Source organism: Puntigrus tetrazona, unplaced genomic scaffold (genome assembly GCF_018831695.1).
Source record: "Puntigrus tetrazona isolate hp1 unplaced genomic scaffold, ASM1883169v1 S000000001, whole genome shotgun sequence".
In the NCBI taxonomy this organism is placed as follows: Eukaryota; Metazoa; Chordata; class Actinopteri; order Cypriniformes; family Cyprinidae; genus Puntigrus; species Puntigrus tetrazona.
Window position 1 is genome coordinate 3,716,390 of NW_025047681.1, and position 72,089 is coordinate 3,788,478.

The 72,089-nt window shown below is 39.4% G+C and overlaps 2 protein-coding genes, 1 long non-coding RNA gene and 1 pseudogene across 10 annotated transcripts; all 4 read left to right on the plus strand.

Annotated features, from left to right (window-relative positions):
- Positions 1-5,435: 5,435 nt before the first annotated feature.
- On the plus strand, positions 5,436-18,083 carry LOC122331648 (annotated as a pseudogene).
- On the plus strand, positions 8,422-11,566 carry LOC122331631. 2 transcript variants are annotated; one of them, XR_006248260.1, is made up of 2 exons: positions 8,422-8,459; positions 11,498-11,566. It is a non-coding gene; the product is annotated as an uncharacterized LOC122331631 (long non-coding RNA). The 2 variants fall into 2 exon arrangements; XR_006248261.1 differs by having other exon boundaries at positions 11,501-11,566.
- Positions 18,084-35,483: 17,400 nt separating the features above from the next.
- On the plus strand, positions 35,484-44,744 carry LOC122331544. Of its 4 annotated transcripts, XM_043229056.1 has the most exons (19): positions 35,484-35,593; positions 35,952-36,296; positions 36,366-36,722; positions 37,457-37,558; positions 37,816-37,917; positions 38,071-38,163; positions 38,400-38,450; positions 38,648-38,782; positions 39,684-39,831; positions 40,240-40,317; positions 40,901-40,999; positions 41,089-41,172; positions 41,344-41,445; positions 41,536-41,634; positions 42,039-42,073; positions 42,590-42,764; positions 42,955-43,026; positions 43,525-43,628; positions 43,702-44,744. In XM_043229056.1, the coding sequence occupies exons 1-11, from the start codon at positions 35,542-35,544 to the stop codon at positions 40,917-40,919; spliced, it is 1,482 nt and encodes a 493-aa protein (XP_043084991.1). In that variant the 5' UTR covers positions 35,484-35,541; the 3' UTR covers positions 40,920-40,999; positions 41,089-41,172; positions 41,344-41,445; positions 41,536-41,634; positions 42,039-42,073; positions 42,590-42,764; positions 42,955-43,026; positions 43,525-43,628; positions 43,702-44,744. The 4 variants fall into 4 exon arrangements, with proteins under 4 accessions (XP_043084991.1, XP_043084990.1, XP_043084992.1 ...); XM_043229055.1 differs by lacking the exon at positions 42,955-43,026 and having other exon boundaries at positions 43,494-43,628; XM_043229057.1 differs by lacking the exon at positions 42,955-43,026.
- Positions 44,745-46,074: 1,330 nt separating this feature from the next.
- LOC122331576 (RLA class II histocompatibility antigen, DP alpha-1 chain-like) lies at positions 46,075-57,712 on the plus strand. 4 transcript variants are annotated; one of them, XM_043229121.1, is made up of 6 exons: positions 46,096-46,193; positions 48,472-48,567; positions 48,836-48,916; positions 49,018-49,266; positions 56,153-56,437; positions 56,563-57,712. In XM_043229121.1, the coding sequence occupies exons 1-6, from the start codon at positions 46,133-46,135 to the stop codon at positions 56,688-56,690; spliced, it is 900 nt and encodes a 299-aa protein (XP_043085056.1). In that variant the 5' UTR covers positions 46,096-46,132; the 3' UTR covers positions 56,691-57,712. The 4 variants fall into 4 exon arrangements, with proteins under 4 accessions (XP_043085060.1, XP_043085056.1, XP_043085058.1 ...); XM_043229122.1 differs by having other exon boundaries at positions 46,110-46,193; positions 48,468-48,567; XM_043229123.1 differs by lacking the exon at positions 48,472-48,567.
- Positions 57,713-72,089: the final 14,377 nt, after the last annotated feature.

Genomic DNA, 72,089 nt, shown 5'->3' on the forward strand with positions numbered 1-72,089 from the left:
ACTCAGATGTACTGATTATGCTGCATAAGTGCCTACTACTGGCAGAATCCCTTGCAAAGGGATGAACTAGATGTCCGGCCAGGGATACAAACTTAATTCCTGTAGGGCCGAGTCCCTGCAGAGTTTGATGCAACCCTAATTAAACACACCGGATTCAACTAATCAAGTCATTCAGGTTTAACTGAAAAATAATACATAGCATGTGTGCCTTATAAATGTATTTAGTGCAGCATTCTATATGTATGTAAGTATGCTTGGGCTGTTATATATTTACGCAAAGTTATTTAGTATACAGTTACTTTGAAAAGTTCTTCTAAAAGGTTTAAAGTAAAGGCTAAAAGTTGATTCTTTCTAATTCTTTTATTTTGGTATTGCAATTTTGTATTAATTTTCAAAATAGATGGTTTTTCTGCTCATTATTTTGATGTTATATAAACATTTGTAAATAAACTTGGTATGGTATGAAATTGGGTAAGGAAATACCATATCGTAAATTAAAGTGAGCATTATCACAATTACCAACATTATCACGGTTTTGTTCAGATAACCCTGTTTCTTAATATTTAAAATAAAACTGATACACTGAACACATTTCAATGAGTTTCCACTTTCAAAACACAAAGCCTGCTCCGGACCAGAATACTCAAACGAATTCCGACTCCAGTGACGACCCACTGAGAATGTTGGCCTGCTGGCTAATGCTAAACGAATATTTAGTAAATTATATATTTAGTAAAAAGTCTGTGAATTAGCAAGCACGATACAGATAGTGTGATATGCTCTGGTAGAAATCCATGACTTCCATCAAAAGTGAGTTTGAAAATCAGACCTCAGCATTCTAGCTGACAATTTAGACTTTCAGTCCATCATAGAGAGCAGCTTTCCACTCCTGTATGCTGTATAACCTCACACACAAAATGTTAACAATATTTATTTCTGAAAAGTATAAGATGTGTGTTGTAGTCTGCACTCAGTGTAAGGCTTCTAAGAATGTATTTTAAAGGATTTGGAGGGAATTTGTGATCTCTTAAATCACCCAATGCTGCTGTGTACAGAGGTCCTAAATAAGTTTAATAGCGGTCATGTGGTGGCCAAAACTTTAGGAATCGGTCTGTTATGGTTGAAGGTTGTACCTGCAATGTACAAAGGTTCTTCTTGCGCCTTTAAGATATGTTTCATTACACTAACTAGATTTTCCAAAAAGACAAAGCCGATGGTAGTTGTTGTAGTGATATCTTCCAGTTGTGCTTTTGTTTCTTCTATCCCACTTCTGCCATCATGTTATGTTTTACATGGGTTTTCAGGCGTATATTAAATGACACGACACCAGGGCTATAATAATGGGATTCAGATTATTTACTGAAATCAGCTGCTGATGACATCACATGGGTATAGGTAGTACACCATTCAAAATACATGAATATAAAGACAACTGTCCTTCCAAACTATGCCCATAAAAGTCATTTGTCCAAATCCTCAAATATGATCCATCAGAGCATTTTCATGTTAATGTTTTGTACTCTTTTTATTTGTGGTGTGATTCCAGTTTCTGGTAGATCAGTTGATAGGGAATCTTTTATTTGATGATAAGTAATCATAAGGATTATAGAAATACCATTCAGAGAAATGTACATTTTGGCAAACTGTGGTTAAGTGTACTATAATTATGATTTCGTAAGGGGTGAATTTAGGGAGGTGTTACTTCATTCAGATGAACTACACCTAGTAAACATACAAATTACTATGAGAACGGTGTAAAACGTCCACATGCTGCAATAAATAAAGCATAAGCATTGCAATGATAGCTATATGTCATTTCCTGTATGACAAATAATACAAATGATGACACTAAAAATGAATTTTTATAAGGTGCTTGTACAAAACGACCCCATGTTAGAGGACAGGCTCCATAAAGCACTATATTAATGCATATTTTTGTAGAGCAAAGTAAGCAGACAGTAAAGTGAATAGTTATTGGATTTATTAGTGAGAGTTGAGGCTCAGGAGGTTGCTGTAAAGCAGAAAAGTGTAAGCATTTTAGAAGAATAGATGCTGATGAAGATTTTCACTTAAACAGTCAGCAGATGGAAGCTCCTGGGTTGATTGGAAACAAAGTGAGATTGACTGTTCAGCAGCGATACCGTGAGTTTACAGAATCTGCTAGTGTGGACTGAGGAGTTAAACAGGTGCAGACAGATGTTGGGAAAATCTTCCTTGTTTCTCCCATGTTCAGGGTTCGTTTACCGATGAGACTTACTAATTAAATTTAAAATCTTAAGTTTAATAAAGTCAGAATAATTGAGACTGAGCCAGATGTTGTGAAAAACAGCATTAAAGGCAGGGCAGGCAGTCCTGTATGCTCACTCCACATTTCACAACATTTATATTCTTGTGCTTTGGTCTTCCACTCAGGTGTCCTTCACAGAACCAGGTGCAGTTGTTTCTTTCTGACTAGCAGATGAGCTCAGCAGTCTCCACATCTCTATTTGTTTCTGTAGATAAGACATTTTGCACAGCACATACACATAATATCGTATGGAAAAATACAGAGCCTTTATGAGGCCTGGGTACAGTGCTTGGCTGAGTAAAACTCAGAAATATAAACTTTAAATATAAATCCTACACAGAAAAACAAAGCACACCATCAGGAGATTGATTCATTCTGTTCAATGACATTCATGATTGCTCATATTACTACCATGTCTACATCGGGTGACGCATAAGTTTATCAGGAACAGATCAGAATGATACTTTAGTTACATTTGATGATCAGTTTAATATATTGTCAATATATTAACATCAAAGCAACTTATTAATGGAAAATTAAATATTTAGGAACAGTATATGTGCTCCGATTTAGATTTTATAAATTTATAGATGATAATGGAAAATGAATTAATGCTAATGTAACCACAAGCCAGCCTGATTCAATTGCAAAAAGGGAACATTAGAGAGTGACTGGCAACAGTGGTGTGTAAGATTTCATCTGACACAGAGAAACTGATGAACTGCACTGGCCTTGAATCTAGCGTGAGATGTCTAGTGAATGTGGTGCTAAGAATGTGTAAGTGTGTGAGTGTGCGTGTGTCAGAGACGGGCTGTAGAAGGACAGAGCTGGGGCGACATGTCCACATACACTCCTACCCATTAGAGGATGAAATGGATGTTGCTCTATACTAGTGTTATTACAGTGCCAGACTGTGAATCTATGATTAGAATACAGACTCCAGGATTTGTCTGTGGATCCGAACTTACAGTCATCTCTCTTCCTTTCTGTTGGGATTCCTTTAAACGCCACTGAGGCCTCTGGCATCATCTCCACTCCATTCAGCCTCCCAGTAACAGCGCCTCCAGTCAGACTCCTTTAAATACACAGGACCTGGAGGAACATCAATATCAAATCTCTCTGGATGATCAGGGATATGACGCCATGTGATCTTTCACATGGGTGACCTTCCTGTTCTCATTAGACAGAATGAGTTGTGTATTTGCTGGTGTTTGGACCCAGTGTGAGATCGCAGGCATCTGGAACACAAGAAGAGGGAACCTTTATAGCAATGGAAAAATCACTGACAAGTATGTGTGTGTGTGCATTTGTAGACCTACACTTTAGTCCTGGTGTCATCCTGACTTCTCTCCATGATCCAATTCTATAAACACAATAATATAAAGATCTGCATCATTCACACAGATGTTCAGTATGTCAGTATTTTGGGTGTTTTGGTATACTTGAGTATTTGCAGTGTATGGTTTGATCCTGCAGTTTCTGGTTTAGAAGCTGACTCCTGAATTCTGGGTGATTGTAGCTCAGATCCAGCTCTTTCCAGGTGAGGGGTTTGATCCAGAGCTGGAAGACAAATAGCCACAGCCTCTTCTGATACCATACAGCCAGATAACCTGCAGAGGAATCAAACGCCTCATCATATACAAACACACTCAAAAGTTGTGAATCTAACTATATATTTCTTATCCACATCAAAACACACTGACTTCAAACATCAGCAATAATGTGTAACCTACCCAAGTATCAACCCTGAAATTAATTATCAGTGTGTGCGCAGGTCTATAGGTTGAGGGTAATCAACACTCTCACGGTAAGGTTATAAGGAGGTGTTTTTCCTCTCCGATAATACATTTAAATAGAAAGTCAGTGAACAGTTATGTTACCTAGCAACATCCCAACATGAATACTGAAATGATTTGTTATTGAAGCAGCCATGATCTACAAATCACTATAATTTGAACAAAACATAATGTGTTTTTCATGTGAGTTGTTTGAGTAAATAACTGTTGGTCTTACCTAATGCAGCAAAACAAAAGATTTGAAATGTTAATGGATTATATTGCCTATAAATCATAAACAACACTCCCTATAATGAATAAAAAGTAATTCAGTAAATTCAAGTTCAACCACTGATATCACATAAATTATTTTACTAATGTCCTTTGCTCTTCTTTCTGAATTTGGAGACATTTTGATTTGTATTGCTATCCCAAGTCAGACAGCTCTCAGATTACATCAAAATATCTTTAAAAATATCTTAATTTTCATATTTAGGTTAACTAACCTTTTAAGACATTATTGATTATTGATTACAGCCATACAAAGGAAATTTACTTCCAATTATTTTACCAAAATCAATAAAATGAGTGCTTGAAAATCAGACCTCAGTATCTTCAGCTGACATTTAAGACTCTTCAGTTCATCAGAGAGCAGCTTCACTCCTGAATCCTGTAAGTCATTGTTACTCAGATCCAGCTCTCTTAAGGCAGAGTTTGAGAATTGAAGAGCTGATGACAAACTCTCACAACACTGAGCAGTGAAATTACAGCCAGCAAGACTAAAAAGAGAACACACACAATAACAGTCAGATCATCTACAGACACAAATCAAAAATTATGACCAGCTGACTGTAAATGATCTGCTTTGTATGTTCTTAATACCGCAGTATCTGCAGCTGACAGTTTGGACTCTTCAGTCTATCAGAGAGCAACTTTACTCCTGAATCTTGCAGAGTCATTGTTACCTCAGATCCTAGCTCTTTTTAGGATACAGTTTGAGGACTGAAGAAATGTTAAATGTTAATATTAAATGTTATTTTTGAAATATAACAAATAGGCAGGTGTTCAAATGCTACAAGGTTTACAATCATAAAAGAAAACATTATCACATATATCATGTGACTTTGGCAAACACAGAGGTTAAAGGTCACCAGAGAACTTTTTAGTTTTGCTATTTTGAAATCAGGAAATGGATGGAGAGAGATCTCACAATCAGGTGGAGTCTTTAGTTCTTAATACAACAATACAAGCGTAAAAGATACAACTTTAAAAAAAAAAAAAAAAAAAAAACGTTGTACAACGATAAATGCTGTGTATATTAAGCATTGTTTTATTTGAGGTAACTTGACTGATTCACTGTTGATTCAAGCACCATGACGTTAGCTGCTGGCCTGATCCGATCCATGTTCATATTTGAGGATTCCTCATTCTTTAAAGCTTCCAAATCTCTTCTCAGAAGCCCCATAGGGGTGGGAGAATACCAGTGTTTGCAGGTAACCTTGTAGCTGGCTGTATGTGGTGTAGAGGATACTACCACAGCAATATACGATATTCATGACAATCAAAGTTGACCTGAAATGACTCCAGACTTGACTTGACGACAGAGAGACTTCCTGAATATTTTAAAAGCAACTTGAGTCTTTTATCCCTAAATACTTATAGCCTAATACTTATATCCTCTAGTATTTTTATCTAAAGCCAAGTGGCGCTTTATTCAAGCCCTTAATTCAGTTTCTTTCTCTCTGGACATGTACAAGTTCACGAGCTGGGGATGACTAGGTTATTTTATCAACAACAGAAACGGTGGTGAGCAGCAAATTATAGATTACTTTCACTAAAATACAGCAGAAAAAATCTATGCTGGAAATATTATTTTCTTACTTTTCAATAACCTATGATTACTCTGACTACTTGATTCAAACTAGATGTGACAAGAAAATATTAGAAGAAAAATTATGTATGCCTGTTTATAATTTGGAAATTTGTTCTTAGAAGGCTAGGATGGAATTTAAACTTTGAAACTTTCTTCTCTAAGCTTTGCTTAGAAGAAAATATAGAGGCTACATCTCTTGGGTTTTATAATCTGTGCATTAAATATTTCTTTTGTGTTATGGTAGAGTCCAAATTTATTATAGAATTTGATTACAGAAAAACAGTAATACATTAAATAGATAAGTAAAAGTTTGGATGTACATTAATCTTGCGTCATATCACCTTGTTTATTTACAGGTTATAGATTATATATTTTGTATGTAGTCTACAAAGCAGCTTTGTAAATATTTCAGTTCATAAGTATTCTATATTAGATTTTTAATAGCAAGCCATTAAATGACTTGAGACTGAACTCTGACTTCTGACCAAACACTCCGAGACTTGTGCGCAGACTCCTGTTGTCACCAAGCCAGCAGAGGGAGCTCTTACCTCTGGGTGACCTGTGATCACTTCCTCTGCTGCTACTTCCTGTCAGTGGACTATAAAGACTGTTGTGAGGCCCCTCACCTGGGCGGGTTGCATTGTTCACCTGTATTATTGTTTAGATTGTTGTTCCCGGAGTTTCAGAGTGTTTTCTGAGTTATAGATTCCTTGGTTTTGTCTTCTGAGTTCTCGTGATTGTGTGCTGCCTGACCCGACCTCTGCCTGTATTTGGATTTTGTTGTTGCCTGCGTCTCTGATACTCCCTGTTTGCCGTGATTTGGCGCCTGCCTGCTTTGACCATGCCTTTGTTTAATAAAAGCCTGCAGCTGGATCCTGCGCGCCTCAGACCCCCTCATTACGTGACACCTTTAAACTTGACTCTGAGTTAAAGACTCATCATTATACTACATAAGATAAATTATGCTACAATAAGTAAGATTTATATTCTGCATTTGCTCACTTAAAACCACCATCGAGTGTTTATAAAAGCTTCCGATTCCCGTCTAATATGTGTTTTGGTCACGGGGTTTTAATTTTAAGCGTTTGTGCCAGAAATGTTTAGTTTTGAGTACTGTGCTGATCTGCTGAAGTAAAAAGTACAGAAATGGGAGCAAAGCGCAGAGCTGTAAGCAAGAATGTCCAAACATTAGCAAAGCTGGAAGCGATAATCCAACCACATAGGTGTGCCTAATACCTGTGTACTCATATAGTAATTAGATGTGGTATGTAACCACAGTGTACAAGTACACATGTGTAACAGGACATTGGTAACAAACCCTTTTCAATTTGTAACAACAGTACAAAAGTAATCAGAATAGTGCTGATGGGTAGATTTAAGTATGTGTAAAGTGGGAAGGAGTTAGGTAATGCCATGGTAGCATCAGGAACTGTCTACTTAATAGAAAGTGCAACATTCTGTACACCAAGCACAATTTATATGTAAAAACCTAACTGTGTGTGACATCAGTAATTTCTGTACCACTTTATTTACAAAAAGTGCAGTTAATCCCGTTATACATTTGTACTTTATTAAAAGTGGGCGCAGGACTGATTACTTTTGATAAAATGCAACAAGATTGGTCGTGTTAGCTTTAATCAAACGATATTGTGTGGTGCAATATTTGACCTGTTTAATATTTACTTTTCTTTCCAGTGTGATTCAATAACAGATTTATATCCAGATGATGCCATGGACACTTCCTTAGAGACAGACTGTGGCGCACTCGAACAGTGTGACTCGATTCATCCGATAAAGCCTAGGTAATAAAAAAACCAAATGCAGTATTTACATTGCTGATTAAGACTTGTTCTTATGTCGCAGGGTTCTGATATCTTTAACAGACAGACTTTTGGTGTTGTTGTTGTTTTAGAAATCATAATTCCCAATCTAACCATTTTATCAACTGGAAACTCTTCAGCCATCCAGTTTGGACACGAGAACATTCTACGGAGAAAAACAACGGATATTAAAAATGTAGAAATTCTCACAATTGTTCCTTTACAGAGGAAGATATCAGAACGTCACATCTCAGTAATCAACATGACTGGCTTACACGAGAACGGAACTTAACCCGGTCGCTGTTAATCATGTCATCGGGCGACTAGTAAGTGAAAATGAAATTCATGCCTTCATCTTTGTTGTGCGACTGGGCCAGTTAACAGGCGCTGATAAAATGGGTCTTGATTGGCTGCAGAGAGTGTTTGGGGACAAAGTTATTCAGTTAAATCGTGATTCTTTTCACCTATGAGAGAGAAGAAGAGTGTGACACTCTAAAAGATGATATGAAGAGAAACCTGTTCAGGGCAGCTTCTAGAGAAATGTGGAGGAAGATATCACACGTGCAACAAATCTATGAACAACCAATCGGAGATGAGAGAACTGATGAAAAGATTGATCACCTGTTTGATGAGAATAAACAGCAGCACTACACTGGAGAGATCTTCCAACACTGCAATAAAACAGGAAGAAGAACTGAAAAATGGTATGTATCAAAAGTGCTAGTTTTTTCATATTTCACGATATTGTTTGATGTTGCCCTTCACTGTATTGTAGTGATTATATTCATTATTTTAATTAGAGAGAGTAGTGTGAAAAATGATGGCTCAGTTGCATGCACCTCTCATGCATTTATTAACAGTGCTAATAGACAAAGCACAGTAAATCATATACAGGTGCACACAAAATAAGCAGCATAAACCAAAACAGTAGCAATGAAACAACAAAACAGGAGAATAAAAGTTACAAATATATCCACAGCGTATCCACAATATACAAGGGTGTTGAGGGTTTAACCCTTTCCACAAAGCTGTCTGTCTGTGGCTGGTATAGGCTTTTTCTGAAGCACTGATGCTCAACCGCTGGATCAGCTGCCCCATAAGCCATAACTTGATGAGAAGCCACAACTTGAGTGCCTTCTGTCAAGATCTCCTCTGGTATTCCTACCCTGGAGAACAGTCGAGCAAGGGACACTGTGTGGAGACTGATTACCAAGATGTACCATTGCCCTGCGCTGCTTTTATCGCCCCGATATATTGATAGCTTGAAATGCTCAAAAATTACATGGACAGTTTACAAGGGTGCTCTGCTGCCCTACAAAGACAAAGTGCAGTAACTACGCAGAAACTGAAACTGCCTTTTTTTTTTTTTTTTTTTTTTCATCAGCCAGTCAAACATGTTGCAGGTAGATTAGTGGCAATGCATTAATTTTAAGCCTTATTAGGATAAAAAAAACAAAAAAAACAAACATGACCACTGATGAGACCTTTGACCACTAAAATGCAAATACTGTACTCTGCCTTTGAATAACCTTACACAACTATAACACTATTGCGAAAGAAAACAGCAGTATCTACAAACTAAATGTGCTCATTCAGCTTTCTTGTTGCATTTCTTACTACATGTTGTTTTTAATAACTTTGTTTGCATGTTGTGAATGTTATAATTGCTTAGTAGTAAGCCTCAAGATAGTCTTATTGCAGTGCTCCTTTTCACCTAATAGTGTTTTCCTTATTTTACTTAACAATTTACTACACACAATTTCAACTTTGCCTAGAGATGCAATACAGTAAAATAGGAAAATCGCAACAGAATAAAGGATGTTCAAAATATCTGTACAGTACCACATCCTCTACATAATTTCTGCAGTTAAGTATAAGCATAAAAGGTTCTCAGAAAAAAATCAAAGTTGTAAAAAACAACCTGCGAACCAAAAAACTCAGTCACTTCACTGGCCTTCGGATTACTCCTCCTGTCTCTTTATTGATTACTTAGCAACGGATCTAACTTGATTACTTAGCGAAACACCAAACACCAAAACATACAAGTGAGAAGTACTGAGATTGATATTGATATTAGTTCTAAAAAGTACTTTTTAGTGCAGAACAATTTATTTTCAAAACAATTTTAGGTTTCCCAGCAGCCCCATTTTCTCCAGAACTAAAAGAAGAGAAAAGACTTTGAATTAAAACATTTTAAGACAGGGCTGCAATCTTAAGGTTAGAAAATGTGACAGCAGAACATGCGTAAAACACCCCAAAAATCATATACCTGGATTATCAAGTCTGCCTAAAACATTTGTGGACATATCTAGCGTGACAGCACTACAATAAAAATAAACAAATACTGAGTAAATTAAAAACACAATACTTACTTTACAATAAGTGCTCATCAGCCACTTCACAGAGTCTTCACTGGCGCACAGAGATTTCTGGGATAGGGAAGGCTGAGAAGTGCCCATTTGATGTATCCTTTATTTGCCGGTGGATTGTGAATTGGGACGGTCTTTGTCTCATCATCGTGACACAGTCGGCCTTCCAATGGGTCCTTCACAAGATGTAGCCTAGGAATTGGGATGCAGCTATGGACTCACACAACCGATTAAACAATTGCGCTTGCTTCATCATAGACTGGTATGAATACACAGGGAAACAAGTTAACAAAGAGGAAGGAGCCGATTAAGTACTATGATGACAAATAGGAGTAACTAGGGCAATAAACATGGGGAACTTGGAAAACTCTAAAGAGTTGATTATAGACACTCCTAAAAATCCAAGATGGTAGTGGTGCTGAGATGGACAAGGGAAGGAACTGAGGCAGGTTGGTGTAATGTAGACTGATGAGGACAGTCTGGCCAGAATACTAAAGCGGAGCAGACAGGGTGGTGGTGGAGTGGATGACCATGCCAAAGCAGATGACCACCACAGCAGATCAGATTATTTTTAATTTTCAAGCATCTTTATTTAACAAAAGACTAGTCACATCAAATTACCTTACATCAAAATGTTTTTACACAAAAAGTGCAAAATGTTTATGTTTAAAGTTTTTATGTTAATGTTTAAGTTTATCTTCAATGACAGAACACTAAGCACAAGACACAAGAGTCCATAGCGTTGTAAAAAATGTAATCAATTAAAAGGCCAGATTGGATGGGACCAAAGAACCCCAAAGCAGAGCAGAAGATCACCACAGCAGGCAGAAACTGATGAAACCGTCAACGAGAGAGCGTGTACATGTTAGCTGTTGATGAGCTGAAAGTTCAAGGACTGAATCCAACACAGAAAGTAGGCCCTGGGGTAGACTCATCATCATCAATATTAATGGTGAGTCGGCCGATAATGGACATTGAGTCTCGAATACCTGGGCACTGCCTTTCATGATGGCTGAAGACTCTGGCATGACGGCCATGATGTGATGAGGGCTCTAAACTAGGGCTAGCAAACTCAAATGTGCTGAGATCAGAGGATTGGTGAACATCAGAACTGGGCGTGAACATCCCAACTCAGATGTTGGGAAGCACAGTCGATTACAGGTTGAGTAATGGTATTCACATAGTTTAACAATGTTTTATAGAGAAGAAATGAGGTGACAGGTAGGTGTGGTCTAACATTCTCCGTTGTATCACTGTTAATACATCAACTGTTAAAATAATAATCATTGAAGTACAAAAATGTTTTCTAAACATTTAAAAAATTATACAAATTAATACATTTTGAAGCCATTTCCTTTCTGCTTTTTTTAAAGCAGAACCTGCAATACATGAAGAAACAATGGAAGACACTACAGCATCAGAGACTGGAGTAAAGCATGGGGTGAGTGCCTGAAGTACATATTTTACTGGTCAAAATGCTTTACAGGTCTGAACATAAAATGAAAACATGAAAGATTTGTTTCAAATCTCTGTATCATTCTTTCTTATCATATTCAATCAAAGAATAAAATTCTGAAAACCTCAATAGTGCTAATAAGAACATCTTTTGTTTTGAGGTTTGGGAGTCACCTAACTTCCTAAAACCTTCATATACTGCCTCATACCATACTGTTTGTCTCCTTCTCTAAAAATTCACAATGGATCCAACATTAGAGATACAGATAAACACTCACAAGAAACTCTCAAACAGTTCCCAAGCTTTATCCTTCATCAGCAACATCTATGAACCTAGATCATTATTACGCATAGTAGACTTGGAAAATGGAGAAAAAGCTCTTTCTCCTTGTGAGCTTCTCCTCCAGCCCCTCAACTCTCGATAACCCTCTCAGCACTCTCGTAGAGTGTCTCCAAGAGCCAACGACAACATCAGAATCTAAACCACAGCTCACCTTCCAGCATTCTCAAAAATTCAAAGGTATTCCAATTCCATCTTGCAGATAACAAGTGAGATTATTCCAAGTATTCCACAGCCTCAGACAGCAGCCTCCCACTAGCAGCAGGCAAGCCTATTTCCAGACTCTCTCAGTTGTCAAATAATCCCAACTCTTCTCTATGCTCTAGTTTGCTAATAAAGACCCTCACTCACAATCATCTCATCCCCTCTCCTCTCCTTCCCCTTTAGCTGTTTACCAATATGGCCTTAATTCCATGCTACAATCTAGGAGCTGGCCTCTACCATAAATGCCAGGCTGGCCTCACCATAAAATGGGCCCTGAATGTGCTGTGTCCACTACAGTGGTATGGGCTATGATGAGCAAAGCTCCTAAGTGAATGATGATGGGCTATGATGAGCGAAGCTCCTGCTAAGTGAATGAGTTTGATGGCATAGTTCATAGTAGTGTATTGCACAAAGTATTCTGGGATGATGCTGTTTATGCTTGAAATGTGAGTGCCATGAGTAGAAGATAAGTTGATTCCTATAGATAAATTATTCCTATAGGGCTGATTTGTATGATGGAAAAAGGATCCTAGTAGCTTGCCAACTGCAGGTGCTGGCCATATAATTAGAATATCATCAAAAGTTTATTTCACTAATTCCATTCAAAAAGTGAAACGTGTATATTATATTCATTCATTACACACAGACTTATATATTTCAAAAGTTTATTTCTTTTCATTTTGATGATTATAACTGACAACTAATGAAAATCCCAAAGTCAGATATAAAATATGTAATGTTTTTTAGCATGTAAAATGTCTAAGGTTATGACTGTTCCTAATAGAAGTTTACGGTGCTATAGTTTACTAGTGCTGTACAAACCTGGAAATTTGAATAGCTTTAGTTTACTGTTTAGTTCTTTAAACCATTGATTAATGTAAATTTTATTTATATTTTTAGGGAAAAAGAAGGCCTTTGGAACAGACGTCAGACAAGATCAATGCCTAAATCAGAAAGAAACTGAAAAATTAACAATCTATTTCAAAGACTTTACCTTAAAGGCAGGCACAACAATAAACTAAGAACTGCAGATGTTTTTTCAGTTAACTGCACATTCATTACAATCCCATGAATATTGTGCTGAGGAGGAGCTGGTTCAGACTTTCATACAAAACTACTGATGATGGATTACAGAGCAAGATACATTAATGTTGACGAGGCTAATGAAGCATGCAAATCACAACAAAGAAACAATGACTCATCTAAAGATGAGAGTGATATTTTCAAGAAATGTCTTTTTCTAACACAACAAGTCAGTCAGACCACGTTCACCCAATGGATGTTCAGATGGCTGTGTTTCATTGTGCTGATGGTTTCCCTGAAGCAGCTGATGGTGACTAAACTGTCCCAATGTCAGTATGCTCTGCCTCTGCTTGTTCCTGAACTATTCACACAACAGATTGAGTTTCCTCTCTGGACATTTAGACAAATCAGCAAGAGCTGGAAGATGAGAAACACATATAATGAAATCATCAGTCAAATTAAACCAATCTACAAGGCACAAACTCCAATGGTGTCTTTCTTTAGATTTGGCTCTGTGTCTTCATCCAAGTCTCAGCTGATGAACAGTCTGATCAATGAAAAACACAACACATTCTTCCACAGAAACTGCTCAGGCAGCAGCAGAACCAGAGTCCTGATGGATGGAGTGGTGGAGATCGCCTGGTACTGTCCTTCTGGAAAAACACTGATAAATTCACTAACTGTGTTGCGTTCTGTAATCTACACGGTGATGCAGGAGACCACGAGAAACAGCTGCAGATACTCACTGAAACGAGCTCAGTCAATGTTGTTCTTTTACCACAATTGGACAGGAATGACAAAATGCTACAATAATCCAAAACCTGTACAGGGACAGGAAGCCACTTATTTGTCTTTTTACAGAGGATGAATCTTCTGTCATTGAGACAAAAAACGGGAAATTTAAAATTGGTTTGAAAGATAGAAATCAGTCAAATGTATCTAAAGAACTCAGGAGAGCTATAGTTCGTTGTCTCTCGTATGCAGAACAAGACTCAAATTTCAGTCTTGAAAATGTGTCCAAACATTCAGATATACTCAGAGTTGATGAAGAAGATGATGATGGCTGCAAGACAGGAAGAGAAGCGGCACAGCAGATGATATCTTTACTGGAGAATAAACATCTGACAGAAATCAAAGAATCATTTCTGCCTCATCAGGGAAAACTGTGGCATCAGTGGAGTCAGAAGAACAAAGAACTACATCGACCTCAAGCAAAAGAGTTGGAAATGGACATAAGCCGAAAACAAGCAAACTTGAGGAAAATACGTGAGCAGCAGCATGCAGTTAACACACATATTTTTATGCAGTCATTTATTAATGAAATCCACTTGCATGCTGAGAATAAGATTTATTTTCTTAAATGGCTTGGAATCTTCCTGGATGAATATATCTCTAAGGATATTTCTGCTCTTCATCAAAAATATGATGAACAGTGGTCAACAGTTGTAAAACTAAAAGAAAACAATGAAAAATCTGAGAAATTGACAGCTGAACAAACTAAACTTGAGAAAATTTCTGAGGAACTACAAACAGCTACCTTTGGTTTGGAGCACATCATGAGGGAGATTGGTCAGATCTATGAATCATGTTCATCTTTGAAGAAGAACAAGAAAGACCTACAGTTTAACTTCTCTTCTCTCCCGAGTCTTGCAGCAGAGATGATGATATCTGGATTTCCACTGGAGCTGATGGATGGAGACGCTGCACATGTTCCTGTGATCTGGATCTCAGCTGTTTTAGATCTACTCATCCAGAAACTGGGAGACCAGAGAGTCTTTGTGCTGTCAGTTTTAGGGATCCAGAGCTCTGGGAAATCGACCATGCTGAATGCCATGTTTGGATTCCAGTTTGCTGTCAGTGCTGGCAGATGCACCAGAGGAGCTTTCATGCAGCTGGTCAGAGTTTCAGACGAGATGAGAACACAGATGAACTTTGACTATATTCTGGTTGTTGATACCGAGGGTCTTCATGCTCTGGAGCTAGCTGGAAGATCAACAAGACATCATGACAATGAATTGGCCACTTTTGTTGTTGGTGTTGGGAATCTGACACTGATCAACATTTTTGGTGAAAACCAACTGAGATGCAGGACATTCTTCAGATTGTTGTTCAGGCCTTTCTGAGGATGAAAAGGTCAAACTGAATCCCAGCTGCATGTTTGTACATCAGAATGTTTCAGATGTCACAGCTATAGAGAAGAACATGGAGGGAAGGAGACGACTGCAGAAGACGCTGGATGAGATGACAAAACTCGCTGCTGAAGAGGAAGTCTGTGATGCAGAGTATTTCAGTGATGTCATTAAATTTGATGTACGAAATGATGTGAAGTATTTTTCTCATCTCTGGGAGGGCAGCCCTCCCATGGCACCACCACACCCTTCATATTGTGAGAATGTTCAAGAACTAAAGAAAACTATTATGTCTCATGCTTCAAAATCAGATGAAATGATGCTGGCACATTTAAAGTTCGTATTAGAGATCTCTGGGAGGCTTTACTGAAAGAAAGATTTGTCTTCAGCTTCAGAAATTCTCTTGAAGTTGCAGCCTACAGGAAACTTGAGACCGAATACAGCAAGTGGTCCTGGAGGCTTCGCAGTGCCATGCTGGAAACTGAGAACAAACTACACAACAAAATAGAAAATGAAGCAATTTATGAGGTCCAGGAAAATGATCTTCAAAAAGAGCTTAAGGAGACAAGTGAAGATGTGAAAATATTAATGTCTGAAATCTTTGATAAAGACAAAGATAAAGATATACTGATTCAGTGGAAGACATCATTTGAAATCAAAATTAAAGAGCTTCAGGAAAACATTGTGAGAGAAACAAAGAGGAAATTAAATGAAATTCTTCAACAACTTGAGACCTTAGAAAAGATTGATGACCAGAGGACACATCATGAAAACACTCTCTATGAAAAGAGCAAAGAGCTTGCCTTAAAACTCAAAGACAAAGCAAAAGATGAAGAAACACTAAAGGAAGAGTTTGATTTGTTTTGGGAACAGTGTGTGAATATGATCATCAGAGACACTCACACCTCAAGCAAAGACACTGACATATTAAGAGATGTAAGAGAGATCCTCAATGACATCTATCAGGGACATCTGCCTGTGGACCACTGGAAAGAAGGAAATGAGTACAATATTTTTACTGTGTTGAGTTATTCTGAATATGTTATTTTCAAAAGGTCCACAAAAGAGAGATCAGAGGCTGTAAAAACAGTAAAAGAATCATACAGACATGCTTTGTTGCCAGAGGAAGAAACTGAAATAAAAGCGTTAGTAACAGATGTCGCTCAGCAGACAAACAGAATGATCACGTCCTTTAATATTTTCAAAATGGGCTACAACATAAGCTGCATTCAACAACTCACAGATTACATCAAGACAAGAGTTACAGAGCATCAGGAAGGACCAGTGAAATATGTTTTCAAGAATGAATTCTTCATTGATTTGGCTTATTCCATCTGTGAGAGAGCAAACAAGACAATCACTGACCAACACAGACTGTTCCGGGACACCAATGACCCAGTACTTTATTTGGAGAGGAAGAGAGAAGAATATTATGGCATTTTTCGGAAATACTGCCATGGTGCAACATCAGCTGCTATTTTTGGTGAGATCATCTGTCAGAAACTTAAAGAGCCCACTGAGCAAAGTGTCTACAAGAAGACTGCCAGAGATTTGGCAGGTGAAATGAGATCAAACTGTGAATCACTGAATGGAAACAGATCAAATCTTGAAAAACACATCTTGAAGACACTGGCAGAAGAGGAGGATTTTGACCAATACATGAAATACATTAATAGTCCCAAAGATCACTTTAAGACTTTCATTAGAGATGAAGTCAGTCAGTACACCACTGATAAGTTCAGTGTCAGTGTTTCACCCAAGATGAATGAGAACATTAAACTCCTGCAGCAGAAGATCATGAAAGCAGCTCATGAAGCTACTGAATATGTTCAAATAAATACAGGAGATGTTGGTTTGTGGTTGAAGTTTTTTACACAGCAGCTCTCAGATGTGGTTGTATTCTCTGTAAAAGACCTCAGTGGAGTGAATCATGAAGATGTTGATGATTTCAACCTTCTAGAAGATGTGATAAAAAAAGAACTCCCTACTATAATGTCTGACATAAGCAGAGAGTTCAAAACTAATGCATTTGATGAAAAACTGGACCTCAAGTTGAGGCCAAGTGAGCTTCTGATTGATCACCTCTGTCAGTGCTGTTGGGTTCAGTGTCCGTTCTGTAAAGCCATCTGCACCAACACCATAGAAAACCATGATGAAGATCACAGTGTTTCTTTTCATCGTATTATTGGACTAAGTGGAATACATTACTTCAACACAGAAAACCTGTCTACTCATATCTGCACATCAGCAGTAGCAAATAGCAATCTATATTTTTATCCCAATGACTCCCTGATAAAGTCCCTGGAGAGAATACAGAAGAGCAGGAGAAGATTATGCAAAGTGGAGCATTACCTCTGACCTCTCTGAACTGCCTTACTGGAAGTGGTTTGTGTGCAAGTTCCAGAAAGATCTGGAAAAATACTACAATAAAACATTTGTGGGACAGGGTGAGATTCAGATGAATGGAGAAAATACACAAAACAGGAAGCTTTTGAGAGTTTGGATAAATACATCTGAACAAATAAATAGTAAGGACACACCAAACCACGTCTTAGATGTAAACAGAGTTCTTTCGATTTTTATTTTTAGCTTGTGAGAAAATGTGATTATTTTGCACTATTTTAATTTTCTGGGTTTAAAATCTAAATTGTAATAACATCACAGTATGTGATATTATCAAGCATTATTGCAAATTGATGATGTTTTCTTGACTCATAATTATTTATGATATTGCATTTATGATTTTTGATTTTCTCCACTTTACAGGTTACACCATACAATTTCATATAAATAAATACTTTATAAATACACTATAATTACTTAATTATTCATGAAAGAACATGGCGATTTCTTCTGACACTATGTCTATGTCTTGATTGAATTTCAGCATGTCATGATTTGTCTTCCATAGACATATTTAGGTTTCTGACTCTTAACACAGTCAATCTGAACTGTTAGTATAACCTGTCAAGCTCCTTACGTATAACTGATCAAACAACTTTAACACTTCAAGTCTTTTACTCAACATCAAGAAAAATTTTGCCCTACCTAGCTGTCACTTTAAATAATTTATGAAACAGAACTTTGTTTGTAAAGTTAACCCATGCTTCTGGTACTTGGAAAAGTTTAAAACTCAATCCTTGAACACACTCTTCATCAATTAATGGAAGTCATACTCTCTATACACTAGCTCGAACTGAATTGAGTTGGCCCAGAACTAAATTCAACTAAATTTTTACTGATTTTGACCTTAGTTGTACAACTGAACCAGTAACATTACTACACTCTTGTTAGTTGTCTCCCAAACTGTATAGTGTAGCAGTGGTGACTTTATTGCCTAGGCAGCTCATTCTCATGAATTGGAAGTCCATGTATTCAGATTTTTGACTTAAGCATGCTCTTAAAATTTGATCTGTTTCTGTATAATATTTCTACCTGACATTGTTTTATTATTATGTGAATATGTATCTTCTTTCTTTGTATTTTGTCACTGTTGCTATTTCAATGTCTTATGATGGCTACTTGAAATTTTTAATAGTAGTACTATAAAACAATTCTAGCTATCATGTGATAATTCAGTCAATGCATTATGTACTAGTTATTTTTAGTTAAATTTTAATTTTATGACATACCAACTGAAAGGTCTGTCTTCTTTCAAGAGAGATATGTAAAGAAAATATTTTAACAAAAGATAAACAATGCAGAGTTTTTAATTATATGTATTTGAGGTATCTCCACTGCTTCTGAAAATGTACTATGAGGCAATGGAGAAAGAAGAGCTACCTCTACATCTATGCAGGCTTTACATTTTACATTTTTGGGGTCATTACACAATGTGTAAATAAAGTTTTCATCTGGAAGAAATGGACAGAGAATGGTATTTTGAAGTTCACACTTTGAAATAATTTAACAAGTTAACCCAAACCTTTTGCTTTAACAAAATTAAATTTTGGAGTTATTTACTGCTTAGACATGCTTTATGTGGGACTTTCTGGGCGAGCAGTCATTCTAGAAAAGGACAATATTTTGTCTGTAATTCTAACAGCATATGGTAGAGGACATGAAGTTTCAGTATATCATAGATGGTTAATTTGTTGTTAGGTTGTAGTTTCCATTTTGACTTTGCACGTTTTGAATTGCACATTTAGTGATGAATATTGCATTAAATACAAATTACCCAAAATTGTAAAGTAATGTCAAAAATTTTCGATTTATTAGACCCCAAAACTCTACTGAATGCTGGCAATCTGAAATTAATCCTAAGGAGTGAGAGATCCAAACCTTAGGGATCAGTCTTTAAGTGGGCGAAGGGCAGAAACGTCTCTGGGTTACGTCACTATGTAACCCTAGTTCTCGGAGAAAACAAGATGCTTCATCATGACCATTTTCTGAATCACATGTGTAATCAGTCCAATGGATGGGTAACGCAGAGACCAGGAAGCATAAAAGCATGTGTGGTGGAACCGGCTTCAGCTTCTAGGAATGAGGCAAGAGCTCGCAGGGATTCCAGTAGTGCGACACTGAGATGCAACGTATTGTTCCCTTAAGGGAACTAGGGTTATCTGAAACCTGGAGGTGTTCTCTTTCAGGAACTCAAGCTGCATCGGGGAAACACTATGGGAACAATAGGCCCACACTACCAGACTTACAAATACCTGCCTATTGTGGAAGAGTACAGCTAGAACGAGAGAAAAAGGCCCTGGCCACCAAGGAGAGTGGAGTTTAATTCAAATTTGATACTGTTCAGTGCTTTGATACAATCTATATTGTTAAAAGCACTATATAAATAAAAAAGCAATTTGAGCATCCTGAACTAGGAAGTATGATCACATTAGCCCGGTTCTGTCAACACTGCACTGGCTCCTATCAAACATCGGATAGATTTTTAAAATCTTATTAATTACCTATAAAGCCCTGAATGGTTTAGCTCCTCAATACTTGGCGAGCTCTTATCACATTATAGTCCTGCCCGTCCGCTGCGTTCCCAAAACTCTGGCCATTTGATAATACCTAGAATATCAAAATCAACTGTGGGCGGCAGATCCTTTTCCTATCTAACACATAAAATCTGGAACAATCTCCTAACTCTGTTCGGGAAGCAGACACACTCTGCCAGTTTAAATCTAGATTAAAGATGCATCTTTTTAGCTTGGCCTACATAACACACCAACACACTTTTTATTATTCAAATCCGTTAAAGATTTTTAGGCTGCATTAATTACATCAGCTGGAACCGGGAACACTACTCCTAAAATACGATGTACTTGTGACATCGTAAAAAGAATAGCATCTACGCTAATATTAGTCCTGTCTCTTTCTCAATCTGTTTTCACAGTTCGTATCCAGATTAGATGGTGGATCAGCACCCAGAGATTATGTTCATCAGAGACCAGAACACCTAGATGCGCCCCTGGGCCAATCACCCAGATCTGATGCACACACACACACAGACACACACACTGAAAGTTAAGTGCTGGGCGTCGGTCAGAGGAGAAATGGCCCCAACTGAGTCTTGTTTCTCCCAAGGTTTTTTTTTCTCCATTCTGTATGGATGGGGTTTTGTTTCCTTGCCGCTGTCACCTCTGGCTTGCTTTGTTGGGGACACTTAACTTCTAGTGATTATTGTTGAATTGATTACAGAGACCGTCTCTGCATTTAATAACATTGTTCACTCTCGTCATTATACATCCCTGTCATTATATTCTTCCGCCTTATACTGTACAGTGCTTTGATGCAACCTGTGTTGTTAAAAAGCGCTATATAAATAAAATGATTGATTGATTGATTGATTGATTGATTGATTCACACACCATGGAGAAAACGTGTAACTAGGGGGTGTCTGCCCATTGCAAGGCCACCGAGAGGGGCGTAGTAGGCTGCAATATTTGGCAGGTAGTCCTTTAGGCTGGGGTGGGTCAATGTACCAACTGGGCAATTAACTGGTTCGAGCTGCTGAAAAACCTTCATTGCAAGGCATACAGTTTCCTTGTAAAGGCAGGTCTGGACAGGAGGATGGTTTTAACAACCACGATGTATTGACTGCCATTTGTATAAACAGTTTTACTACAAATACCAGGGATAAACTATAATAAGTGTACCAACCACGGTTGATCTTCTTAAGTCTTGGCAAGGTGTACAAAGGTAGATCTCCAAGAATTCAGTGCTGAACCCAGAGAAATCCCTTCAACTCCCAAGTTTTCATCAAATTTTAGGAGCGAGGAGTTGGGGTGGAGGAGGGATGCTGGAAAAATGTTGTGGGAAAGAGGTATGTGGGCTGGATATATTTAGTATTTTGCTAATCGAGATCTCTGAATATGTTCCCCCAGTGATAAATTAGTTAATTGTTAACAAAGTTAGTTATCACAATTCATTATTTGTTAATACATATTTTTCCTCATTTATATAAAAAAATATTTTTTCACTTATTACTAAAGTAGCAGTAACCTAAATTGAGATATATTTAATCTTTTGATAATGTGTTACAAGTTTTGTAATAATCAAGTTGCTGATTGTGGCAAATTTGCAGTTAACCCCTTCAGCTCTGCATCATTTTTGGGATTTTTTTTCAGATTTTTGCATGCCTGAATTTAAAACTGCCATAATCAGATATTTTGAAGTAAATTAATTAATTCTACAGGAGAATAGACCACATTTTAACAAAAGAGTGGAATACTTAATATATATTAGATTTTTCCCCCATTACGTTTTTGATAAACACAAATAAAATGAGGTTCACTTGATTCCTCTAAAAGGCTGTAAACAGTAAAAAAATAATTGTCTTTATTTTTGAAAAAAAAAAAAATATTAATATTTAATTGTAGGAAGGCAAAGTGTCTTCTAGGGTCTCTATTTTCCTACTTTTAAGAGATCAGGCATACACAAATTCAAAAGATTCTCATTTCATCATACATGATGATGAAAATGGCTGGAAATGGCAGAAATTACATACATTTCTGAGCAGAATCATTTCATCCTTGATGAACTACTGCCATCTGGGAAATGTTACAGGTCCATCAAAGAAAAAATGCCTTTGACTCTTCCTTAGTCCTTGGTGTCATAAAAACAAAGATGAAATAAATATCTGGGCTGCTAACAGACCTTGGACATATAACAAATTAAAAAAGTTTAATCAAAAGCTTGTGGGATTTCTGAGGCAGCTGATAGTTTCCAGTCGGCAGAGTGGACTGCAGCCCGAGTGGTCATGGAGGCAAAACTCGGGTCTTGAATGGGCACCTCAGGAAGGGGAAGTAGTGCCCTACCAACACTGCATACAGTGGTGATGGCAATCTGCTGACTTTAACAGGGGACATTGTCGGGCAGTGGAAGGAATACTTAAGAGGATCTCCTCAATCCCTCCATTGCGTCTTCCACTTAAGAAGAGGACCGGAGGGTGTGCTCCAACTACAGGGGAACACACTCCTCATCCTCCTAGTAAAGTCTATGCTAGGTTGCTGGAGAGGAGAATTCATCTGATAGTTGAACCTCAGATTCAGGAGGAACAATGTGGCTTTTGTCCTGGTCAAGGAACAACAGCTCTATAGCCTCTTCAGGGTACTGGTGTTTTCATGGAAGTTTGCTCAACCATTCCATGTGTGCTTTGTGGATTTGGAGAAGGCATTTGACCATGTCCTGTGAGGGGTGCTCTGGGAGTATGGGGTCTGGGGCCCTTTGCTAAGTCCAGGGTGACCTACCCCAAGTGGTATTTGACACCATCACTTCAGCTAGAATACCTTCTACAAGACAAGCTTACACCTTAAAGTGGAACCTGTTCATTGAATCATGCTCTTTTAACTAATAAAATTGCCACAGATGCCCGATCAGAGTCATGTGGTCCTTCTTGCTGCAAAGGTTGGCGAGAAGGTTGACTCACTGGCACACACTGCTTGCAGTGCTATCTAGTAGTAATGAGTTCAGGTTGTGGCATTTTCCATTGGACCACAGTCTGTTGTCACGACATAACTCATTGTCACTGAAAGGCAGGGAACATCTGATCATATTACATATGTTCTACAACATTCAAAAATCTGCTTCTAATTTAAAAAAAAAAAAAATGTTTTTTTTAATCTCAAATCCCTTTTTTCCTTGCTCGAATTAAAATATAACTGATCATCTGAATGTAGTTTGTAGCATACCTTTGATTTAGAAAAGCTCAGAGACAAATAAGATGTAGTTAGACCACAAATAGACTAGAAATAAAATAATACAAATTAAAACTTCTGCAAATAAACAGCGATGGTAACTCAGCCTTCTCGTATAAAAGTACAATGACTAACAATTCTCAACCATGGTAAAATGACTGCAATGCATGGCCTCATGTGATTTATTGCTTTTAATGATAAGTTCTGCTCATTTTATGTGACTGCAAAAGTCTTATGGAGTAACTGAAACTTCTTTGCAGCTCAACAGTCGAACAGCAATAAACATCTAAAACTATTTAGACCCATAATATTTCATCAGTTTAGACTGTAACATTTCTGTGTGAATGATTGTTATCACTGTACAGAAAGGATGTGGTTTTATTCTGTACTTGTGGCTTTGACTTTACTTTTTTTTTTTTTTTTTTAAGTTGTGAAGTCTAAAAGTGACTAAAGTGAAGAATTAGAAGAACAGAGAAACACAGCCTAAAAACAAGATAAGACAAACAAGAGTAAGTCTTTTAAAAGATTAGTCATATTGTTAAAACACAATTGCGTTAATAGAATATTGCATAGAATATTACTGAAGTGTGTTTTTAGACTATTTTACTTTGTTTTTTCTTTCTTTCACTGTAACTTTTGATGAGCAAACCATGTAGTAATTTGTAAAAATTTTCACTACAGTTCATTGAAACTTCAGTCAGAAAAACAACTGTGCTGCTATGAAAACTATGAAACATTTTTTTAAAAGTATTTCATATTTAATAGTTTTTGTAGGATAATCTAGAATTGAAGAACTTTGTATATTTTATTCACTTTAAGAATAAAGAATAAAAAATCAAACAATCAGTCTAGTTTTTATGTAGTTTATGTAGAAAATGACACTTGTGTTAAGACTATCAAAATTCAAATGTTTTAAACGGTTTATATAAATATTTTTTTTTACAAATTTTTATTTGATATCTGTTAGTCAGATTTGTCTTAAATGACTAATGTTAGCCTAAAATCTAATTCAGATGTTGATTTGAATATATATTGTGACGAGTCGGCTGCCCCTCCTCTTTATTGTCACCATCACCCGTCCTTTATTCGCGCCCTTCACCAGGCTCCCGGCGGAGTGGGTGTGTTCGAGAGGAGGCGTGGTATTGTTCAGGTCTGGCGGCGTGTGACGAGGCACAGCTGAAGTGGATTTAGCCTCGTTATCGTCGCCGTTAAAAGTGTGTCACGGCGCCTCTCCTCGGGAGACCGGTCTCTTCCCCTGTGCATGCACGCTGGTGTCCTCGTGGGTCCAGGAAGGGTGCGCGATGGACCTCACCCCGCCGTCCGAGGCCTGACGCCCACTGTGTCTGTCACTGTGTCTGTCATATGGCTCCTCCCGTCATATATATATATATATATATATATATATATATTGTGACAGGTGAAGAAACACACAGCAAGGAGGGCTCAAGTGAAAAACCCGGAGGGTGGATTTTATTCCACAAAGCCAAAAAGACAAAAGAAATACGGGTGAAAGTGCCGGTCCGTGGGATATGCGTGCTCTGGTGCTCGTTCTCTTTCTTCGTGGTGCAGAGTGAAATGCGTGCCGTGGGGTGCCGAATGACCGGTCTACACGCTGCTTTCTGTGGGGGACAAGAGAAGAGTCGTTACAGTTAGCGTTAGAGTTCATGAAGGCAAAAGCTCACTGACAGCGTGCCGCGTGCCGCTCCAGCTCGGTGATGCTAGGAACCACCGGGTCACCCTTGCGTTGGTTTACTTGGCCCGGGCCATCCATTGCAGGGGGGCGTGGTCGGTGAGGAGGGTGAACTTCCGGCCAAGGAGGTAATACCGCAGCTCCAGGACCGCCCACTTGACGGCCAGGGCCTCCTTTTCTACCGCCGCGTAGTTTCTCTCGGCTGGGGACAGCTTTCGATTGATGTATAAGACCGGATGCTCCTCGCCCTCCTGGATTTGGGAGAGAACTGCCCCCAACCCCGTATCGGAGGCATCCGCCTGTAACAGAAAGGGGCAGCTGAAATCCGGCGCTCGAAGGACCGGTTCCGATGTTAGCGCCTTCTTGATCTTCCGGAACGCCTCCTCAGTCTCGGGTGTCCACTTTATCTTCTCTGGCTGCCCCTTCCTGGTTAGGTCCGTCAGGGAGGCGGCTAAAGAGGAGAAGTTGGGGATAAAACAACGATAGTAGCCCGCCAACCCCAGAAAGGCTCGTACCTGGGTTTTGGTGAGGGGCCTAGGGGCATTCTTGACCGCTTCCACCTTGTCTTCCTGGGGCCGGACAAGGCCCCTTCCGACTTGGTAACCCAGGTACCTTGCTTCAGACAGTGCCAGGTGACATTTCCTGGGGTTGGCTGTGAGCCCAGCCCTCCGGAGTTCGGACAGCACCCTCCGCAAGTGCTCTAGGTGGTCCTCCCAGGTCTCCGAGTGGATGACAACGTCGTCCAGATAGGCCGCGGCGTAGCTCCGATGGGGCCGGAGGATAACGTCCATCATACGCTGGAAGGTTGCGGGGGCCCTGTGAAGTCCAAAGGGAAGGGTCTGGTATTGCCAGTGTCCGCTAGGGGTATAAAATGCAGTTTTAGGTCTTAAGGACTTAGAGAGGGGTACCTGCCAGTAGCCTTTCGTCAGGTCAAGTGTAGAGATGTACCGGGCCCTTCCCAGTCGGTCCAACAACTCGTCCACACGGGGCATGGGGTACCCGTCAAACTCAGAGACCTCGTTCAACCGGCGGAAATCGCAGGGAGCCATCGGGTTTCAGCACTATCACTATAGGACTGGACCACGGGCTACGGGATGGCTCGATTACCCCCAACTTGAGCATTTGTTGTATTTCCTCCTCGATAGCCTGTCGACGAGTCTCCGGGACACGGTAGGGTCGCTGCCGGACGATAACTCCAGGGGGCGTCCGGATCTCGTGCTCGATGACATAGGTCCGCCCGGGGCTAGGGGAGAACACGTCGGAGAACTGACCGACCAGGTGCTGGAGCTCCCCCTTCTGGGCAGCCGAAAGATGGGGGTTGGTGTCAACAACCCTCGTTCCCTCTCCACCTCTTGAGGAGGTTGACGTGGTAGATCTGGTCGGCTCGTCGACGGTCGGGCTGGTGTATTCGGTACGTAACACGGCCGAGTTTTTCCATTACCGTGTAGGGCCCCTGCCACGTCGCCAGGAACTTACAGGCTGCCGTAGAAACGAGGACCAAGACCTTGTCACCGGGCTGGAATTCCCGTGGTTGGGCTGCCCGGTTGTAGTGTCGCTGTTGGGCCTGTTGAGCTTTACACAGGTGGTTCCGGACTAATTTGCATGACGCGGTCTATCCGGTCCCTCATCTCCTTGACGTGCTCCTGGCGGTGCGATGGGCTGCTAGCTGCTGCTCCCAGGCCTCCTTGGCGACGTCCAGGAGGCCCCGAGGCTGTCGGCCAAAGAGGAGTTCGAAGGGCGTGAACCCCGTTGAGGCTTGGGGAACCTCCCGGATGCCGAAGCGTATATACGGCAGCATCAGGTCCCAGTCCCGTCTGTCTTTGGCCACCACACGTCGGAGCATCTGTTTGAGTGTCTGATTAAACCCCTCAACCAGGCCGTCCGTCTGTGGGTGGTAGACCGTGGTCCTCAACTGTTTTACTTGCAGCAGCCGGCAGAGGTCAGCCATTAGCCGGGACATGAAGGGGGTACCTTGATCGGTCAGGATCTCGGCTGGTATGCCGACCCGGCTGAAGAGGAGGAACAGCTCCTTGGCGATTGCCTTCGCCGTGGCCTTCCGGAGGGGTACCGCCTCGGGGTAACGGGTGGCGTAGTCAACGATAACCAGCACGTGTTCGTGTCCCCGGGCGGACTTCGGCAGCGGCCCCACTAGGTCCATCCCGATGCGCTCGAAGGGCACGTCGATGATGGGTCGCGGAATGAGAGGACTGGGGGGAGGAGTGCGAGGCGTCGTTAGCTGGCACGTCGGGCAGGCCTGGCAGAACCGTTTCACCTCAGCATCGAGACCTGGCCAGTGAAACCGGTCCCGAATTCTTTGCGCCGTGTTGGCGGCCCCAAGGTGTCCGGCCATTGGATGGGAATGGGCCAGCTCTAATATCGCCTCAGTCTTTGTTTTTGGGACAACGAACAGCAGCTTCTCCTCCCCCCTCCGCTGGGCGACACAGTACAACAGGCCATTTTTCACCACAAAATGCGGGAGAGGATGGGGCCTTGTCTGCACGTCCTGTCCCTCTACAACGCGCACTTGCGGCCAACAGTGTTTGAGGCGGGCGTCTTCCTTTTGGGCCCTGGCTAATGAGCCCCCCCCGGACACCTGTTGGAAAACGTCAAAAAACAGGTTAGAACTCTGGGAGGGGGTCTCACCTTCTCTCCCGCTGTCTGAGGCCAGTAATGCCGGGCGTGTCCGTGGCATGCGGGCTGGCCATGGTCGTTGGTGGTTCCCTCTGGGGTCGGCAGGCTGAGTGGCGGCGGCGAGCAGGTGATCAAATCCCGGCCAGTCCCTCCCCAACAGGATTGGTACTGGTAGGTCCTTCACCACCCCGACTTCCACTGTCCAGGTCCCTGGCTTGGCCGAGATATCAAAGCGTTGAGCCGGAACTTGCAGTGTGTCCCCGTGCACACAGGTGATGGGAAGGAGTTCCCTAATGGACACTAATGCAAAATTTCATTGTTTGAGCATTTTAATGGCCCCAGAATGCCCTGGACATTATTAATTATCGATAAATGTAGTTAGACCACAAATAGTCTAGAAATAAAATAATACAAATTAAAACTTTTGCAAATAAACAGCGATGGTAACTCAGCCTTCTCGTATAAAGTACAATGACTAACAATTCTCATGCATGGCCTCATGTGATTTATTGCTTTTAATGATAAGTTCTGCTCATTTTATGTGACTGCAAAAGTCTTATGGAGTAACTGAAACTTCTTTGCAGCTCAAGAGTTGAACAGCAATAAACATCTAAAAACTATTTAGACCCATAATATTTCATCAGTTTAGACTGTAACATTTCTGTGTGAATGATTGTTATCACTGTACAGAAAGGATGTGGTTTTATTCTGTACTTGTGGCTTTTCGCTGACTTTACTTTTTTTTTTTTTTTTTTTTTAAGTTGTGAAGTCTAAAAGTGACTAAAGTGAAGAATTAGAAGAACAGAGGAAACACAGCCTAAAAACAAGATAAGACAAACAAGAGTAAGTCTTTAAAAAGATTAGTCATATTGTTAAAACACAATTGCGTTAATAGAATATTGCATAGAATATTACTGAAGTGTGTTTTTAGACTATTTTACTTTGTTTTTTCTTTCTTTCACTGTAACTTTTTGATGAGCAAACCATGTAGTAATTTGTAAAAATTTTCACTACAGTTCATTGAAACTTCAGTCAGAAAAACAACTGTGCTGCTATGAAAACTATGAAACATTTTTTTAAAAGTATTTCATATTTAATAGTTTTTGTAGGATAATCTAGAATTGTAGAACTTTGTATATTTTATTCACTTTAAGAATAAAGAATAAAAAATCAAACAATCAGTAGAAAATGACACTTGTGTTAAGACTATCAAAATTCAAATGTTTTAAACGATTTATATAAATACTTTTTTTTTTTTTACAAATTTTTATTTGATATCTGTTAGTCAGATTTGTCTTAAATAACTAATGTTAGCCTACAATCTAATTCAGATGTTGATTCGAATATATATATATTCGAAAATGATTTAATAATTAAACATTTAATTGAATTTCACAATACTGAAATGAAGTGACGAATGACTGTGTTTGTAGAACACAGGTTCAAAAATTAAACATATTCTACATTATTACAAATGCTCTGTAAAGGGTTTCATTCTGCTTCACCCATTAATGAATCATTGCAGAATGAAAAATAGTTTCAGGCCATTTATCATCTTTTTCATCCGAAGGGAAAGTTTATTTTATTTGGAAACATTCCAGAGTAACTGGAGTTAGTGAGTTATTGATAAGAAATTACTGAAAAATGAAGATACGACTGTTTTATAAGGTCACATTTAACAGGGCCAAAAGTGACCAGAACATATGTATCCCAATTTTAATCAGTATTAGAAAGGTTAAAATGTGTTCTTCAATCCAACATAACAGACTTCCAGTTGGGCGAACACTGACTATTAGCATGAAAACTGAAGAGATATATATTTGTATGAATTTCAGCCACTTTAAATGGAACGCTGTGTGCTACAGAGCTTGTTGAAAAGGGCCTTATTAAAAGGTACCACGGGCCCCCCTGGTGGACCCCCATGTGACCTTCTGCCCGGCCCTAATGGACACTAATGCAAAATTTCATTGTTTGAGCATTTTAATGGCCCCAGAATGCCCTGGACTTTATTATTTATCGATAAATTACATCATTACAACAATAATGATCCGTTCTGCTCGTTTGAACTGTAATTCTTATTTTCTTTATTGCAGATCATACAAAGATCTTGCGAACTGGACTACAGCAAAAAACATCATCAAATTTCCCTCGGAAGATGATGGCTAGTAGTTTGTTAAAGGAATGTCTTGCATATCTGAAAAAGAGTAATGTTTTCATCCAATTTCCGTTGAATGCTTTACTGTATGGGTTGGAGGAGTTGGCTGAAATCAGGTTTTCATGTCCGTGCAATGTTAAGATGAATTATCGTTTTATACTGGCAATGTTCATTGGACCTCCTTTTTTTATTTTAGCTTTAATGTTCTTATTTTTAGGCCTTTTAAACTTGGGTATTTTCATTGTCCTAAGAAAGCAAATGCTGAAACTGAGGAAAAAACTCAGCAGAGCTGGCCTAAATCTTTTGTAAATTGTCTGATTCCACCTGTAATGTGGATCATCATCTTGTTTCTTGATGGAGATTACTTGGTTTGTGGTTATACAGACTGGAATGGACATTATGTTTTTGATGCAGAGCTCAACAGGTCTTGGTGTAAACCTACTAAGGGGATGCAAAATGAGACAGAGCTACTTAGATTTGATTACCCACCATCGTCACTATTCTCTGGTAAATATCACATCTACCATATCAGCTTGTTCTGTTACTGTAATATCATAATAGAAATGTCATATTACAACAAATGTTCAGTGTTTTTAACCATATGCTTATTTTAGTTTTCATACATTTTAAATACTAGCCAAACAATACAATTGTAGTTTGTGAAATACACACAGATGTCTATGGAAGTAGCAATAATAATCTAACATGTTTTATCGATATTGTGAGTTTTTTTCTGAATGTATTGTTTCTATCTCTCTCTCAGTATATAGGTCACATGTTGATTGGTGTCCTCGGTGCTTTGCTGGTTTTCACAGTAGGTGGTTTTGACTGCTGTATAACTAGAAAATGTGACAGGTGCATATTAATAATGTGTGGCCAAACAGATCCAGAGCAGGAGAGTCAGAAGCAGAGTAGTAACGAAACAGAGAATCTAAGCGCCGTGGGTAGGTCTACGAACCAGATCTCAATGGGGGTCCCAGGCTCTGACAGAGCCCACAGGGACAAAATCCCTGGCGACGTCCCTGATCCTGAGACGGGAAACAGACAAGATGTAGGACTGACTGAACCAACAGGTGAAACACAGACCGAACCAAGAGAGACTGAGACGTTTCTATAGAAAATTATTTTTATTTCAATTAAAGGAACAGTTATGGTATTGACTTTTTGATATAATTGCCGTAATAACATGTAACATGTAGTGACGTTTCTCCTTTATCAGTTCTCTTACATCCTACTTCAATTAATTTTTTAATGTGATATTCAGTGTATTACAGTTTATGTCGTGAGGCTTGATGTCACACTTTTTAATATTTCTTTTATGTTTGAGCTAATATCTGTAAAGACGCATTGACTATTAAAATGTTACTGAACTTTTACACCATTGTTGATATTTATTAATTGGATCATTCATCTTTTCTGTAGTAAACACTTTTACTGAGATTACATAGAGCAGCATACTTGAGAGGTTGTCATGACAACCAGATACTGTGAATTACATGAATACAAAAATAACTTCTGGATATATAGTGTTCTTACTGATATACATGCAGAAGACAACGGAGCGTCCAGCAGATGTCCTCATCTCAAAAAATATCTGTTTCCACACGAAACCACTAAATCAACAAAAAATGACATAGTACACACACCAGACCATTATAGGGAGCTGCAATTCTGTGACAGAGATACACAAAAAAACAGAGAAGAAGACTTGGACTATGACCATGAGCATTATGTATACAAACGAACATGAATCAATACATTTATTAATATCTGTGCGTTACTTAATAAAAAGACAATCGTCCAGTGTTTGTTCATGTAGGTAGCTTTTTCGGGACCCGTTGTTTTTAAATATCAATTTTTTTAACTTTCCAAAAACACTGGATCTTTCTCAGTCATTAATCATTAATCTAGCCAATCTTCACTCGACACCTAGGGACTCATTTATAAAGAGTGCTTAACGTGCTTGAAGGACTTAGACTTTTGAATTTTAAGTCTTCAAAAAACATATTTTGAGAAGGTAATTGAAAAGTACTTGAATTTTTAAAAGGCAGTATATAGAAAATTAATGAAACTCTAAAAATGAAACCTTTGCTCTGGGTTTGCATGTGGCCAAATATTACATCTTTAAATTTTGTTGAATGATTTAAATCTGCATACCTCTGGTTGGGAGGTCAGCTGGTTTGGATTTATCTTTACAGTGAGACCTTTGCAGGGTTGGTTAAAGACTGGATTTCAGATACTAGTTTGACACAAACTGTTTCCATTTATGAGCTAAACTGCAAATCCACTGCAGCAAAAAAACCCTGAACTTTATGAAGCTCCATATTCAGAGACTATAACAGACTGGTCTTTCTCCAACCACTGCTCCCATCAGCTCAAGACAAGGCAGTGATATCTTCTTTAGGGGTCTAAACATTGATTACCTTTCTGTAATCTGTTTCTTTTAGTTTGAAGGGGGTTAATAGTTGTTGTCGACTTTACTCACATCTCCTGCCTAATCCTGAGGGAACAAACCTGTGTGATAATACTCAACTTGAGTGGTTTGAGCATTCTTTCCTGGGGTTAATTCATAAGGTGGCGTAGTCAGATTTTCTTTGTGTCAATTTCTCCCCACCGCCCCAAAAACAAGGCCTCATATCCACATCTTCCATATTAATAAAGAATTATCCATCTTAATTCTCCATACCATACATGCGTTCCTGTCTCTTCTGTGAGCTCACTCACTGTTGTCTTCTATATCTCCTTCAATGCATCACAGTTGGTTGTCCACTTGCAAAGGTATGACAGCTGCAGACATAATCTCCTTTGCACTAGTAGTTATGGAAGGCATTTGAACATCACTTGCACTTGAGATGAAGGGGCTGGGAGACATGTCAAACACCAGCCTTGTCATTCATAGTAGAGACCTGCGGGACAGATTTTCAGTAGCTCCCGCCCGCCTCCCCAAGGTTTTCCCGCTCCCGCCCAACTCCCGCAACAATATAGATAATTTTGTCCCGCCCCGCCCGCAATATTCAAGTTTTGTCCCGCTCCCGCCCGCATGTAAACATTAAAACTGTGCACACATGACGCTTCAGACCTGAACTTCCAGACTTGTGGCTGCATATTTTGCTACATTTGTCGCAGCTCGCAAAGGGAAGGTGCTTTCATCTTCATACTATGAAAAACATTTCCAAATATCGGATTTCCCTTTGTTTGGCTTTGTAGTTCTGTATGTTCCTTTCTTTAATAATGAACTAATATCTGTAGCACTAAGCGTTGTCATACTCTTCAGACATTTTGCCTCGGTGTGGGTCTATGGTCTTTGTTCTTCTTAAGAACCATAATTTCGTTATTTTGAGTTGTTCTTGTTGCTTTTTGCAGCAGATAAATAATATTTTATTTCTTTTAACAATTTAATTTCAAGATAGGCATTTTTGAAGTCCCGCAAATAATTTTATTCTCCGCAACCCGCACACACGAGGACCTTACCGCCCGCATGCGTTCACATATCAAAGTCCCGCGCCGCACTGGGTTGCGTCGGGACATGTCGAGACCCACGGTACTCCAGCGGGATTGCAGGTCTCTAATTCATAGCACAGACAGCATATTTCTTGCATCTTCAAGAGAAATCACACTGCATTCCTGACACTCTCAGTAAGAGAAATCTACCAGAAAGCCTTCTAGATATCTGCTGTCAATATAATCTCATTTAGTCTAATTTTAACAGTATGCTGAGCAGATCTGGATTCAGATTAGGACCAGAATGTAAACTACTCTGAGTTTTGTTGTTACCTTGTCTTGGTCTAGAACATTTGAAGCATTTGAAGAGCATTTGTGGCCCTCCACCACATCTTCAACAATGCCCTGCTCAAGGCAATTACACACAACTTGACTGTATCTGTGATAAAAAAGTTGCAGTCTGACTGCAATTCTGTAAGTCTCTTCTTTGCAATGCTATAGTTATCTGGGAGTTCTGGTTTGTTAGATCTCCATGGAAGCTCCACTTCTTATCGACCATCTTTGTACTGAGTGACATGAATAACAAGTGAAGAGCATCATCCTCTTCAGTAATGCCAAGGAGACCTCTATTTGCCATTCTGAGACTGTCAGATTAATGAAGAAGGTAAAGGCAAAAGTTATCCAGAAATGGTTTTACATGTCCATGTTTAACATGTTTTACAACCCTACGATTTCTTCCTAGAATCAAATGGTTTGTTATTGGCTTATTTGGAAGGATCATGAATAATTATGTTGAGCTCTATTGAGATTGAGTTTAATGTCTTTAGAGGAACCATGTGCCAATCCTTTAATCAACACGATATGTTCCTAGCACTAATTACATGTGTATCATTTGTGGCTGTGACATGCAGACATGATCCTGAATCGATATTACTGTCCAAAAAATTTTACTTATCCCAATCCCTACCCTTAAACCTAAAGTTTATTTCTAAAATCAAAGTGAAATGATATCTGATTAACAAGGCGACCCTGAACATAAGCCTAAAGTAGAAATTTGCTGAACAAATATCCCTCAGTTCTGATTGGTTGATTGGAATGTTGTTCTAGAAAGGCTGGGCGATAAATCGATAACGATAATTATCCGAATTTCCTCAATATGATAATGAAATTCAATTAGTGTTCGATGTATTGTTTATGAGGCAAATGCGAAACGAAAGAGCACTAGTCTTTTGAAGCACGCCACTCTGACTGTTTATCTTGTCGGATGAAAGTTCAAACAGCGTGTGCGCCGTGAGCTACTAGGGAAGATGTGACTGTACAAATTTTCTATTCATTTCAATGACTTGTGGTGCACAAGGATGGTTTGTGCATTTGAAATGCTTGAACTCAGCAAAAATTCAAGAAAAACTTTACAGCACTGACAAACAGAAACACTGTTCACAACGATACAGTTAGAAGACATAACAGATCGCCATAATTTACCATAGATTTTTATTATAGTGACCATAACTGCACCATGGTATTGAGTCAGAAATGTTGGTATTCGTATCCAATTTTATTATATTATTAATGTAGACGTGGTAAATGCATTGAATGAGGAAAAATGGAATATAATTACAGTTGGCTATATTATTAATCTATAGCGTTTAGTTCGTTTATACTAAATGTACTGGTGTTTTAATTGTGATTTTAACTGTGATTATACTACATGTATGCTACTGTGAAGACCTATAAAAATTGATTGCTCACATTTTACAGATATTACAGATGTTTATAATGAACATAAATTTGCATCTGCATCCCAACAAAAGCTACTATCAAATGTGTATTTCTAAGAGACTAAAATGTTTTATTATTGATACTATCAGGCAGCACGCCAGTTTGTGATTTGACACAATATTACTCATTAGAACATGCAGAACTCATTAGAACATGCAGATAATTTTTTTATATTTGTAAACAATAAGGCCAAATCGATTACAAAATGCGTCACTGAGAACAATTGCTCTGTACAACCTCTGTCTTCACCCTTTATTTTTAGCTCGTTTTTGTTCTTTTAATCAGAGCTTGTTTTTCCGGTTTAGCTGGATTTCAACTGATCCTCATCTATTAAAAGGAAGTAAGGAAATAAAATCAGTCTCAGGAGCGTAAAAGCATGCTGGTCGCTCACTTACGGATCGTCACTTTATAATCCATAATTTCCAGCTGAACATGGGCCTGCTTATGTTTGCTTTTGTGGCTGTAATTCCAGTTTTATCTGAAGGTATGTAAATTATAACAGAAAATTTGTTCTGTTTTATGTTTTGAGCACTGCCTCATTTCAAGTTTATGGTTTGTTATAATCAGCAAATATTCAGAGCAAATTTAGATGACGCTCTCCTGCTTTATACGTTACAAGTCCAGTTAGCCTGTAGTGTTGCTAGATTTGACAATTTCTCAGACAGACTACCCCCAACTTGTTTTTCGAAGCTACTAGCAACGAATATAGCTATTTTAAACATTTATTTGCCATCCCTTGAACATAATAAAGGGCATGTTTTTTTTACAACCACACATAAAAGGTATCACAACAGCTAGCTTTTGGCGTGATTTTTCTTTCAGATTCTTTCTGTTTGTTTCAGCATTCACTCTGAAAGGTCCTTCTGGTCCTCTTGTCGCTCCTCTGGGATCTTCAGTGGTTTTGCCATGTTATGTTGATGAACGCTTACCAATGGAGGGTCTGAAGGTGGTATGGAGAAGAACAGATTCAGAGACTTTGGTTAATCTGTATCAGGATGGGGAGAGTCAAGCAGAGAAACAGCAGCAGGGTTATCATGGCAGAGCTCATTTCTTTACTGATCAGATTAACGATGGAAACTTCTCCCTCCATCTGGACAATCTGAGAGCTGGAGATGAAGGACGATACACATGTACAGTTCACAGCCGGCAGGAGTCTGGAGAGACCACGGTACTAATAAAAGATGTCGGTGAGTATGAACTCCTTTTAAAATATCTCAAAATGATACAGAGCTTTATTCTGCTATTTATAACCCCAGAGCGTTTGCTAGTAACCGGACAGATAAATCTGTATCCCGCATATGACCGCGAGGACGTCACTCTGAACTGCTCTGTAGACTCTCACATCGCACCTGAACACATTGAAGAGGTTTCATGGAAGAAAATGGATGAAGGTGGAGATATTCTAGTTCTGCTCCACCTAAACAATGAGACATTACAAGGTTCATCGGATGAGCAATACAGAGACAGAGTTGAGCTGTTCACTGCCGAAATCCCCAAAGGAAACTTGTCTCTCAGACTGAAGAGTGTCAGACCTAAGGATAAAGGAGTTTACATGTGTCATGTGTTCGCTGGAGAACTTTCAGCCAGCGCAACCGCAGAACTGGAGAGAAAAGGTCAGCAACTTGCACACAAAAACATACACTAATATTATCATTATTTTAAATATAGGACAATGCTCGGAAATTTCAGCCTGGCCAAAATAAGACTTCAAAATAAGTGTTGGAATATAAGCTGTTTTATCTAGGTAATGGGAAACGGGTAGCATGGTAATCAGTAACAGGAATGGGATTATGGGTAACGGAGTACTTGGGTGCGGGAGCCCACTTATGGTATGAAGGAGAAACCACAGAGGCCCGATTCATGACTATAATTAATATTTTTGTTATTATATAATAATATAATAATAATAATATTTTGATGGTCCCTTTAACGCATACGGTTTACTATAAGTATTGTTGCGCCTACATGTCTACTAACTCTCACTGTAGACCGGTAGGGTTAGGGTTAGAATAAGTCGACATCTATTTGGTTACTAATAGTCAGTAGAACAATCTTTTGGGAGATCATTACACCAGACCGTCTATTAATACTCTAATGACAGTTAGTAGGTGTGTAGGTGCAGAATTACTTATCGTGAACAGAATGCTCAAAAGGGACCATCAAAATGAAATGTTGCCCTAATGTTAGATTCCATTTGTGTGCTATGCATCTTTTTCTTTTTAGTCCATCATAATTATGTGTAAGGTGTTTTGATGGCGGCATAATTTCTTAAATAAACCACTACTGTTTATTGCCATATAATGTTTAACGCTTGTGTGTTTGGATTAGTAAATGTAACTCTTTACAGGTTTCTCTGTTTTACACATAATGGTGTTGATTGTCTGCATTTCTGCATCTGGATCTGCACTTCTGCTCTGCTGTCTGATCTATTACACGTCCCAAAAAACAGGTTAGTTCAAATTGCGTTTGTGTGTGTGTTTTACTGTAATAAATGTGAGGATCAAGAACAGGTTTACAGTCCACGCAAGCGTCATCACATACAGTTCAGAAACATTGCAATATAAAGGCTGAGTGTGTCTTTATATAACAGGAAGTACAGAGAAATCATGATGATTAGTATATTTTTATTTTATTCGGTCCAAATGAGAATACTAAAAAGTGAATAAACAAGATCTGTATTTACACTCATTTGTATCTGATATCCAGACCCTGGTGCATCCAGACATGTTAAGATTCTTGGGTTTCTTCATGCATTTATTCCAAATATTATGATGTTTGTGGCTTTTGTCCTCTGGGGGCTTACAGAAGGTGAGTGCATACGCAATAGAAAAAACAACATGAATCTAATTTGAGCTTAAATTTGATTTCAGTTACTCAGATGTGTGATAGATCAGTGTATTCCATCACTTTTATCTGGATATTCGTGAAAGTCTTTTTAAAAAAGATCTGAATGTGTTGCAGGTTTTCTGTATGAGACGGTCTCTTGCTGTGCAATTTATATTTTGAGGCCTCTGATGTTGATTTATTGCGCACCATTTTTAGAGAAAATGGCAGGTTTGTATTTTTAGTTTTAAGTTCTTGGCTATTAGCAAATACACTTTGAAGTGTGTGGGTGCACATTATGATTTTGACACTATATGGCTATGCGTTATCATATTAATTTAGTTCATTCTGAGATGTGTATAATTTCCTCAACATAAATGTGCAAACATATGTAAAGTGATTAAAGTATTTATTATTTTTGTAACCTAATATCTCATTATATAACTCAGCTCTGTTCTTTTTTTCAGATGTGGCTCTCGTCTCTGAATATGTAATTTTTATGATAGTTTATTGTTCAGGTTGGTTTAAAATCTACAATAATGGTAGCACAATATTTCTGGTGTGTAACATATGTGCAACAATCTAAAATAATATTCGATAAGCACATTATGTCTTCCTCAGTTTGAATGATTTATGTTAGTATGTCAGAACTCATATGTCTCCAGTGCAGCTTATTTAGGTTTGCTAATAGTTTTTCCACTGTTTTCTGCTTCAGTTATTTTCAGTCGTGCTTTTGAAATGTCTCAAATAGAACCGGATGGGAACCATGTATATATTAGAAGATTTAATTTCTGGGCAGTGTTTGTGTTTGGATTTATTATTCCATTCTTTGTCATCTACATTGTTTACAGTAAGTTTCCATCATTTTTCAATTGTAGACAGTTAATTAATTACGTTAGTCAACATTTTTCCTATATGCTGTGTTTGAGAGAAAACATGTTCAGGCTAGATAATGATTTGTAATAAACTATTTCTGGGCATCTCTATTTAACTGCTGGTCTCAAGATTATATTTCGTTATATTTTTGTTTGTAGTCCAAATCTGTAGACTAAACATGCTTTGGGAAAAATTATTTCTAATCTTTAATAATAATTAATGTGTGCGTGTGTGTATATATATATATATATATATATATATATATATATATATATATATATAGTATGCCATGCAAATTTGGAGGCTAAAACAGAGTTTTTTCATTTCCTGAAAAGCAGCGGTTTTGGACATACAAGATCTTCTACCGTTATTTAAAGGGTTGCTCCCCCCAAAATTGAACATTTTGTCATTAATTAGTTACCCCGTGTCATTTTCAAACCCATTAAAGATATTTTCGACGAAAACCAGCAGATAGCCTTTTCGTTAACTGGCTAAGCTAAACATGCTTCAATTAAAACACAAGGTTACTCTCATTGTAAACTTGTTGTCTAGCAAAAGAGTTCATTATAAACTTTTTACTCCACAATACCAGTCAAATGCTTCCTTTTATGATCTGATGTAGCTTTTTGTCACAGAACGAGGCAGAAAATGTTACATAGGCTGCTTTAATGAATAACAGTGATAAACAATACTTTGTTGCAGTCCAGTGTTTACAGTCTTTACTCAGTTACAGCGATAGCTCCGCTATGGGTTTTGCTACTTCTCTGGATATATGGCTTTTTCTGTATGTATGTATGTATGAAACCGACATCATGTGTTTGTAGTGCTAATGGCCAATTCGTCCTTTAATACAAAATGTGCTTTTAATTTTCTAGTATTGACTAAGGTGAAGAGGAATCCATGCCGCAGAGAGACGTGTAAATGCTTATGGGATAAAGTTGCAGATGTAGCTATTTTCAGCTATTTCGTTCTGCCTTTCTTACAATTCATCCTTACGCCCTTCACTTTGAAACTACGGAGACAGTTAGTGACCCTTTATCAAGTCTGTGCTTTCTTTTCTGTGGAATAAACAGACAACATACCAAAACGGCTGGGTTTCACAGACAAGGTTTAAGGCTAGTCTCAGATTAAATGCACAATTGAGCAATTTTAACTGAAAGCAACTTGCACGGACATATTTTAAAACATGTCAAAAAAAACATGGCTTAGTCTATGGTCATGTCTGTGAAACCAGACATATTTTGGAATAAAAAATAATTCAACTGGCAAGGAATCATTCATTCACAAAAACAAGTCTGTTGTACAAGTACATTAATACATTAAAGAAGTGTGATTAAAAATCTCTTTGAACACTTTAATTACTGAGCACTGGAAATACTTTTAATGTTTTTGTGATGAGATCTAAATATGTTAATGTTCTTCTGTTTTTAGATTTTCAGTTCGTATTGTTCCTAGTTTTCTATTTTCTGTCATTTTCCTGTCTGCGTGGCCTAAACAGACAGAAAAGCTGTAAGTATGCGATGAATTCATCTTTTATAGTTTTGTGTGATCAACAATCAACGAGAATCTCTTGTATCCGTCTAAATATGAATGTTTTAGCCCAGTCTAATATCAAATATATTTTATTATATATTTCATTTAATCTTTTCATTTCAGATAAATGCAGATCTTTCTATTCATTAAAAGAAATGTTTACTGTGCTGTTTTAAATGTTGATCATATTACATTTTTTTGAGCAGCAGATAGTGTATTAGTACGATTTCTGAAGGATCATGTGACACAGAAGACTGGACTAATGTTGAAAATGTAGCTTTGATCAGAGAAACCATTAAAAAAACAAAAAAACATTTTAAATAGTAAAACTATTTCATTGCTGCTTTTACCGTATTTTAAACAAATCAATGCGGTCTTGGTGAAATAGAAATATATTCTATAATGTAGAACCTATTATAAAATATATTATAAAAAGCATTAAGCTTTACTGATAATGTACACTTTATTTTTACTCACTTAGCTACACAGGGAACACTATTGTAAAGGTTTAGATTATTTTTATCGGTTTATTGAATGAAAGCATTTGCGTTCTTTTCAGGTTCAAATTTACTCGCTAATATCTTATGGATAATCTACATGTTTATAATAGCTGTTTTGGTGGTCTATTTTTGCGTAAGAGTGCTGATGAGGGATCGAGGTAAAGTACATGTATTTTACTTGTAAATGAGCTTTTCAATATAACATTTCACCTTTCACTGAAGTTATTAATAAAAAATCTGTCTTCAGATTGGAAAGGATGGCTCTGTATGATTATATTTCACAAAATACTGTGGATGAGCACAATCTACATTGACGTGAATAAAGATCTGGGTACAGTATTGATCATTAACTTTATATTATATTATCTTCGTCATTTTTAAATACATCTTGGGTGTATTGCCTGACTTCCGTGTGATATGACTGTTATGGTCAAGTGTTTGAATAACTAACCATATAGTTTTATTTGTTGTTATTATTATTTTAATTTTAAATCTCTTACAGATCTGACCCTCAGCGTGAAGAAAGTATTTCATGTGTTTGGATCAGTAGTTGTGGTTTTGCTGAGCGCTGTTACACTGATGACTGAACTAATACTGAATGCAGGTGAGCGGACGCCATCATATTTCTGCTTTTATATTTACCATTTACATTCTATTCATTATTCTAGTATAACATGCGTGTCCTTACCTTCAGTTAACGGAGAACGTGCAGTGGGAGATCTGAGAGTCGTTGTATTTTCATCTGAAAGCATCTTCACGTTTTTTCTGCTGATTTTCATCATGTTTGGACCTTGTAAGTACAACTGTGTTCATAGCAAATTCAAACCCAATTAATAACCTTTACGTTTAAATTTTCTTTGCAATGGATCATTTTAAACGCCATTGAAATGCATTGCTAAAATGCCACACGATGATCATGGCGCATTTGTATTAATCCGTTATCTGATTTGATTTTAAATGTATTTAATTCATGGCGAAAGTATTTTTATTTCTTTTAGTCAACATGCACGTTACGCTAAGTTTCTCTATTCACACAAACTCAACCGCATCAGTAGATTCCTTCACAGAGATCTGGATCTGATGATCAGCGTAATTCCTGACATGCATGAATACTCTGAATGCTCAATCTAGGAATCAGCCAATAAACAGTGCTTAAACCGACTAAAATATCTGTCCCTCTCACTGCTTTTAACACAGGGTTTTCTAACCTGAAGTGTTTGCAGTGCTGTCAGGTATGTGTTGTTTTAATCATTTCATCATAAATTCATCGTAAATATATTTACTTATGAACTAACAACATTCCATTTTACTATAATACATTTTTCAGCCTAAAATAAAATGGTATATATGCAATATTGCTGTGTGCGTGTGTGTGTGCACACCTGGTATTTATGATGTTATGGGGACCAAATTTCCCCATGAAGAAACAAGCTTATAAAACATACAGGATTTACATTTTGGAAAATCTAACAAAACGGTAGTTTCCTGTAATGGGTAGGTTTAGGTGAAAAACAGTAACACAAAGTCTGTACAGTATAAAAACATTAAACCTATGGGGAGTCCTCATAAAACATGAAAACACAATGTGTGTGTACGTGTGCATTTGGGAGAGTTAAATGCAGAGCACAAATTCGGAGTATGGTTCATCATACTTGACCACATATCACTTTATTTCACACCATGTTCATCATATCAAACAACTGTCCTGACTTTTTATTTTTAAAACCCCTTTCTTATTTCAAACACAGAACGCCAGTAAAACTCTAGACGATGAATCGGTTCAGAGAAAAGTGGAATCACATGAAATCAATTCTCTCCTAAAGAATGGAGATCCGGAGGCTGGTAGAAGTGATGTTACAGAAGAAACTCAGCCACAAACATAATCAACAATGAGAGAAAAAGAGTTAATGCCGGTACCTACAGGTATACTGTATGCTTCATGTAACCATGTGCCAAATTGAAAAATTCAATACAAAAGATCAATTTAACATAGAATTCGTTGGGTAAACCTAAAAAGCTATTCCGCTGTGGAAGAAAATTAAGTTATGTGCTAAGATTCTAAGAAAATTCTTAGAAATATGAGCATTTGGACATAGCTCTGCCCCTTTTCCAGGTGACTCAGCACAGAATGAAGAGTCACGGCGATAGCATCCTTTGTGGATCTGTTCGTGTTGTTTGCAAACTGGTAGGGGTCACAGTCAGAAAATCATTGTGTGATGTGCTGGATAATGTAGATCATGCAGTGACTAACCTGCATGACAACGTTGTGCACAGACTCCGTGACCTTGGCTTTCTGTGCAAAACAGGCCCTCAGTCCTCAGTGTCAGCTGATTCTGAAGGCTGGGGAACTGGACGCCGCAAGCGGTGTTCAAGGTTTATGCTGGTATGCTATCCTGGCTGACTTTGTCAAGCTGGTCTCCTAGCCTGACTGGCTAAGACCAGATTGATCAGGTACAGAAGTGATTCAAATCTCTCTAAAACAAGGCTACGATCAGGCTAGATGACCAGCTAAAACAAACCAACCAGATTAGACTGTTTTAGCTTTTTTGTTTGTAGTTGTTTGGCATACATCATATTTTTCCTTGCTTATAGAACTTTACTCTGCATTACCGGTTGACTATGTATCATCATTTACACATTTGTGATTTAAAGGTTGTTCACAGCAATCTCCTACATGCTTCAGATGTCGGAGGAGACACTGGATGAGCTGGACCTCAAGAAATACAACACATCAGATGAGGGGAGAAGAAGACTGATACCAGTTGTGATCAACTGCAGAAAAGCTCTGTGAGTTATTCATGTCTTACAACAAGGATTTTTTTCTAAATTTATTTAACATGAATGTTTTACTCTCTTTCAGCTTTGTTGCCTGTAATTTAAGTCCTCAGTGTTGTGAAATTGTAGCCTTGGCTCTACAATCATCAAACTGTGTCCTGAGAGAGCTAAATCTGAGTAACAATGACCTGCAGGATTCAGGATTGAAGCTGATTTCTGGCGGACTGAAGAGTCCAAGCTGTCAGCTGCAGATACTGAGGTCTGTAATAAGGAATCTTTCTGTAAGCAAAGGATATATGAGGTTTGTTATCTTGGATGCTTAGTACACAGTCTAATGAAGTTAAACGCTTTAGTACTTGTAGTTCATTATGATTGAGAATGATTCTGCAGAAAATTTCTTGCTGACAAGATTTTGAATTTTGTTTAAAAGATACTTATTCAACCACCTACTGAAGTTAAATTTTCTAAATTTCTGTCAAAATTTTTTTTTCATAGATACAGAAACAGACAAGTCAGATCTTTTTATGAGCTTTCACTTCATGAAATATGTAACTAGTTGACCTTTTAAGATAAACAATAACTTTTAACATAAAAGCATTGTTCCCGCACTATTCCCTCAGCAATGTATTGTTTTATGGTGCTCAAATCTCTTGCACCTTCTACCTTATTTAGTTTATCCTCAGATAAGGTAAAGTAAGTCGAGTCTGTGCTATCTCTCATAAGTATTCAATCATACTCACAAGACAGGTCACAGAAGACTTCTCCATGGTCTGTTCTGCTCATGTCTTGAAATCAGAGTCTTTTGGCAGGCCAGCGTATTGGTTAGCATAAGATATTGTTTTATTATACAGTATATAGGTTAAATACATTACAAATAAAATACTAATATAAAATAGAAATAAAAACAAAGTTGTATATAATCTGCGAGCTCGGTCGTTCGGAGGCATCGTGGCGCTGCTGTCTGGCATCGGAGAAGCGTGTCGCCGAGGTGCAGCTTTAACTTCTGGCTCACTTCTAAGTGCAGCCCTCCTTTACAGACTACAGATGCAAGTCGACACTTTTTTATCAAATAAAAGAATACAATATTCTGTGTGGTCTCTTCTTCTTGATAAATCAGTAACACATCACAATGTGCAAACTTACAAAATCAGAAAAACTTCCTGTATCACTCAAGATATCTATCTATATATATATATATATATATATATATATATATATATATATATATATATATATATATATGTGTGTGTGTGTGTGTGTAACACCATTCCAGCAGAGGGAGCCGTCACCAGAGTTGACTCGCCTCCACTCCCTCTGCGTTCATTTCCTGTTTGGCCAGCATTTAACCAGGATGGCTTCTACATGAAGTATTGCCAGCCTACCCTGCCTTACTGAGCGGTCCTCTGATTATTTCCTGTCTGCTTCATTGTGTATGATCTCTGCCTGTTTGTTCTCTCTGTTGTCTGGATTTGCTCCTTTGTTTTGTCTGCCGTTTTGGATTGCCTGGCTGTGTACTGACCCACTGCCTGCTTATCTACTACGCCTACGGACTGCCCTCTAACTTGGTAACCGATCTGACTGCCTTACATTGCCAACCATTTGCTTGACCCTGATTCCTGTTTATGGTATTTATCAAATAAACCCTGCAAATGGATTCAAACGTTGCCTCCTTGCCTTCATTACTATATATATATATATATATATATATAACACATTTGGCAAAAATTTGAAAGCTTTAGAGTTAAAGATTAAAGAATAGTTTTTGTTTATGATCTCCTCAGATGACATTATTTCCCTCACCAATGTAACATGCTGTTTTTGCAAGGTCCCATGAAAAGGTTTCAGCTTTTATTTTTTCTTTTACACCCTGAAAAAAGGTATTGCAGGTTATTCAATCAATCAATCAATCATTTTTTTTTTATATATAGCGCTTTTAACAACACAGGTTGCATCAAAGCACTGTACAGTATAAAGCAGAAGAGTACAATGACAGGGATGTATAATGACGAGAGTGACCAATTTGTTATTAAATGCAGAGACGGTCTCTGTAATTCTGTATTCATCTTCTATCACTTTTAGTCAGCTTTGATGAAACTCCTCTCAGCTAGTGCGTCTTTTCAAATTGAAGGTAGTCTTGTCACCTTACCTTAATATAGCGCAATACTAGTATACTCCTGAATAGTAGTAGTAAAACAAAATTATATCATATAATGGTTATATTGAAAATGCAGAATGTTATTGTGCTTTGATGCAACCTGTGTTGTTAAAAGCGCTATATAAATAAAAATGATTGATTGATTGTAAAAGATATAGATACTATACTGTTAATGCAACATAAGATTAGCTAGCAGCCTAACAGCTCAGGAAAAACTTGAAATTCTTCCTAGATACTGTGATTTCATAGTGTATGTCAAGCTCTGAGTGGCTCATGCAAAAGCTATAAGAAGGTGTATTCCTGGCTTTTTTCTCCTCAGGTTAATATTCCTCTGATGTTTCTTTAACTCTCATATAACAAGATGGAGCTGTACATAATCATTCTCACACTTTCCATTGTTCTCTCAACTGATGCACACTTATGTAAGTATTATTGCTTGGTGTTTTCTTTCATATTTAAATATAAGATTTTAGTGGACTATAAATAAAAGTACTTTACACAAGCAAATGGTTATTTTCTAAATTTAGTACAAAAATTTCCAATCATGTAATGAGATCATTTTACTTTATCAGCAAAACAAAATGAAATGATTTTTCTACATTTTAGTAATTACAACAATCAGATGAGTTATTTTTGCATGTAATTGGGTTGCCTTTCTCTTTTAGTGTTTTGCGGTTTCAGTGGAAATTAGAAATATGTGTTTAGAAGTAGGCTAATTAAGAACATACCATGTATAACCGAGTATTATAGGCTAACATGGAGATTACCATTAATATTATCAGCTCTTTTTTTTTGTAATACTGTTAACTTTGTAAAACTTCATACAGTAAACTCAGTACTATTTATTGATCACATGCATAAATGGGAGCCCCAAAATGGGAACCCCTGATACTTCAGAAAAAAACTATGAGAATTTGTTTGAAAAATTTGCAAAAATGTATCCATATCCATACAGATCACATTCAGGTTTTATCTGCGCTCTTTCTCTCCATTCATGTCTGCCTAGAAGCTTTGTTGGATCCTTACAACATATTGCATAGGCTCTCTTTTCCTTATGCATGAGTGAGAGAGAATTTCTTCTAGGCACTTTAGTGAACTTCCAAAAGAGCTTAAATAAGCAAAATACTGTATAAAAGAGCAGTTTTACTACCGGCTATAGTAGATCACACAATTTAGAGCATTGGTCTCAAAATAAATTCCTGGAGGGCCACAGCTCTGCACAGTTTAGCTCCTTGATCCAGCTGATCAAGGTCTTTGGGATTATTAGATGCTTTCATGCAGGTGTGATCTGGAGCTCTGCAGAGCTGTGGCTCTTCAGGAATTGAATTTGAGACCACCGGTCTAGAGCCTCTACCAGGTGGCTAGTTGCTTTCATTATGTGGTGTTCCTTTTGGGGTGATCTTGAAAGTGACTAAGTAATGAACATGCAAGTGTTTCATGATGAGAGAAAAAACAGAACTATTTCTGCTGTGCCCAGTGCGCACTTTGCACATAAACCTGGATAACATAGAGAACTTTAAAAGATCTAACTAGCTTTGTCTGCTTCAGAGGTCAGCAGAAGGCTTGGATATGTAAAAACAAAGAACATCCCTCTCTATCGTGGATGCCATTCAGCAGTGTATTTTGTCCTTTAAAGCTTTCACAATTAAGGTTTGAAGGCCTAAGGTTGTTTATGACGAGTGTTGTTGTTCCAAACGAATAGCAAATCTCCTAAGAAAATTTAAAACCTAAAGTCATAAGTTTAAGATCAGAATGTTATCAGGCCTAGGTATAGATTTTCCTGCTTGCCTGCTGATTTATTAGAAGCAATCAGTTCTATAAACTGATGTAAAAATATATGTTAATTTATGTTAATGATGTTTATATTACACTGATCAAAGTGCAACTGGCAACTCACACAACTGTTCTCATGACCGAGCCAGAAGGGGCCTAATACTCCTAATACCCCGCTCTCCGTGACCTTTGTAAAGACGGGGGGCCAGGAACAGCCAAAAGGGAGGACTTTGTACTGCAAACCAATCCTGGGGCATTTGGTAATGTGCTTCTGTGTGAGCATCTTGAATGAAACTGAGTAAAACACCACTGAACCTGGGAGGCTGGCAAGTGATCTGAATCATGTAGCTGAGTCGAATTGTCCAGATAAGCCACCACAATGGGTTAGTTAGTGACATCCACGCAATGCAAATAGCACCAATGGAGTCACCAAAGAATAATGGCATAGAAATAACTTTTTCTTTATTAATCCTCTAGTTAACGGACATTTCTATTCCAAGTGTACCACACATGGAGCTTTTAACATTCTTTCAATGTTAAAAAAACAATAGGCTACAGTGAAAATGCTTTCAATGCAATGCAATTCAAATTCAAAATGACGGTCATTTTAAAACTGCACACTAAATATACCTGTACAATCTTAAACAGTTACATTTTTCTGTTTTATTTAATGCATTATGTAATTTTCTGTTGTTTTTTTATTAGTGTTACTGTATAATGTTTGCATTTTTCTGTGCAGTGAAAGCTCATGTCACCTTGTCAAATTCCTTGTTTGTGTAAACATACTTGGTAATAAAGCCCTTTCTGACTTCTGACGGTATAAAACCAGTGGACTATTAACAATAAGTGTTTTGTGAAATCAATGAACAGCAGCTTTTAGTCTGTCACTACGCTACTTTTCCATAATTTTTTTCTCTTTAAAGACAGGCTTGTTTAACTGTTGCACTTGCATCTATTGCTGCATTTCATCTACTATGCCACCTCACAATCACCAAAACAGAACTGAACAATGTACAGAACTTGGTAAGCTAGTCCCATCCTGAGGATATATTCCTAAGGCCCACAGTCTTACTATTCTCATTAAAGAGAAAAAAATGGTATGAAAGATGCAGAATGTGAATGGAAATTGATTTAACTGAAAAATAGTGCGTTTGTCAGTTCTGAGGTGGAAAAAACTATTCTGAGCTAAGGGGAAAAAGAGAATGAAATTGTTTTTCCTTTTTAGAATTGTGAGAATAAAGTCAGAATTTTTTAAATGTAAGATTATTATTTTTTTATTATTTTAATCCAGGGCTCATCCATAAACTGCCACCTGAAAACTGTCACCACCCCCATGAATTACATGGTCCTTGTTCATGGATGACAAGCTCTTGTAATACCTGGAGAACATAATCAATACAATACATGCTAAAAAAAGTAAATGAAGTGCATAAATGTTGTTGTATTGTTAAACATATTGTGTTTTTTTATCAGCTATCCAACATGAAGCTTACCAGCTTTCAGTATGCTCTAATTCAGAAGAAGAGTTTTTTATTGGATATGATGAAGATGAGACATGGCATGCCAACTTTAATCTCAAGACAGGAATACTGACAATACCGATTTTTTCTGGACCTATGGCATTTGCTGAATTTTATGAACGTGGTCTTTCAGAGGTGGCATTTTGCAAAAGCAACTTACACATGTTCATTGCAGATTTGGAGAACCCACCACCAGAAATAGGTAAGACATGCAAAATTGTTGTGAAATTGCACATTTTAAAATGAGCATCAATACTACTGGTGTATTAAACATGATATTGGTAACACTTGTTCCCCTTTTTAAAGTCTGCGTGAACCAAAGGTTGCAACTGATTTTACTGACATCTGAGAGAAACAGGATAATAAATGAGGAAAACAGAGAACATAGGATGTTTTTTTATAATGTATGGCTGTAGTTAAGTAGGCATTTCATTCAGACAGTTGGAGGGGAGCTGCTGATCTATTTAACTTAAAAAAGTGCAAAAAGCAGTGTAGTGAAAACAATGATTTTGTAACTTGTTTTTGTTTAGTTGGACGAGAAAAAAAAACCTTTTTATTTAATATTTAATATTAGTTGAATAAACCTGTAATGTCTAAAAGAGAAGTTATGAATGATGTGTTTTTACTCATAAATCTATATTTGTCTACTCTCCACTACGATCAGCGGTGGATGAAAGCAAAACTAAAGTAAAAGTACAGATATCTTACCAGACGATTACAGCTATCCACCCTGCTGGTGATGGAAAGGCATGAACAAGTTTCTCCATGTCTTTATCTCGTCATTATGCTTCTCTGTCATTGTATTATTCTATTTTATACTGTTCAGCGCTTTAATACAATCTGTATTGTTAAAAGCACTATATAGATAAATAAAAGTGATTACAAATAAAACATCTAATTTTCACAATGTTTTTGAGATGATAGTATGCTGATGTAGTTGATTTCTGCCTTGACATGATTACTGAAACTGAGGTCTGTCTCCAGAATCACCCAAAGATTTCTGACTTGATTTTTAGTTGTTTGACCCCTAGAGTCAAGGTATGCATTGACCTCAACATCTTTGTTTCCAAATGAACTGACCTAAGTTTTGTCCTTGTTTAACTAAATAAAATTCTGGCACATCTAGCTTTTAATTTTTCAATGTATTGGCAGAGAGAGTAAACAGGGCTATAGTCATTTGGAGATAAGGCAAGGTAAATCTGGATATCATGGAGATGTCACGTCAGATATGGCCAAAGAATTGGGATCTCTCTTTGAGAGACTAACCTCCTTCGAGGGTATTTAAAATGAGCCAGTGAACATTGGCATGCGCTAATCGCATCCAGTTGCCGCCGACCACAGCATGAGTATAAATGAGCAGCGGGTGCAGCACATATTCAGGTTTTTGCTGAGGAGCCGAGCCAGTGACCCGGCCCCTCAGCGATCCCAAAGTCGATAACATTTGTACGAAATTATAAAACATAGTAAACACGCAATCAGATTAGAGTGTCCTTTAATCCATCACGACCATTGGCTTGTGACACCATCACATGACTTCATCAGAGGTCCTGAGTTTCCTCGTTGTGTCTTCAAAACAGTAAAGACCATCTTTGTCTTCAGGGAATGAGGATTACATATTTAACAGAGACGTTCCCTTTCAGTCAGTCACTCCAAGTCACGTTGGATATGACAGAGGAATTGGGATCTTCCCATTCAGTGAGACTAGAACACTGGGGAACGTCCCACGTTCTAGTAAACAGGGACGTGTGGAAGTTCAGCCTTCCCGTAGGAGGTCTTGGAATGTATTCTCATATGGACAGTATTTCAGTGCATATGGAAAATTGAACCCTCTTAGGGTTGCAGAAGGTCTACCGGGAAAACACAAGGCTCTGAGGCTATACTGTGGAAATACAAACATGAAGTCCTCTGGGGTACTTTACATGGCTCCCAGCCCTCTACCGGTTTTCACGGATTCATCGAGTGAGGGCCTGGCAGGAATGGAGGAGCTTGACAGGGTCTACTGTATGGACACTCTGGAGCAGTTAACAAGGTGACATGAAACCGGGCTTCTTAGTGCTTCTACTTGTTTGAGGTGAGAACACAGGAGGATACCGGTTCCACACAAAGACTATAAAATCTAGCAAATGTGTCAGGGGTCGCCCAGCTCGCAGCTCTACAGATATCTGCCAGGTATCTACATATATCTGCGAGGTGCCACAAGCTAACACTCAGGACAATGCCACACTACTTGTTGATTGGGCCCAAATTCTAGGCACGCAGGTCCCCTACTCTCTTGATGGAGGCCAATGAGAACAGGAGCAGAGTTTTCATTGATAGGCCCCCCTCAGGAACCTGATGATTAGGTCATGCTTATCCACAGACCTCCCATCTATGGGGTCATGATTTGCAGCAGTCACAACCACATAGACTTTAAGGGTGGAGGGAAACAGCCTTTGCTCCAACCCTTGCTGCAAGAAAGTCAGCACAACTCTGATCAGGCAATCCTGGGGGCCTTCTCAGGGAGAAGAACACTACTCAACAAACAGGCTCCAATTCAAAGCACTCTTGCTTCTGAAGTGATGGTGTCAATTACACCTTGAGGTAGGTCCCTGAGAGCCTCCACTTCCTGTCCAGAGACCAGACATAGAGTTTCCACAGGTCTGGACGTGGGTGTAACAAGGGGTCAGAAGATCCTTTCTCAGAGGAATCGTCCAAGGAGGGGCTGTCTTGAGGAGCATGAGTTCTGGGAACTAGGTCCAGGTGGGCCAGTAGGGTGCCACTAGCAGGATCTGCTCCTCATCCTCGCTGATCTTGCACAGTATCTGTGCAAGAAGGCTCACTGGGAAGAATGCATGGCTGTGTGCCAGTGCATTCGTGCTGAGCTTTTCCTTGGTCAGGGAAAAAAAAACAGGTTTCTGGAGAGGCAAACAGGGATACCTGAGCAGTTCCAAAATGCTCCCAAATCAGCTCAACCGTTTGGGGATGGAGTCTCCACTCTCCGGGGAGTGCAGCTCTTCAGCTGCCTGGTTGCACACGCCTGGAATATAAATGGCACGAAGCAACCTCAGATGCTTCTGACTCCAGGAGGAGGAGGTGGCGGGTGAGTTGTCCCTGTGTTCGCACAACTGAGCTAGCTTGAGCCAGTCATCCAGGTAGTTGAGAACACAAACACCCTGTTCTCTCAGTGGAGCGAGGGCAGCCTCTGCAATGTTCAAAACATGGAAGTATGCGTTCTTTAGGTGGATTGCTGCAAACCAATCCTGGGGATGGACGCAATGAATATGCATTTCTGCATCAAAATCTTGAATGGGAGCTTGTAAAGTACTCAGTTTAAGACTTGCAGATCCAGGATTGATCGTAACTCACCTCCTTTCTTGTGCACTATGCAGTAAGGGCTGTAAAACCCCGTCCTCATTTCGGCTGGAGGGACTGGCTCTATTATGCAAAGTGGGACCTCCAAATACCCCCATGCTTCACCACCATCAAGGGTGGTGGCAGACAAGCATAGCCACCATTTCTAAATCCGTATGCCTGGTAGACACAGAACGTGTCACGCTTAGCTCTGAAGCAAAAAGATGAATATATGCTGCACCCGCTGCTCATTTATACTCATATTGTGTTCAGGGGCAGCTGGATGCAATTAGCACATGCCAATGTTCATTGGCTCATTTTAATATACTCAACGTAGATTGGTCTCGCGAAGAAAGATCCCAGTTCGTCGGTTATATCCGACGTGACTCAGAGTGACCGACCGAAAGGGAACTAAGATCTAGTAGTACCAGCACTGGTATTTTGCCAGAATCACAATTAAAGTGAATGTCATTTATTATTTTTAATGAGTGCTGTCTCTGACTGGCCATTGTGATATTTGGACATGCCCTGATATTTGTGCTTTTTTCAGCTACTTATAACTTTATTGACCAACATGTTGTTTTTTTGTAATCAGCACAAACTGTGCTACAATAATGTGTAAACAAGATGAATGTACATGTATGCATTTTTTTTTATGTGTGTTTAGTACGTTTTGAGAAATTAAAAGTAGCTGAAATAAGGCCACAAAACCCATACTGAATAGTTCTGCATAAGACTTAGTCTTGTAGGCTAGAATGAATGAAAATTAATGTGAAAATGATTGAACAGAAAACAATATATTGATTTAAATTGAAAAAGAATGTGAGTAGATTAAAAAAATCAGGGGAGAAGAGTAGAAGATGGCTTTCATCATCCCTACTGGCCACTACGAGTGTCGTGTATACTCCCGGAACCTGGCCAACCAGTGGCAACATGTGGTGTAGGTCCTGATAAAATTAAGACAGCACCACCTTTCCCTTAAACAGAAAAGGTGTGAATTTCATTGCCTCGTGGGACAGTTCCTCGGTTACTTCATTGGCCGCGATGGGATTCAGATGGATAAAGAGAAGGTGGTGACTGTCAGGAAGTTGCCTTGACCCCTGTCAGTGAAGAAGTTCAGCAACTTCTATTACCGGTTCATTAAGGATTATAGTCTGCCCCTCTGATTTCCCTCCTGCCAAGTCCCAAGTTCCAGCAACCGTAAACCTTCAAAACTATTTAAGACTGCCTCCTGCAAAGCCCCTATTCTTTGCCACCCAGGTCCCATTCGTAGTCGAAGTGAATGCCTCCACCATGGGGGTGGGGGCCTTGCTTTCCCAAGTGTATGATTAGCCTCCTAATCTCCAACCTTGTGCTTATTATTATAAGAAGCTGTCCCCGGTGAAGCAGAATTACGACATTGTAAACCAGACACTTGTGGCCATCAAGATGGCTTTAGAGGAGTGGCGGCATTAGCTGGAGGAAGCCCAACATCCTTTTGTGGTGACAACAGAACCACAAGAATCTCCTGACTTCATTAGGTACATCCGAGTTTGCTCAGTCTGTGCCATGTTTAAAAGCCCTTGTCATCTTCCCTTGGCAAGCTTGTTCCACTTCCAGTCCCTAACCGAACTTGGTCCCATTTGGGTGTGGACTTCCTCACTGACCTTTTTGATATTGACAGTTACACACATGTCTTGGTAGTTGTTCGAAAGCCTGTAAATTTTTCGCCTTGCTGAACTGCCCACTGCCTAAGACACTGCTGAACATCTATTTACCAATGTGTTCAGGAATTTTAGAATCCCCAAAGACATTGTCTGACAGTTCATCTCTCATGTCTGGAATGCATTTTTCCAGCTCCTAGGAGCTTGTTCTCTGGTTTGCACCCTCAGACTAACAGCCAGACTGAGCAAAAGATCCAGGAACTGTATCCAGCTGGAGCTGCTTCCCCCTGTGGGCAGAGTATGCACAGAGCTCCCTCAAGCTGAATTCCACTGGCCTCACCCTGTTCCATTACATACTCTGCTACCAGCCACCGCTTTTCCACTGGTTAGGAGAGCCTTCCGAGGTTCCAGCTGTCGACTACTGGTTCTGAGGGAGTGAGAGCATGTGGGACTCAGCTCACATTCACCTCCAGCATTTGCAGAGGCTCAGTGCTCTAAAGTGCCCACCTACTAACCTTCTTGGATCTTGTATGGTTGTCAGCCCATGATTTGTGTGGAGGAACTAGAGTGGATTCCACGTGTGCTCTCATGTCCTGGTTCCTTTTGTTCCTGCAAAGGAATACCCCAGTTACTGCTCCAGATAATCATTACATGCATTCCAACGTCCCTGGGACGAGTCTCAAAAAAAAAAACACACACACATATATATATATATATATATATATATATATATATATATATATATATATATATATATATATATATATATATATATATATATTGTATATATATATATATATACACATCTTTAAAAAGGAGATGCGCAGCTTCTCAAACAGTTCTACTTTATAAAATCAAAGTTAGTTGTCACAGGAGAACTGGCCCCAACTGAGTCTGGTTTCTCCCAAGATTTTTTTTCTCCATTCTATATGCATGGGGTTTTGTTTCCTTGCCGCTGTCGCCTCTGGCTTGCTTGGTTGGGGACAATTAACTTCTAGTGATTTAACGTCGAATTGATTACAGAGACCATCTCTGCATTTAATAAGAAATTGGTCACTCTCGTCATTATACATCCCTGTCATTATACATCCCTGTCATTATACTCTTCTACTTTATACTGTACAGTGCTTTGATGCAACCTGTGTTGTTAAAAGCGCTATATAAATAAAAATGATTGATTGATTGATTGGGGCTGTTTCATTAAGGACTGTTGCACTGAAGCTGTCTAATAGCCAATTTTCATTTAAAATTGGATTTTTTTTTAGTGAGCGAATGTTTAAAAATACAAGATGGCATTATTTTGTGTCTCTACAGCAATCTTAGTTTGATGAATAATAGGCCGCAGGTTAGATGGGTCAGCTCTGCTTGATCATTATTTTCCTTTTACAAAAAAAAAAAAAGTACATTTAACAAACAAAAAATGCTTTTTCTACAAAAAAATATTTAAAAGAAATATAATTTTTTCTATTACACACAAAACTCAACTATTTTACATCCGATACAGTAGGACATGCTATTTTGGTAGAAGGTGGGAAAAAATATGACACCCATGAGCTAAAATATGGACTTGTAATTCTGATAAACTGTTGGCCACAGGCCAGGCTTGGGCCTGAGCATCTAGGGCCAGGGCCAGGCTAGGGCCTAAGTTTGAGACCCATGCAGAACTCTAAAGTGTTTTATGTTTTCTCTATGTCACTTTTTGTATAACTCTGTCATTGATACAAGCTTTGTTGTAATGTCATTGTAGGAAATAATTGTTTTCGCTAAACTTTTAAAGAGTGATGCTAGAGGTGTCTCATGTCTCATAAAACATTAAATGTCAATATGTGGAAAGAAGTGAAGAGCAAAGATATGAATATGTTTGATGATACAAGAGATAACTTAATTTAGTCTGGTTTCTGAACGCAGACACTGAAGCATGTATACACACAGAGGATTGAGGAAATTTCCAATTTGAATAGAATTTTTGTAAACAGAATGGATAACATCTTAAGTGAACGTAAACAGTAGAGAGAATATGTATCAATGCATTGCATCCATGCATTTTGTTTTAAATTTTTGAAAAAGTGAAAACCGTTACCTTTTTTTAATATATTTGTTTATTTGTATCTGTAGAAGCTCCATTGACATCCATCTATCCAAAGGATGATGTACAGCTGGGTGTTGAGAATACCCTTATCTGTTATGCGACTGGCTTCTATCCTCCATCTGTCAGAGTCTCTTGGAATAAGAATAATATCAATGTGACAGAGGGCATGAGATTAAGCCAGTACCGTCCAAAGAAAGATGGAACTTTTAACATCTTTTCTACTCTTAAATTTATGCCTGCTGAGGGAGATGTTTACAGCTGCACAGTGAAACTTGCAGACCTCAATGTCCAAACCCAGACCAAAATATGGGGTGAGTGTGAATTTCAAACAGAATCAATAAACAGATATCTGTACTTTTTTTTATATATGTGTGCATGTGTCAGCAGATTTCATCATATAAATGCACTCTCATATGCATGTTTTTTTATCCCTCAGATGTTGATGTTGAGGTTGCCTTCCCAAGTGTTGGTCCAGTCGTGTTCTGTGGAGTGGCTGTTACTGTGGGAGTGGTGGGAATTGTTGCTGGAATTGTCTGTTTTATTAAAGGAAAAAACTACACCTGACTGTTGAGCTTTTAAAATACCAATTAATTGTATTGGAATTGGGCTTTGAAAACAATGCAATAGTTCACTTGTGTGCCATTAATTAATTAATCAGTTATAATAATCATCACAACCTTCATTTCAAAATTATCCAACTTGGTGGTACAGAACCAGGGCCCTCATTTATCAATAGTGCGTGAGCGTAAGAACAGTTTCACGGAAATTGTTTCTCAACCCTGGTCCTGGGCCCCCCCCACCAGTGCACATAATTTACTCAACTGTTCTTCTCCCAAGTTACGTCTTCCTAAATTTTGGAGAGTACTGCAATGCAACGTAAATCTTTAGATGTTTCAAAACCAGCAGGCCCTGATGGGCCCTAAATTGAAACCTTATTTTTTAAAGCTAGCAGTTGATTTCATTGCCCCTCCTCCAACTTGTATGTTTTACCTTTCTCTTGTTTTAAATGAAATTCCACTTATATGGAATTCAGCTTTTGGTCCCTCCGTTTAAATGTTGATATCCTACACAGCTAAAAAATTACCTGCTTTTTTCGAATTGCCTGAAAACCACCTCATGCGAGCATAAACATTTTTGTGATATTTGAGGTTTCTGCGAAATTGTCACATATTTTGAATTCACAATTTTAATTTGCGCAGTTTGATTTGCGCAATAACGTGGCTATTGTCTCATCTTTGTGTGTCTCTGTGTTGTGAGCTGATCAGCATTAACTATGGATCATTAGCAGGGCTATATAAGATCTGTTAATACTACGTTTTGTTATTGCACTCTTGAGTTCTCAGCGGATCCTGCGATCCTGTTACTTGCTTGTCCGAGCTAGATTTTCTGCTGCTTGGATTATTGGCTGCCCATAGCTGGCTACCTGTGCTGCAGATCGGTGCACAAGCTCTGTTTCCGTCACCCTTCGGATTTTAATTGGCTCTTTCACAGTTACTTACAACTTACTTTTAATGTTGTTCAGTGTAACCTATTCAATCTAATATCTTGTTTTAAATGCTGATAAAATAAAATCTATTAAAAATCAATAGTCCCTAATGATCTTCTTTCTATTACAACCTCTAATGATTTGAAAACTGATGTAGCAAATCAGCTCATTAAGAGTTCTAGCTAGTCACACCTGCACTTCATCAGCCAATGACCACGATCACTACATAAGCACACACCACAGTTCAGTCAGTGTCTGGGCTTGTATGCATGAATTGGACTCGCTCCCTTGTGCCTATAAATTACTGACGAAAGGCTACAAAGATCTCCCTAGTCTTCTCTGTAAAAATAATGATTCTGTAAGAATAATGAAAATAAAAAATGATTTGTGTTAAAAATAGGAACTGTGCTCAGTATTGCTGTGATTCCAGTCAATGAATCACAATATTTACTTCAAAACGATGTGAAATCATTATACTTACTCATTAATAGAAAATAACATTGTTTTGTGACCGAAAGCTTGTATGTGAGGGAATGACAATTCCATTAAAATTCTGTGATTCTCACCTGAAGATACAAAGGCCCCTCCCCCAATGGTCCATCTGTGTAAATGTGACTTTGAGGCAGGTAAGAAAGAATGTGAGGAGATTGAAAAAAACCTTCTGTATTATCATTATTATTTTAGTTACAACACAGTATAATTAAAACATAAATAATTGTCACGGTGTGGTTTAGAGAGAAGGAACACTCAACGAGAATATAAAACATATACAGAAATAATACCTCGGGCAGGTAGGCAGACAGACAGTTAAACTAAACCACAAAAACATCGACGAGATTGGATAAACAGAACTGAAACCACAGGACTTAAATACACATGTAAATACTTAATAAATAAGACACAGGTGAAGACGATAAGACAATTAACTAAAGTAGGTCACACAAAGCACAAGGCACACGACAAAAACAACAACACAGAGTCCACGTGTGTGACAATAATGAAGATTGTTGTCATTTTTTTTATGCTATACATTGTAGTGCTTGGGTGATGACCTCAAAGCAAGCATGCAAATGAAGTAAAATCATATAGCATACGAGAGGAAGTCCTGAAGTCCATGGCATCTAAATATCTGTAAAGTCTGTTTTCTGTTGTCCATTTTACCATGTAGATTTACTCTCTTTTGCCTCTTTGACCTCATAAATCATCTTTAAGGATGTCTGACGACATAGCGCATACACACCTGAAACACAAACAAAAAACAGCAGACCAGCAGTACTCATGTATATACATTTTAGACGTCTGTTGATCCTATAGTGGTTCTAAGTTCCATGATTTATATAGGGGTTTTTCTGACCTAGTCTTAATTCATGTGACACCCATGTGTGGACAAGGGAGGTAAGTATGGACTATTGGATGGGGAAGACCTATGAGGAAGTCTTCACAACAGTTCCCCAAGACCTGTTGCACTTCGGTTCTTCCTGGGCTCCTTACTGGTCGGTGTCCTAGTCTGTCCCTGTAGGTGATTTGAAAACTTAATCGTGCAACATATTCATCCTCCAATGAAACATCAGTCATAGCAAAAACATCACTGCTCAGAGGATGTATGAGTGATTGGAGTGTGCTGTAGCATACGTTTAAAGGCTGTGAGTGTGCGTAACTACCATTCTCTCAATGGAAGGAGTCATCTTCCTATACGTAATCTTTGATATACGTTACTGGGTAAATTAATAACTCACAGCCATGATAGTCAAAACCTAAGCAAGCTGCTCCAACAGGTTGGTGAAGTGGCGAGAAGCTGCTTCAGCATATACAGTACACTGAGTAGAAGCTGAGTAAAGCTCATTTTCTTCTGTAAGTCTTTTTGCTTTTTATACATTCATCCAGTGTCCTGAATTTCCACAATAATGACAATTGCCTTTCTTCTTAGTACATTTGTTTTTATCATCTGCAGTCTTATACAGATTTCAGAAGCAGTTCTTTGTCTCTTTCCCAAGTAGCTAATGTGTCTAAAGTTACTTCTGAGAATTTTGTTAGACCAAGTTAAATCTAGGAATGACAAGGCTTTTCTGTATTCTAATAAAAGGCCATCGTACCATGTTCAAATGAGTGGTCCTTTATGGTCCAGTACCTTCTCTGATGTTTCAGCTTTTCTACTATATGCTGCAGCTGACTGACAAAACCAATCAGTGTACTCACTTGGAGTTTCATTTTTCTTTTGCATACAACTAGTGACCTTCGACCAAAATGGACATGGTGGCTGACATTGTTTGAACTTTAAGCAGATGGACAAGGACTTATAAATGAAGAAGATGTTGCAGTGTCAGTCCGACAACTAAGCAGAGTGCTTCTTTTGCATCACGCTGGACCTGATGTCCAAGATATATTCTCCACGCTGCCAGATATAGGGAATGCAGACAATTATAACGCCACTATTGCAGCCTTGACTGCATACTTTGTCACGAGTGAATGCTACATATGCACAGCAGTCCTTTTATAAACTTTTTCAAAACTCTGAGACTGTGCAATCAGGAGCAACATGAATAGTCAAATTCAGGATGCTGTCGTAGGCAAATGCTCATCAACATATGTGTGCTGTAAACTTTTGGAGGAAGGACCTAATCTCGTGTTGGAGGTGGCTGCTCTTTGTGAACATATAGAGGAACAAATGTCTGCATTATCAGTAAGTGTGTTTGGCTTTAGTGAGTCAGAGTCTATCGAGTAAATAGAGTTTGGAAAAAAGGAGGAAAGCAGATAAAAATAATTTAAAGGAGAACAACAAGCAGAAAGCAGTGAAATGAATAAATAGTGTTACAGATGTGGAAAAACAGACCATTTGGGAAGAGATTTAAAATGTCCTGCCCAAGGCCAGATGTACCACAAATGGCAAGGATGTGACCATTTCTCAAAAATTTGCAAAACTAAAAGTGTTAAGCAAACCGTTAAGCAAGTGGACAGAGTGAATATGCATTTGTAATCCAAGATGACTATAATGGTACAGATAAATTGAATGTTTGCAATATTCATTTGAGGATGTTGGTAGACTTAGGTGCATCCAGCAGTGCCATTGATGAGAAAACCCAGGAGAAACTGAAATCAGAGAGAATTAAATGTCATTCATGAATGTCATTCATATTTCCCAGATACGGAGAAGAAATTGTTCTCTTACTCATCTGATCAACCTTTGTCAGTAACAGGAGCTTTCGCATTTGATGTAAGAATATGTGTGGGGGGTGGGCCACACCATGGCGTCACAGATCTCCTGCATGGAGATGACCGATAGCAAGGCCTTGGATCCCGCCACCCTACGGGTTGAGTAACCCATGAGCCTTGGTGGGAGACCAGAGCACTCATACGCCGTGTTAATGTCATGTACAATCCATCTGCTTAACATCTGCTTGGCTTCTGGAAAACCCTTCCTGCCAAAGCAGACAAGCAGCTGGTCGCTCTTCCTCTACAGGGCAGCTCTGTGGATGTATGCATCCAGTGCTCGCACCGGACACACACAATTGAGCTTTTACTGGCCCGGCCCTGTGAAGGGGGGAGGATTGAAAGCCACCAGCACGACTGGCTGGGGTGCGACCGTAGGGACCTTCGGCCTATACCCTGCACGCGGGAACAGGAATGGCCTCAGGAATGAGGGCGCTACTGAAAGGGCCTGAAGGTCACCTTCTCTCCTCAGTGAACACAGTGCAAACAAGAGTGTGGTCTTAATCGTCAGAAGGTGATCAGAGATCTCCTCTATGGGCTCAAAAGGCAGCCCACAGAGGGCCTCCAACACCACAGCCAGGTCCCAAGTTGGGCCACGGGATCATACTGGAGGTCAAACGTGCCACTAGTGAGTCTTTACCAACTAAATGTGCACCGAGAGCAAACTAGTCCTGATGCCCACTGGGATTGCCTAGAGGTCTGGCTGAGCGCCCTGACTTGCAACCTTCTTCTCAAAGCCACCAGAGACCTGCAAAACCTGAGCCAAGAACAGCTTGACAATGACCTGAGCGCCCATGACCTGACACAGGACAACAGCCACAAGGAGCTGGCCAAGATTGTTGTATCACTGGCCCATAACCTCCTCAGTCAGCCGAGGTCATTACTCTGGTCCAACAAAGTGACTATTTAAAAGAAGAGCTTGACACAGTTCACAGAGAGCTCAAATATGCATATAGTCTGCAAAGTGACTCTGAAGGGGAAATGCAATGTCACAGAATTCCCCCTAACCAGCAGACTGACACCTCCGCAAGATATTCCAATTCGGAAAGGGGGTGAGAGCCCAGTGTTTAAGACATCACCTGCCAGCATCCGAAAACCCCCATCAGCAGCAAGGGGGTGGAAGCCCTTCCAAAGGCTATCTTCGAGTCATGGCGTGCCACCCAAGGAATTGAATAAGCTGGCTCAGAACATTCCTACCTTCATTCCAAACCCTGCAGGAGGCCATGATGTTCACTCATACCTCGACGATGTGGACTTCCACTTGCAAACGGTGGCTAATGTCACCACTCAAGATATACTTTATCTACTCAGAATCACTGCTAGCCATGAGGTGCAGAGCTTTCTAGACCTGCAGCCAGAAACAAACAAAGAGGATTACCAGCAACTACAGCAGGCCCTAATCAAGGAGTTTACTGAGCAAGGACTAATTACTGCCACACAGGCCTTCCACAACAGGCTCCAACAGGCCTACTTCGAAGCACACAATGAGCCAGGAATGGAAGACAATTTCAATTTCAAGACCGTTCCTGCAGAACCTGCACCCCACAGTGAATCATCATTTGGGGGTTCTGGCATGCCCACGGACTAGGTCCATCCAACAGCTGAAAGAGTTGGCCCACAGGGCCTGTGCCAAACAAAGAACTGCTTCTGAAAACACTACAAAAGCTCCCAATATCTATCCTGTCACTAACCAGAGTGCTGTACTTGCTCTTGAGGGCACCGAACAAAACCACGGTGACAACAGGATGTTGAGACCCTTTCCAGCCAGCCGAGGGCACCGTGGCCATGGTGGTCCCCGGCCAAAGCACCAAACTGGTCACCCTGAAAGATCCTGGGACAGGGCACAACTACCGCACAATCCGAAGGGCAAAGCCACATGGGAAGCAAAGTGATGGCCCAGAGGAAGCAGGTACTCATCGACACCACTACCGAGACAAGACTGCCAGGCACAGAACCCCTCCCAACATGCCCAGGACAAATTCAAATTTAAACTATCAGCAGAACAGAACTGGAAAGAAATGTCTGAGTCAGCTGAGATTATGAGACTGTTAAATTAAAAACTCCTCCAGAAAAAGCACATCCAGCAAGACAAGGAAAAGTCAAGATCAAGACAAGAAGATCAGTTATGGCTAAGCATGACATCTGACTCCAATGCCCACACGGAGTTCTCTCAAAATGAACCTCCCAACCACACTATTGCTAATGCACTGACAACCACAGAACTAGAGATCCCATCAACAAGTGATAGCATCACACAACCACCTCAGCTGACTACTGAACCACCAGAGCCAGCTAACATCCAGTACCATACCTACGGCCAGGACCTTAATGTACCCGAAAGTGCTCTCTTGGTAGTCTGCCTTCCAGAAGAGCCTCGTGAGACCAGTTCTGATTGCCTGCCATTTACTACACAAGCCCTTATGCCAAGACTGCTGGGGAACCTAATAGAAAGGGGAGTGGCTAAGAAACTCTACCTGTCCATCACATTGGAAAATGAAGTGAGACTGGAAGCCCTTGTAGACACCAGAGCAGACCTGACCTTGATGTCAAAAAAAAAAAAAAAAAGCACTTTGGAGGAAACTCATTTCGGCTGCTTGTATCCGGGATCTCATCCTTTCGGTCATGACCCAAAGCTCATGACCATAGGTGAGAGTAGGAACGAAGATCGACCAGTAAATCGAGAGCTTCGCCTTGCGGCTCAGCTCCAGACAGACCAGTACAGCGACCAAAGGGGTCGTCATTCGACTCAACCTGCGATCTGGTCAGACCTTCAGCCACACATTAGGCTTCTTCCAGCCTCAGGAGGCCACCCCCCTTGTTGAAGTGACATTACGTGTTACATCCTGTTAAACAACTGCACAGCAACAGATGTCAGAGTGCCCAAAGCCTACCGACTGGGTTGGCTAGTGAGCTATGACTTCAATGACTTTGAACTGACTCTACCAGTAATTGGAACCATCCCACCCTTCAAAATCATAACAATAACCTCAGTCATGCCAGTGATCAAGAAGCAGGTGTGCAGGACGGAATTGACAGAGGACCAACATCTTACAGTGTATACAATCTCCAACCACGCCACTGACGACACTGATAGTGCCGCAGCACCTTGGACCACTCACGAAACAGAGAAAATCAATGACAAGAGCCATACCCAGGTTTTGAGACACAAGTCCAGCAAATTCTGAAAGATGCTGATGCCATACAGGAGGATGCAGTCAGCCACAAAATCTGCCAAGTCCTATACAAATACAAAGACTCATTTGCCAACGACTCTCTAGATTGTGGCCTCACTAACCTTCATGTGGTGCAGATCCCAACACGCCCAAAAGCTCCGCCCACTTTTGTCAAGCAATACAAGATCCACTTAGAATCATATGAACCTATACAGGAGATTATCAATGCTATGCTTGAGAAAGGCATCATCCAACCTTGTAACAGCATCTATTCTGCCCCCATCTGGTCTGTCCTCAAACCAAACCGCAAGTGGCGACCAACCATAGACTACACAAAGCTAAACCAACAAGTGCCATTATCCCGATGGCCCATGACCCAGATTGAACATGAGATACCTAAAATCAGAGGCTCCTATGCTTGATGTGGCCTCAGGATTTTGGACTATAACGGTACATCCTGATGATCAACACAAGCTAGCTTTTACCTTCTATAAATCAACAGTACACGTTCACAAGGTGCCCATTCAGCTATGCCAACTCACCTGCAGAATTTAACATCTTTATCAACAAAGCATGTTCAGATACCAGAGTAAGAGGGAATTTAATCTATGTTGATGATGTTCTCATGAAAAACAAGACAGTGGCTGATCACCTGAAAGAAGCTGACCATGTCCTGTGTCAACTGACCACCACCAGTGCCAAGATTTCTCTACAAAAAGACCAATTTTGCAAAACCAAGGTCAATGATGTGGGCCTACTCATCGGACCACAAGGTATTGAGCCTCAAGCCACATACCAGCCACCAGCCAGTCACGTTCCTCAACAGCAAGTGCATCCACGATGGTGTGGTTACAAATGCACACATAGCTACATGGTTAATGGCCCTCCAGGGGTGCAATATGGAAGCACGGTATGCTCAAAACCAAGTCTGCGTTGGGTTGCTCATATATCATCTTTTGCCATTCTAGTGTATGACCGTTGCCTGTTTCTCTGTTTCACGTCTCTCAGATTTGCCTACCTGTATTGTTTGTCTGACTGGATTGCTAACTCTATATCGACTCACTGACTGTTTTCTGACTGCACCTCTCGAACTACCCCTGAACTCGGATTGGACTGCCTATGTGTTACTGGCTATCTGCCTGCCTTATCATTCATATTGTCTATTGTCTTGCCCTCTAATAAATTTCCACATATGGATTCTACCTCAGCGTCATCGTTACAACACCATATTAAATCTACTATTTATAATAGACTATATCATATCTTAACATTATTTAAGATCTGCACAGTACCTCTTGTGTATATTATAGGAGTGTTTTCTGTGAGGCTAATATGAGCTAGTTAATATTTTCAGCCGAAAAAAATAAATAAATGTAGGTTTGAACTCAAATTTTTTTTAGTCTCTAAACAAAAACGTGACTGGGGTAGAAGATGTAATTCCAGGCATAGAAAATAATGACAGGACCAAGAGAACGGTCAATAAAAGAACCTCCAATCACTCCACTAGGCAGAGAGGGTTAAGCATAGGGGAATCGGCACTCATAGTCCCAGCATCATTGCTGTTGCAACATTGTTGAATACTCCAAAAGGGGCACATGTGGAGGAACTGTAAAACACAGCACTGGAGGAGCCAGGACAGGAACAGGGGAACAGAGGTATGGAGGAAACAAGAGGCAGAGCGAGCAAAAAGGAGTCAAACTAAAAATACAAATCTGTACTTGGAGCCTATGTGGACAAGGCAGGACAGGACATAACAGGGCTGGAAGCAGGTCACAAGCCAAATGCAGCATCCTCACAACACAATGGTAAGACACAAGACTGCACATGAGGGAAACTTAAGTAGAGGGGAAATTAAAGAGTTAACGAGCCACAGCTAAAGTGGTTAATCAGATAACAATGGAAAAAGAAAAACTGCCTATGTAGTGACAGAAAATTGCACATCATAGTTTTTCTCTGCTGAATTAAGTTTCTATGAAAATGCACATGATGTAGTTTACCTGATTGGCTGGACCTTTGTGAGAGAATGGCTCTGATACCACAGTCTGAAGCATCTACTTCCACTATGAATGGCAAGTCAGGATTGGGGTGGCCAATGTGAAGCTTTCCTTTAACATGACAAAAGCTTGGCTTGCCTCCTTAGTCCACTTCAACTTTACCAGTTAACTGTTGAGTAGAGACGTTAAAGGGGTCAAAACCAGACTGTAGTTGCGGATGAAGCATCTGTAGAAGTTTGCAAAGCTTAAGAATTTCTGTAGTTCCTTGACTGTGGAGGGTTACTCTGTGGTGACTAATGTGAGGACAAGGTGTTGTTGACATGGAAATCGTATTTCTCTGCCTTTATGTAGAGTTGATTTTTGAGAAGTCTAGTTAGGACAGTACAAACGTGTATAATATGCTCGGTTTCTGACTTGGAGTATATTAAGATGTTGTCGATGTAGGTGACCACAAACTGATTTATGATGTCTCTAAAGAGCTCATTCATAAACAATTGGAAGACGGCAGGTGAGTTGGCGAGCCCACTGGTGGTGAGAAAGTCAGTTTTCCATTCGTTTCTATCCCTTATCGGGATCAGGTTGTAGGAGTTCCCTAAATCCAATTTTGTGTAAATGGTAGCCTTCTGCAGTTGTTTTAATGGCAATGGTACTAGTGGGTAATGGTACATTACGGTAATGTTGTTGAGTCCTCCATCCTTCTTCTCAACAAAGAAGATTCCTGTGGTGGCTGGGGAGGTAGACAGATGAATAAAACCTGATTTGAGTGCTACAGTGATGGATTAGTGACTGGTACGGGTGATTTAGGTAGGTTCCTCCTGCTGTTCTTACACTTGGTTGCTTGTCTCATGAGGTTTCTCAATTTAATTGCTTGGGTGACGAAATCAGAAAAGAACAGCTCTTCTCCTCTACAAGCCAGTTCGAATTGGAGGTTGGTGATGAAGCTTTGATAGAATAAAGCTTTTAGTGCTATGTCATTCCACCCACTTTGCACTGCCAGCATTCTGAATTCAACAGAATATTCTTGTGGTGGATCTGCTTTGAGACATCTTTTCTGCGGGCAGTATATTCAAATACTTCCCGGATTTGCTGAGTGAAATAATCTACTGAATATCTTAACCTTGGGTCAGAATCCCAAACAGCTGCAGCCCAATAAATCATCCTGCCAGTACATCCAAAGATGTATTTCTTTTCCTCAAACTCAAATTTATTCTCTTGATGGTCTAGGTATAGTTTGACTTGATGAACAAAGCCCTTACATTGTTCAAACTTATCAGGGAAGGCAAAGCTTACCGTCTTGGGTGAAGGAAGCGAGTGCATGAAATGCATTAAGTGTTCATTGATGGATTGTAGCTTGGTGAGTTGCTCCTGGTAATTGTTCAGTAGATCACTCTGGTAAGTGAACACTGCTTGCAGATTGGAAACTTCTGCTGGATTCATGGGAGGCAAAGTATTCTGTAACGAGGACGCTAAGGCTGTGTTAGAATCCATGCAAGGTTGTTTATTAAGAGCAAGAGCAATAAACATAAGAAAACCAGGCAGAGAGTCGGTATCACAAAGGCAGTCCGATCTGTCAACAGGTACAGGGGAAATCCAAAGAACAACGTTAAGAAGGCAGGCAATGGGTCTAAACCAGATCATCAGTCCAATCAGTCAAACAAAACAGATGGGCAGGTCCGGCAATCGACAGGCAGACATCACACACATAAACAGCAAACAGAATCATGTGCCTTGAGTTATAAAGCCCTCAAACAGAAAACATGAGTAGAAGAAGCAGAGGGGCTGAGCACAGCTAGTACTCTGGCGAGGGCTCTCACTGCTGGCTGGGTTATTTTAACTCTTTTCTCACCAGTGCTTAAAAAAAGTTGCCAGGCAGAATCATCTCTAAAGTTTTTTTTTTTTAATCATTATACAACCTGGCTTTTTCTTACCTCACAGGGCCGCAGGAAACACGGGGTGAAGGCTCAAAAACCAAGTGAGGAACCCAGGCAAAATACACCGCTTAAATACACTGAGGGGAAACAAGGCACAGGTGGCCTGAGTGAAGCTTAACAAGGTCACACAAGGAAGAAATAAGGCAAAAGGGAACACAGGGGACCTCTAGAGGCACAGAGACACACTACAGCAAATAGGATGTCACAATTCTTTAGTATTTCTTAAGATAAAACTAATGATCATCTAAGTGCACTCAACTGTGCTATTTTAAGACATCATGAATATTAACTAAAATGCACTGCCTTTGTTTTTTAAAGTGCATTTTGTTACCACATGTAGCATACTCAAAACCATCTTTCATACAATACTACACTCAAGTGTGCTACAAGTGGTAACTAAACATCCTCACCTCTTTGTGTCTGTTCACTAAGTGAATAAATATTGCGTAACACTGTGTCTGGGTGTGATTTGAATGGGAGTGTTTAAAAAGCTTAATCAAGTAAATTTTTACTTTGTACCAACAGCGAAGAAAACCTGTTGCGTTTACATGACGATAAAATTGGCACAGGCTTCTCTGACCTGCTGAGATCAGAGTTTCCCCAACTGCAGTGCAAAGCTAATATTTGAATACAAGATTATCAGTTAATCCAGCTCTGACCAACCTGGAAATTTATGTGCCTGAAAAAAAAAAAAAAAAAAAAAAAAAAATTTATACAATGTTGATGTTATACTGTCACGGCCACACACACAGAAAAGAGAAGATTGTTGTCAAGTTTGTGATATTTATTAAGTGCACATACTCAAAAGACAGTCTTCCTTGGAGCACTGGGAGAGAAAGACGACGGAATGATGCAGAGAGGTAACAGTGCAGTCCATGTGACTTTGATACCAGCCAGTGAGTGAAGGCCAGAGGTGAATATAAGTAGGGTTGATTGCGGGTGCAGGTGATGGTAGTTAAAACTCAGGTGATGGTTCACTGGGGCGGTGTGTTCGGGATTGAGTGAGCAGAGACTGATCTTAGTGATTGGGACTGAGGGAATGTGCAGTAGATGTGATATAAACCCCTAACCATCCATCCATTTGCTACCGTTTATCCAGGGCCAGGTTGAGGGGGAAAAAATCTAAGCAGGGATGCCCAGACTTCCCTCTCCCCAGGCACTTCCTACAGCTCTTCTGGGGGAACACAGAGGCGCTCCAGGGACAGCCGAGACATATAGTCCTTCCAGCGTGTCCTAGGTCTTCCCCGGGGCCTCCTCCCAGTGGGACATGTCCGGAACACCTCCATTGGGAGGTGTCCGGGAGGCATCCGGAAAAGATGCCCGAGCCATCTCAGCTGGCCTCTCTCGATGTGGAGGAGCAGCGGGTCTACTCCTAGCTCCTCCTGAGTGACTGAGCTCCTCACTCTATCTCTAAGGGAGTGCCCAGCCACCCTACGGAGGAAACTCATTTCAGCTGCTTGTATCCAGGATCTCATCCTTTCAGTAATGACCCAAAGCTCATGACCATAGATGAGTAGAAACGAAGATTGACTGGTAAATCAAATGCTTCGCCTTGCAGCTCAGCTCTTTCTTCACCATGACAGACCGGTACAGTGACCGTATTACTGCAGAAGCTGCACCGATCCGTCTGTCCTCACCTCACTTGTGAACAAGAACCCAAGATACTGAAACTCCTTGGTGGGCAGGAACTCCCCACCAACCTGAAGGGGATAAGCCACCCTTGTCCAACTGAAAACCATGGCCTCAGACTTAGAGGTGCTGATTCTCATCCCAGCTGCTTCACACTCAGCTACAAACTGCCCCAGTGCACACTGTAGATCCTGGCCAGACCCAAACCAAAACTAGACCCCCTCCGGCCCCCTGCTGCGCCCAGAAATCCTGTCATAAAAATAATGAACAAGACGGGTGACAAAGGTGTAAGGAGCTGAATCAAAACCTGTAAATGCAATAAGACTAATCTGAGAAGGGATATCCAAAAAAACAAAAGGACTTCAAAAAGAGAGTAAACAACACCACCCGCCCTGTTGCTTTTATGACACCCTCCTCACCTCTGCTCTTCTTGCCTCCCCTCCTTCTGCCCAAAAGACTCGGTTTAAAGTTCATTAGGAATAAAGCATTATATGTCATGTGTCTTATGAACCTATTGTTCTTCACTCTCATGTTTGGTCTCAGTTGAAATCTTACCAAGTGCGATTGGTAAATTGGTCTCAATTTCACAGAAATCACTTATATTATGGAAAAGATGAAAAACTTGGTAGAACAGTGTTCTGTTTAGATGGAGGTGTGTCCACCTTTATGGTCTCTGAAAGTGTTCCAGTCAGGTGTGACTTTGGAGCTGAAGTTTGTACAACTAAATTTGGGATGTCTTTATCTGGTCAGAGTATATAAAGAAAGTGACAAAACAAGGCGCGATTCTGTAGTCAGATCGGCCCGTAGTGTGATGTGTGTGTCTCCATAAACCACACTATGTACTTTCTAAAGACCACGTATAATGACCTTTTATGTTTGTTTTATTTTGATTTATCTTTCTTTTTATGTACTGCTGATCAGTTGTGCAAATGTTTATGAATTAAATCAATTTGAAAAATATTCTTGCCTGGCAAAATAAACTTTAACTTAGTTAACTTATAATATGAAATATTATATCTGAAATAATTTTTCTAGTAGGTTAGTGATTTCTGTGGTTTTCTGCATTGTTTGCGTGCTAGGGTGAGTCAGATCAACGATCAATGGATGGAGCCGTTTTTGAGATCTTGACTTCTGGACAGCATGCTAGTCTATTGAGAAAATGGCTGCATTAAGGCAAGCAATCTACAGGGTAGCCGCTGACTAAGACCTGGAGTAGCCCAGATGTGTCGTGAGTCTGTTTTGGCCAAACAGGTCTCTTAGCGACCCAGACTCCTAACGAACGATAAGTCGAAACTAGGAAGTATTATAGTTAATTAATGATCCAAATTTAATCACAACTTTTAGGGATCAGCAGTTACATTTAAATATAATATAACTAAAATCATGAATCATGGAGTCAGATAAAATTGTGTGAAGGGACAGAATTAAAATTGGAAAAGCAAAAGATTAATAAATATGTGGGGTTTTTAAAGAGACGCAAGGAGAATACCAAACGTGCGTTAACCTTCGACCAGGGCCTCTGGATTCCGTTCTTTAGAAAAAGGGGGACCCTTACAAGAGTAGTTCTGAACAACTCTCGCCTTTAAAGTCACCCTGGTGAGAGGTCCAACTGTAAGGTGTATGGTATCAATCCTGTTAGATAATTCATTATTATATTATTTTGTCTAAAAAAGAGATATGATAAAAGTGTTTACCGTCTTGATAACAACACTTATTTGAAAAAGAAAATTTCTTACTTAAAAAAAAAAAAAAAGTTTCCCCCATTGAATTGTTTTCATCTCTTCCTGTTTTTCCTCTTTCTCATTAAAAAATCAAAGTCACCCTTGGACACCCTGAGACCAGCACAGTCATCATGATGCTACACAAGTAGTTCACAATTACTGACACAACACTTAGTTTCCCATCACACTTCTTCACAGGCTTCTACTCCACACAGATCTGTGTCAGTCTCTCTTCTCCCCAGTGTGCCAACATGCTGCAGATAGCAGACCCCATTGCCAGGGGAATATGCAAACTCTGGCTGATCAAGATCAAGACACTTAAACTGTTATTATTTTTTTTTTTACTAATCGTAATCCTGAGAAGATTCCTAACATTCAAGCAAGAAGATTCAAGCCAGAACAACAAGCACAAGGAGCTACTCAAGATCACTAGCTCCTGAACTGAAGCTATGTCTTTGCAACCCAGGTGAAACTGAGCGACAAGCACATCACCCACCTTAAAGAGGAGCTGAAATGTGCTCAACGTCATAAAGAAATGAAATGGACAATCTGACCCAACAACTAAATGACATTAACGATGAGCTCTACATGGTCAGAAAATAACTTGCTTATGAACTGAAGCAAGAATGAAGAAAAAAGAGAAACATTTCTCCACTGCCGAGCAGAGCAGAGTCTCACATTCAAGAACTGGCATACAGGGAAAGAAACAAAGGGCCACCACCCAAATCCTCACCTGCCTTAAGCACACAACCTTTTTGAAAAAGAGAACCTCCCATTAAAGCAGACCTTCGCGCTGCATATGGGATGACCATCAAAGACCTT

Excerpts from the sequence above, each read along its gene's own strand:
- LOC122331576 (XM_043229121.1), top strand. The coding sequence starts at position 46,133 with ATGGAGCTGTACATAATCATTCTCACACTTTCCATTGTTCTCTCAACT. Across the intron at positions 48,917-49,017 it reads TTCATGGATGACAAGCTCTT|CTATCCAACATGAAGCTTAC; the intron begins GTAATACCTGGA and ends TTTTTTTATCAG. Across the intron at positions 49,267-56,152 it reads GAACCCACCACCAGAAATAG|AAGCTCCATTGACATCCATC; the intron begins GTAAGACATGCA and ends TTGTATCTGTAG.
- LOC122331544 (XM_043229056.1), top strand. The coding sequence starts at position 35,542 with ATGGGCCTGCTTATGTTTGCTTTTGTGGCTGTAATTCCAGTTTTATCT. Across the intron at positions 36,723-37,456 it reads CGCAGAACTGGAGAGAAAAG|GTTTCTCTGTTTTACACATA; the intron begins GTCAGCAACTTG and ends AACTCTTTACAG. Across the intron at positions 37,559-37,815 it reads TTACACGTCCCAAAAAACAG|ACCCTGGTGCATCCAGACAT; the intron begins GTTAGTTCAAAT and ends TCTGATATCCAG.